The sequence below is a fragment of the Pseudopodoces humilis genome, chromosome 5, assembly GCF_049639895.1.
Source record: "Pseudopodoces humilis isolate 2021_Gansu_Grassland_sample_001 chromosome 5, ASM4963989v1, whole genome shotgun sequence".
NCBI classification, from domain to species: Eukaryota; Metazoa; Chordata; class Aves; order Passeriformes; family Paridae; genus Pseudopodoces; species Pseudopodoces humilis.
This window is the reverse complement of record NC_142204.1, coordinates 43,088,540-43,160,628: the sequence shown is the minus strand read 5'-3', so window position 1 is coordinate 43,160,628 and position 72,089 is coordinate 43,088,540. Positions and strand designations below refer to the sequence as shown.

At 39.6% G+C, this 72,089-nt stretch overlaps 1 protein-coding gene across 2 annotated transcripts; it reads right to left on the bottom strand.

Annotated features, from left to right (window-relative positions):
* Positions 1-62,433: 62,433 nt before the first annotated feature.
* On the bottom strand, positions 62,434-71,254 carry AMIGO2 (adhesion molecule with Ig like domain 2). Of its 2 annotated transcripts, XM_088055912.1 has the most exons (3): positions 70,856-71,254; positions 67,606-67,724; positions 62,434-64,180 (listed from the first exon to the last, which is right to left on the bottom strand). In XM_088055912.1, exon 3 carries the CDS (start codon positions 64,105-64,107, stop codon positions 62,542-62,544), a length of 1,566 nt encoding a protein of 521 aa, XP_087912038.1. In that variant the 5' UTR covers positions 64,108-64,180; positions 67,606-67,724; positions 70,856-71,254; the 3' UTR covers positions 62,434-62,541. The 2 variants fall into 2 exon arrangements, with proteins under 2 accessions (XP_087912038.1, XP_005519358.1); XM_005519301.3 differs by lacking the exon at positions 67,606-67,724.
* Positions 71,255-72,089: the final 835 nt, after the last annotated feature.

Below are 72,089 nucleotides of genomic sequence, written 5' to 3'. Positions count from 1 at the left end.
CGTGGATAAGCACCAAACAAATATAGCCAGAATATTCTGCCAAATAATTATTTATGTTGGATCATGTTGCTGAAAATTCTGCTTCAGGGTATCAGTACAGACTTGTGAACGTCGTGGTTCTATAATATCGTGACTCTCCAGCTTTTTGCTTTTGTGTGGTAACAGAATTTTTCACCAGCCTGGATTGTTGCCCACGACTCCTACAGTTTTATAGGGCAAAAGTACAACACTGAGGTCAAGCAGCCATCACTTCTAAGAATCCTTTTGGTACCAGCTATGAAAACTGTCTTTACTTTGATTTTGTCCTGATCAGCTTAGAGAGAAAAAAGGTAATGCAGAACTAAAATTATAGGGCACTTTTAAAACAATAGATGCAAACTGAATACTTTTGAAATTTCCCTATCTGAACAAATAATCTAAACATCCTGAGAAATTGATTAGGTGAACGAGGAATGAATAAGCTTTATAACTGGAAACAGAAAACACTCCCAAAAATAGTTTAGTACAAGGAATGAAGTTTTGCATAAATTGGGCCAAATATTTAAATTTCTTTTTATCAGCTGAAGTGAATGATGATGAAATTTCTTTCTAATAATGGTTTGGAAAAGTGAAAGTGGACAATATGAAAGGCTGTGGATAAATTTCTCTGCTAAGATCAGGCACTCCATCAGTAAATTCAAGATATCAACATTAAAAATGTTGAGTGGCAGAAGTGCACTTTGTTCTTAGGAGTGCAGTAGAATTTTTAGCATTAAGATACATGTGTGTTTGGGCATAAATCCTGGGATTAAAACAGAGAAGGCTTGTGGCTGTAGGCTTAGGTTCAACCTAGCTCCACCTTAGGTGGAGCTAGTTCAGCCTTAGCTCCAAGTTATAGATATAGCCCACGTGACCAAAATGAACTTGATATTGAAACATATGTAAATGTATACTACTAACACCTAACTTTTCCAGCTCTTTCAGTCCAAGCAGAAGCTTACAGTGCACCTGCTAAACATACATAGACAGTTGCTTTCTTGTATTTGAAATGCCAAGGGTCCTTTCTAGGTAGCGAATATGACTCTTTCTTATGTTTCAGACCTTGATTTTTAAAAACTTTGACCAACAATTTTAAAAAGTATGTGCTCCTTAATTCTCTGCTTTTTAGGCATAGTCTTTAGCATCTTCAACACCCATGCTGAAAATAAGTGACAGCTTGCTTTGTATCTGACATGACTTCATCTTGAGATGGAGCTCTGAATAATGTTTAAAGGGTAAGCATGACACAACTGGTAAACATCTGTGAAAACAGAAATGAATTGACAGTCTTGTTGGTACATGATGAAATACAGCCTAATGACTTGGTTTCACACACGAATTTTTCATGCATGGCCAGTTTTAGAAACCTTAGCTAACACAGAGATTCCCCCTTGAAGGCTCACTCGAAATAGATATGATTACTTAAGGCCGTTCAGTGTGAATAAAAGTTTCAAAGTTTAAGCTCTGAGTTGTGAAAATGGAGGGTGTGGAACAATAAAATCTGTTGAAGGAAACTCTGGCTGAGTTAGTGTGGTCAAAACAAGAAGACATTTTTCTCTTAGGGTTTTAAAGAGTGGCATTGCTAAAGAAAATATGGTTGAAGATACACTCATTTTTCATTATTTTTGACTTATGCATAAATAAATATAGGCAATTTAGCCATGAAATTTGCTTTTCCATTCAAATTTGAAGAAGAACCCTTTCCATTTATTATTTTTGAGTGCTGTTCTTCCCCTTCCTTATCCAAACACCTATTTTTTGCACTGATGTGTCAGAGAAAAGTAGAAAAGAACTCAACTCTGAATATTGTAAAAAGCTATTACTCTCATGAGCTGAAAATTAACATTTGTATTTCATTCCTCCTCTTAAATGATTAGTAAGAGTGAGGAGTTCTGTCACTTTAATGCAGGTATTCCTCAAATCTGAGTAATGAGTCAGTCTATCCCTGCTTGGCTACTCTCATTTGATCCAGCTGGAGTGTGAGATGACTCAGGAGCAACACTGGTTTCAGAGTATTCATATAACTTAAATAAAAGCAGGTAGAATTTAACTCATGATGTTGGGCAAGAAAAGTGATTCTGCACTGGTTGTAGGAGACATGAGGGATAAGATTATAGAGGTATATCCTGTACCCTGAATGGCCAGACTTGCTGTGTCCTTGGTTTTACTGGAATCATCATCACATGATCTTTTGATGAGGAAATGGCTGCAGCTTCTCACTGAGAGCTGCTGCTCTGCTATGTTTCTTCAGGCACCCCTGAATCAATTAGAAGAGAACATGTTAGACCATCTTGGCCCTGGTTCCCAGTTTGGAGGAGTGTAAGACTAAGGACCACACAAAAGTTTAGTACACATGTGGCCCTTACACTATACATCACGATGCCAGAGCACCTGGAACCACTGGGAAGTGTTGAATCACATTCTAACTAAGCCTGTTCATCATTGGTGCTACCCTGCTACCCTGTTTTAAATTATAGAAACAGTGATCTCTGCTGTCTTAACTTCCTCATAGCCTAAATGTCTTATTATTAGTATTAACCAGTCCTTTTATGTTAGGGCACAACCTCTTGAATAGTATTTTTTATACCTGATTTGTGCAATATTATTTTTTTCCCACAAAAACTCTATGCTGAATTTTAAGCTCAAAATATTTTCTCTTTTCACTGTTCACAGCTTTGATTTCTTTTGTGTAAAGCTACAGACTTTGTATAAAAAGGATATTCAGTGATTTTTGGGAACATACTTTGTACCTTTCTAGTAGTGTGAATCCTCCTTAATGCCATCCGGTGTACTTCAAAAGTTGTCACCCAGAAAATTTATCTCAAAGTCTTCATCATTATACGTGAGTTTTCAGATTTCAGAGATTTACTCAGAACCTTGGAAGCTGTAACTGGAAATGGTGTTGTAACTGATGCTGAAACTAGACATTATTTTACTGTGTTCCTGGATTTTTGTTGAGCTCATGACTTTGGTTCTCTGCAACCTGAGAAGTTTGTCCCTTTGTGGTAGTGGTGGGAGGCAGGGGAGGCCAAAGTTGGGGTTCAGGTGTCTGGTGGTTTTTGTGACTCTAACTGTGAAGCTTTGTCCAGATTTTCAGATGAGCAGTTGTCTGTCTGTTCCAGATCAGCAGTTAATATGCACATTAAAAAAATTGTAAAACATGAACCCTGTGGTGAGAATCCATATGATCCAAGTAAGATTCTTTCCTCTTTTGTTTTTTAAGATTGTTGTCAAAGCCATTTCTCCTGTCCTGACAATAGAATCAGAGTATTGTTTAGGATGGAGAAGACTTTCAAGATCATTGAGCCAAATTGTTAATACATGTCCACCACTAAATCAGGTCCTGAAATGCCACATATACGTATCTTTTAAATACTTCCCAGGATGGTGATTCTACCACTTCCCTGGGTAGCCTGTTCCAATGCTTGATGACTATTTTGGTGAAGAAATTTTTGCTAACACCAATCTAAACCTCCACTGGTGCAACTTGAGTCCATTTCCTCTTGTCTATTAGTTACAACTTGGTAGAAGAGACAGACAGACAGACTCCCCCCTTGTTAGATCCTCCTGTCAGGTGGTTGTAGAGAGTGGCAAGGCTTCCCCTGAGGCTCGTTTATTCCCAGACTGTTTCACCCAGTTCCTTCAGCATCTCCTCATAAGGCTTGTGCTCGAAATCCATCACCATTTTCCTTCTGGGGACACACTCTAGCACCTCAGTGTCCTTCCAGCGGTGAGGGGCCCAAAACTGAACACGGTATTTGAGTTCTGCCTCACCAGTGCCAAGTACAGGGGGAGAATACTGATGAGATAGACTGAAGATGTAAGATTTTAAATAACCACAGTGAAGACTCTTTGATAACAAAGCAATGAAAAAACATTATTTATGTCCCAGGAGAAAGTCATCAAAAATAACATTCAAGATGCTGTAGCATTTAGTTGTAGAAAATGAGGAAATGCTTAAATTGCCAATCAGAAATACAAAAAGAGGAGAAATGAGACACAACATGCTTGTTCCTGTTTTAATGAGCTTTTCGTGGTTTATATTTTATTGCACATTTTATATTCTATTTTTAAGTTCAATTTATTAGGAATCAGCATATGGTTGATTTCAACTATGAAATATGCTCTGAGTCACTACATATTGAATATTATTTTCCTGTTTTTAATTGTGACCTTTTACATTTACCGTTTAGGGACAAACTGTTGGTGCTGGGGTTGTTTGGGGATTGTAGGGAGCTGGGGTGGTAGGGCTTGCTGTCTGGATGGCATTCCCTATTCTTTCTTCTGTTATCTTTTGCTCTTTGCATTGTGTTGTCAGTGGTGTGCTATTGTAGCACTACAGGAAGCAGAAAGCTCTTCAAGTGTACCCATGGTAACAAAAAGGGATGTATTTTCTGTCTGGTTTGAATCAGCATTTTCTGTATGAAATCTTGTTTCTCGGCTGTATCCTGCAAAGCTTTTAAAGAGATGATGAAAAACTAAGAGCAGAACCTCGTCCCCATATGATAGCCTTATTCCAGCCCCTTCTTAAGTCTTTGTTTAGTTCATATGGTAAAGCTACAAGTGAAGAACAAGATTAGTCATTCCGACCTAGGAGATACACATGACTTTTTAGAAGATCTAACCAGGTAAACACTGTGTTGTTAACTGGGACTGTGATCTTGACCCTAAAATCCTGTGGAGGAGTCAGAAAATTTCAAAAATAATGATGGTGCTTCTTTTTTAATGATGGATCACAGCATTGAAAAGGAGTGGGAAGGAGTGGATGAATAAATACTCTTTCATATTTACTTAACCTAGAGTTTTTCCTGACCAGATTTTGATCCATATCTTCTGACAAAGATATATCAACTTCCTCTGTTTACAGCAATGTCGATCTCATCCTGGCTGATGTATAGCAGCTTCACTTCTTGCTTCTCCATGACTGAAATGTAAAACTTTACAATGAAAATCTGTGCCTTGTAATAGCTCCATGGAATGCTTTACCAAACTCTCAGCAGGAAATGCAGATGTTAACACTGTAGTTATCAAAGTAGTGCAATGCATTGACTATAGGATGCTTTTTAAATGTGACCAGATTTGTTTTCACATTTTCTGAGTGAGGTTTTCTGAATACTGTAGGATAATCTCCAGGTCTAAAATGAATAGAAAAAAAAAAAAAAATGGGAACTGGGACAGTTTCTCTCTTCAAACTAATTTCAATGCATTAAACACACTTTCACTATGAAAGGGACTATTATACAGCCCAAAGTTCAAACAATTGGATTCTTTCATTCAAATGATGCTCTGTATCATGCTGAAATCATTACAGAGCTTGGTCACTGCAAGTCACATCCTTAATAGGTGGCAAGGATAACCACATGAAATGGGGATATTTTGTTTGGACTTATTTATCTCTTTCCAGACTTCCTAACTTCTTAAAAATCTTTTTAAACACTAGATTTAATGTACTTAGACTAATTGCTGTCTCCAAAACATTAAAGAATGTCTGTTACAGATAAAAGAGAACATATTAACTATTCTCATATTTTTCCCACTTTTTCTACTATGATTCTTTTCTAGCTTCTTAATTGAAAGAAATCCCTTATTTTGAATTCTGCTGCAATTTTTAAGAAAAGGATCTGAAATATGTATAATTTCATTTCACGTGATACACAACTCTACCATCTTAATTTCAAAACTTACCATTTCTATTTTAATATGAAAGCAAGTCATGTATTAGCATGATTTCTTACCACGTCTTGAAGAATCCCTTTTTCTTAATCCTGGATCTGAATTAGCTTTGATATCTGAACTTCTTTAATAATCAAGCAATATAATAAAATATTTTTTGCAATTAGTTGCTGCAGCTGGGCATATGGCAGCCTGGAAATTGTGGTGTGCTTTTTTAGAAAAATGTATTTGTGCTAGTCTGCCTGGCAGGGAGTGAAGGTCTGTGGCTCTGGTCTGTTTTGTGATGCAGTAAGAGCTTTTCCAAGGTTCACCAACAGCAGCCTGGGAGCCTGGAGATCGGCTGCAAAGCCAGGAGTGAGAAAATCCTTGGTGGCAGAGGGTGAGCACTGCAGTGAGATGTAATTGGGCAGAGGTAAGCCTAGTAGATGACAAAGGCCTAACTAAGACCAGTGTCTCTAAACTGGAGACAGGGAAATTAATGTTGGAATTATAGTGTCATAAGATCATAGGATAATTCAGAGTGGAAGGGTGCTCAGAAGCTCCCAGCCTCCTACTGAAAACAGCATCACCTCTGATCTCAGACCAGGTTGTTCAGGGCATTTTCCAGTCCGGTCTTAAAAACCTGAATGGATGGAAAGCACAGCTTCCCTAGAGAACTTGCTCCAAATCTGATCTGGTTGGGAAAAATTATTCCCTGTATCCAGAAAGAACTTTTAATGACAAAGACACATTTAAATTGTTGGGCACTATTGGGACAGATCTGCCATGGGAAGTGGGGAATTCCACATTTATTGTTACCTTCATGACTGGATGATTTTCTGGGAAACTTGTCTTCTGTCAAAGGTAAGATGACATTTTCTGTATATATCGCTGGTCCTTGTGGCTTTAATTTAACAAATACATGAACACATAGCCTATCACCTAGCTGGAAGAGCTGAATTAGGTAATTCTGACATTAAAGGAATTTATGATTTTTTAAAATAACAATTTCAAATCTCTTTTAATTTAAATTGCTAAAATTATAGTAAAGGAATTTACAGGAAGTCAAAATTTGGTAAAAGGAACAGTGGCCCTGTCTAATCTTTCCATGGGTTTGGAACTTCAATGCTTCTGAGACATTCCTATGACATTTAGTTATCAAGTGACTTGGAAAAGAACAAGAGTATTCTGAGAAACATGTGAATAACCTAGATTGTACTTGTGCAAAGCCATTAAAAAAACCTGTCGATTTGTAAAAATAAAGCAATAAAAGCAGCAAGCTGCTGTCTTTCATGTGATAGCAAGACAAAACATATATGGTTTTCTGTCTGAACCACCAGCACCCTTCCCCCTCTAATGATTCAAAAACTTTATTTGCTGAATAATAAAATTTACTGATATATTGATTATCAGGCTAATGGTACATGCTAAGCATAGGGACACAAAAGTAGTCTTGAGGCTCTTCTGATATTTTCCTTTGCTGTTGCTGTCACAATAACATGCAGCAGGTGGCTGCATGGTCAGAGAAAGAAATCATTTTTATATCAATGAACTTAGGCCTTTGAGCTGCTACTTACCCTCAGGCTTCTGAGAGGTTACATCTTAAATGAGAAAATGCAGCAAGAACAAATTCAATGCAGATGCTACAAGTCAATTCTGTACCAACACTCAAACCAGGAATGCAATGACACATGATAGTCTGAACTCAGTTTCACACTATTCATGTAGTGGTGGGCAATTAAAGCATGCAAATTTTGGATTATCCAAACTAGAAACAGTTAACCTCTGTTCACCTTGTTCAACGTTATACTCTAGAATTTATTCAGCAGATATATGCCAACACTGTTTACATATATAAAGCTCTTTATCTAATTTAGCTGGCATATACATTCAAGACATAGGGTACAATCTTGGTATGATTCACCAAAGGTGAATCTAACCCAATCCTAACCCTAACCATAGCCCTAACCCTAACCAAGATGGCGGCGCCCTGTGGTGGTGTGCTTGGGTTAACAACATGGTGGCACCCATATGGTTAGGTGATAGGGGTCCAATATGGCAGCAGCTACGAACTTCCGGTGCAATATGGTGGTGCCTGTGTAGTGTCGCCGGTGGTTTCTGGAGGTTTGCTATGCCGCGCTTTGCGGTGTTGGTGTGCGGTGGGGCAGCAGCGCGTGGCGCGGCTGCTGAGGTGTGCTCAGGGGTGTATGAATGTGGTGGGGTGATTCAGGAAGGAAATGGCGGTGCCGGTGTTGTTAGGTGGTTAAAATGGTGGCATCAAGGTCGGTGACGTATTTGCAGAAAAGTATGGCGGCGCACACGAGCTTCTGGAACAATATGGCCTCACCCATGAACTTTCGGAACAATATGGTGGCGCCATGAACTCCTGGATAAAATGGCAGCGCCCATGAACTTCAGAAAAAATATGGTGCTGCCCAGGTACTACTGGAAAATATGACATCACCATGAACTTCCAGAACAATATGGTGGCGCTCATGAACTTCCGGAATAATATGGTGGCCCCTGTGGATTTCCAGAACAATATGGTGGCTCCCATGTCCGTGACATGTTTCCAGAGGAATGATGGCAGTGCCAATTACGCTGGTTTCGGGCCACTGTGCTGTGGATCAGTGTGTCATGGTGGCGAATCGGCGGCAGGCTGGCGCGTGGGGGACCAGCAGCACGCAGCACTGGTTTCTGGTATGTGGGGCCGTTTTATTTGGCGTGGTGAGGGGGGGCGATATGTGGGTAATTTGGTGCTTATGATAGTAAACGATTACTTTATTTTGTTAATGAGTAATTGCAGATAAAATGTAGTGATGTCATCTTTGCAAACACGGCGATGTATACGTTGTTGGTGACGTGTTGCATGGGGCGGAGCGGCGTGACATAGCGGCAGGGCGCGGTGTTTGGGGGTGGAGCAGCGGCAAGGGGCAGTAATTGGGTAATTAGGGTTTGAGGTGGTGATTAGTTAAGTCATCAGTGGTGTAGGTGGGAGTAGGGGCAGGTCAGGGTGGATGAGTAGGTGATTATGGGTTCCTCACAGCTGCAGGACTATTTAGGGTCCCTGTATATACTGTATATAAAAAGAATAAAAACTGTAAGTCTGGTGCAGCAGTAGAAAATTTCAGGTTCCTGGGGAGTAAAGTATATTAATTTAAAATTATTATTATTTGAATTGTTTTTTTTACTCCCGGGGAGCCTGAAAGTTTCTACTGTTGTTTTTTTAAAGCTAAACCTAGAAAGGAAAATAAAGTTGAAAAGAAATAAAACTCTGTTTCTTTTCTCTCTAACTCTGAGTTAGAGGGAAAAGAAATAGAGAGATGGTCTGATTCCCCAAAGCATCCTGTTCTGATTTTTGGGTGCTAGAGAGTTACAGTCTCATAGTCTGCCTGAAGTGCAGATGCTGCCTAATTATACAGCACAAAGAGATTTGAGTTCAGTGAAAATTTAGAAAAAGAGGGAGTCTTGTGTAATGCCTGAACACTTCTAAAAAGGCTTTGTCTGGAGGGGGGGAAAAAAAAAAGCGGCTTGAATCTGAATCCTATCCAAGAATTTTCTTTGTAAAAGAGCTGAATGAGTCCTAGCCTGGAGATAAAAATACTGATAAAGGGGGAAAAAATTGTTTGTTGTACAACACAGAGATAAAGTTCCATTTAGCATGTGCTTGTGTGGGCACCTACAGCTTGGCTGCTGTGCTGCTGGAGTTTCCAGCACTGGCAGTCTGCACATCCTTCTTCCCATGGCCATGGTCCTCGCTCTGCTGCCTCCGAGGTGCCAGCGACTTCCTCCAACTTCTGCTGCTCACCAGGAGTTGTGCAATACCTGCCATATGGTGTATCAAACATGACCACACACATAAAAATGTGATTGGCAGCAAAAGTGGACAAAATTGTGAGAACTTTGGTGGTTTTGAGCAAGGGCTTTTCAGTAAATAAGTTTCAGTATGAGGCATAAAAATTAGTGCTCTAACTAATTTCTTCGTCAGTGCTATCTAAGGATCGTTGATGTTGATCCTTACTCAGCTTTTTAATATGATTTCTGGATTTCCATTGCTCCTTTTATGAAAATCACCATCATTATGATTTTATTCCATTAAAATTTTTTTTTCTTTTAGAACTGTGAAGAAACCTTAAAAAATACATATATTAAAAAATTAATAATCTCTTTTCACTAATATTTTTGGTAGTATGTCTTTCCTTTGCTAAAAATGTGTGCCATTGAAAAGAGACTAATATTAAATACCTAACTATACACATCAAAATTGAACCTTTATTTTTTAGTAAACATTAAAGATGATAATAATGTTAAGTTAGAAACGTCCTTGGCTGGGGGTGGGGGGCAGAAAAAATAAATCACTCAAGTTTGGCTTTTTACAGATAGTTTTTGATACATGAGTTTTCCATATGAAATTCTCATTGGAATCCCTGCTCAGCTGTGCTGCAAGGCATCTGGGCAACCTTGGCACTGAGACCAAAATGTGCTGCAAGACCAAGCTGAGGGCTGAGACCTCAGAACTGAACAAGGATATGACAAAGAGTTGTCTGAGTAATCTCTTGCTTAAAGAGTGTTTTCACACGAGCAACTTAGCACCAAACAAATAGTTGGAGAGCAACCACAAGAATATGATGGTTATATGATGTCTTAAAGAGGATATCTGTGTTTAAAAATCTACTGACAATCAAATAATGTTTCTTCTCATAAATAGTGAGACTTCCCATGATCAATTTCTATTTTAGCAGTGAAGTTCAATGTTCTGTGACTACAAGATCATTTACCTCCTAGTGCTAATCTCCTAGAAGGTTTGGAAAATTTTAAAGGAATACTTTTACTGTGTCCTTTGTAGTCATAACAGATGGTGACTAGGTTTTGAAAATCAACAAGAGGCAGTAGTGATATTTGATTTTAAACAAGGCTGTAAAATTTTAGTGCTCCCTGACATGGCTTGAACAGCTAGGACCTACAGAAAAAAATCTATAATTTTTTGACCAGAAGTAAAACTTATCATTGGAGATGAAGTTTGTATCCCTGTGACTGTTAAGTGGAATAATGACATTTATTTTATGATCTTGATGAAAATTTTCTGAGTGATAAACAGACTAAAATGTTTTTTACATGTAAAAACCTAGGTGAAACTGTGGTGCTCTTGGGGACTTTCCATGCTATTTTGAAGTTAAAAGAAAAAAAAATAAATTTGAGACCAAAATTAAAATAGGCATTCATGTTAGAACTCCTTTTACTCCAGGAATTGTTAGGGGTTAGAACATAATATTTTCTTACTTCTAAAAAAGATTAAGGGAAAGACAAGAGCCCTCATATGGCCTTTATGTGAAGATTTATTGTTATCAGCCAAATCTATATGAAGTAATTTCCTGTTGCTCTGTCAGGCCCAAATTTATCCCATGGATGCCCTTTTCTAGCTGCACTGTTACTTCTGCATGGTGTTATATATAAACCATGAAGTCTGATGCCCTTTACAGTCACAATGAAACTTTTGTAGAGATGGGAAATGAGGGATATCACAACAACATGTCTCCAGCCTTGCAATTGCTGTTGATCTAATGGTGTATATCCTGTAGTACTTCATAGAAACTCTGCAAACATCTGGTCTTCCAGTGGCTTTCTGTGCTGTTGCTTAGGGTGAAGATTTGCCATTTTCATATGAAGATAGAAATGGAATATAAACTTCTCTACCAAATTCTGGAAGAACATTAAATAGGTAATTAGCAACACCACAGATTTATTTGTATTTGCTTTGGAAATTCCAGATTTTAATCTAAGTGCTGTGGATTCAAATTCTTTCTTATGAGAAAGGATTTGTGAGAAACTAAAGTGCTTTATCTATCTACCTGATCTAACCTTCAGCTAATTTGAGGTATTTTAACTTTGAAAAATGATCTGATTAAATACACTGGTGGGAAAGACACAATATTCATCAAAATCCTTCTAAAATGGTTCAGACTTCAGCAAATGGAAGGAGAGGTTCACCATATGAAGAACATTTCTCCAGTGATGGTAGATTTAGGTGACAGGTTACTGCTCATTCTAGTTCTGCTCACAGATGTTGAAGACAGCTCACTCTTGCTCTTTTGCCCTAGACAACAGCTGAGGTGAGGAGTACAGAGATCTGGGGCTCTGCTTTGGAAGACACAATGCTGATAAATCAAACATAGATTATTCCCATTTCAAGGACCTTTTTCCACAGAGATGAGAAACCACCTTCAGCCTCAGGGAGCTAATCTCCTCACCCTCCATCCGGAGACTGAGAAAGACCAAGTTAGGGCCCCAGAAGAGACTGTAACTCAGACATTCTGACTTGGTGTCTGTAGAATTCTACTTCTTTCTTTTGCCTCTGGAAGGGGTTTCCTCTGGGCACTAAAATTCAGAGAATACCTATCTACACAACCAGGCTGGTGGAGAAAACTGTAATTTTGTGGAGAGGTAGAATATAAGGAGTTCTCCAGATGGAAGCTGTCATCCCATGACCCGGGTATACCACAGCATGGGCACCCCCCAGAGTTTTGTACTCCTGTACTCCTGTACCCTGTAGCACAGAACAGCCTTTTTTGTCTCAGAGTGGTAGGAGGTCCTTTCCATCTCCAGGTGTGTGACTGCACAGCAGGAAGAACTGCCATACTGCAACTTTCAAGTGTTGAGCTCATCAGAAGTTTGAAGGGGAGGACTATGAGTTTGTGGCTTGATAATAAGAAAAATATTTGGAAAAGCTGCTGAATAACCTGAGATTTTGGAATTATATTATAGGTCTTCCTAAATTCCAAGAGTAGGTGGGTTCCTGAAATTTCTGGACCTTAGGATATTCAGCATGGGATTCATGTTAGTCACTTCTGGATGTCCATGATGAAGACGGCTGTAAACTACTCCTCCAGACTCCTTTTATAGTCATTAAAATGGGAGTAAATATTTCTAGGATGCAATTCATCTAATATTAGTGTAGATGTTTAATACAGCAGAGTTGAGTCATCCTCCAGAAGTGCCCATCTCTCCTCAGTAAACATGAATTTAGAAACTTGACTTCAGGGTCTGCTATTAGGTGACAACTTCTACTCATAAATTATAATGTTTTCTTCAGTCTACCATGATATGGGAGATAGAGATACTACACCTTTGATTGCCATATTTCTGTCACTTTGAAAGATGCTAAGCACTGAAAGGAGAAAATAGGAATTATTTATAATTAATTTTGAAAGCATCCAGGAAGACTTCAAATTACAGGTTAAAAATTACATAAAGAATATTAATAAAGTAGGACATTTAACTAACGTATCCGTTCAGTTGAAGAAAAAATGGAATGCCAAAGAACAAACTAGTAGAGAAACAAAACCTAGCAGAGAAGGACTACTATCACTACTGGAATCCATTAATAAAAGTGGCATTTTTATTCATGAACTAAGTGGCTGTGTGACAGAAGTCCTAACCCTAACCCTAACCCTAACCCTAACCCTAACCCTAACCCTAACCAAAATGGCAGTGCCCTGTGGTGGTGTGCTTGGGTAAACAACATGGTGGCACCCATATGGTTAGGTGATAGGGGTCCAATATGGCGGCGGCTACAAACTTCCGGTGCAATATGGCAGTGCCCATGTAGCGTCACCAGTGGTTTTTGGAGGTTTGCTACGCCGCGCGTCACGACATTGGTGTGCGGTGGGGCAGCAGTGCGTGGCGCAGCGGCTGGGGTGTGCTCGGGGATGTATGAATGTGGTGGGGTGATTCAGGAAGGAAATGGCGGTACCAGCGCTGTAAGGTGGTAAAGGCAGTGTCCAGGTCAGCAACTTATTTCCGGAAAAATATGGCGGCACCCATGGACATCCAGAACAATATGGCGGTGCACATGAACTTCCAGAACAATATGGCTGCGCCCATGAACTCCTGGAAAAAATGGCGGCACCCATGAACTTCCGGAACAATATGGCGGCACCCACGTCCATGACATGTTTCCGGAGGAATGATGGCGGTGCCAATTATGCTGGTTTCGGGCCAGTTTCTGTCAGTTGAAGAAAAAATAGATGGAATGACAAAAAACAAACTAGCAAAGAAACAAAAGCTAGAGAAGCAAACAAAAGCTAGCAGAGAAGGACTACTATCACTACTGGAACCCATTAATAAAAGTGGCATTTTTATTCATGAACTAAGTGACTGTGTGACAGAAGTCCTTTGGTTGTGCTGAGAAATGAAGTAGGTACATGACCAGGTGCACCACTTTTCCCAGTCCCTATAGCTGAGTTTTCAGAGGAACCCCCAGTTTTTTTGTGTACCAGCTGCCCATCTTTCCATCCTCTGTCAGCATTTGAACCTCTATATTCAGCTCAGGGTGCCAGGAGTGGGCCACCTGGGCTTCAAGAAGGAACATATTACACACCTAGAATGGGAGACTTCCAAAATGTGTGCATTTACAAAACAAAGATAAAAGAGCAACAGAAGGATGCTGGTATGAACATTATGGAGAAATCCCCTTTTTATTTTGACACATCTATCACAGGGTTATCACAGCTGGCACATGGAAGTTTTGCGAAGAACCCAACCCAGAGGTCTACAGCTAATTAACTTGGTGCCCCAAGAATATTTTGGTCTGAACACAAAGTAGGCTGGGGGAAAGGAAGACATATGCCCGTTTATCTGGTAGGCAATTGAGGCCTAGATAAATTAGAGAATGACCCCAAAGCTTGGTGATCTGAATCCTCAAGGACTGCTTCTACTCTCAACAGCTTACAGGACTATTTCTGCTGATATTCCTTTCTCTTACTCAGAGATCTGCATCAGGATTATAATTTTACTAATTCTGAAAGAAAAGCAGACAAAATTCTACAAATTTTTATCTCTTCTAATTTTATTTTAAATAAAAATAACTTTTCCTCATACTGCAATCATTCAGCTTGTTCTAAGATAGTATTATTCTGTTTTCATAAGTGCACTCATGAAATTTTAACTTGTACCTGGACTAAGCTAAGTTACAATGGTATTTTACTGCACTGTAGACTACAGTTATGTGGAATGAACTTAATCAGATGAAATGAGCAAAGGAAGAATCTCTAGTGCCAGACCACCTCTCATGAACTTTTGTATATTTGTGCAGCTAATCTCTTAATTGGATTTTTATGAGGAATGTTTGCATATTTATCCAGCTTAGTTGTTTTCTGTTATAGACATGGCCCCTGTTTTTTCTGGATGTCTAGAGTTCTATTGAATACTTTATGCAGTTCTGTACTTGGAAAACACAGAGGCAAACAAACACTATGGAAAATAACAATATACAGAACATATCGTGTGACAAAGTGTTTCATTAGTACCCAGGTCATTACTATCAGACAAAGCTGCTTCCATGAATAGCTGCATTTTTCATTCTTCATTCATTGCACAAGGGAAAGAATGGCTGTCAATGCTACTATGAGGTCTGGATTCCCTCCAGCCAGAGAGGTCGTTGTTTGTAGTTACAGGCACAGCACAGGGTGGCACTCCACTGAGCAAGGCCCTTGTAGGATATATGCAAAGATGTGGAATTTTCCATCGACTGAGACAGGTTCACAGTCCTACAAAGGCATACTTTGGGAAGGGACTGTAAAAATAACTGTGATGGGTTGAGTAACATTCAACTAAAGGTTAATGTAATTACCAGGAAAAGCCCTCTGCTAATTACAGACTGTCCTGTCTTTTAAAGCTGTTATAATCACATTGCTTTCAGAACTGCAGCTGAAGCTCAGTTAATGCAGTCTGCTATTTGTGTGTATGTGACAACTTGAGTCAGCTCCAGTGCTCTCTCAAAGATGCATTCAACAGTGATTTTATTGCCTCAGAGGTGATGAACATGAGCCTGGCAGAGCCTAAGGTGCTTCTGCTACAGAAAAGAAAGGGACAGGAGCAAAATGGAGGACTGAGGACAGGTCCAAAGTGGAGAGGGCAAAGATTACTGCTTCTACTGCCTGGAGGTGAACTGTGGTGTTTCCCCAAACTCTGACCATTGTCCTATGTGCCATATCCCATGTGCCCACCCAGTCCTCACAGCCTTGCCCTTCCAGAGCTCAAGCTTAGGTAAAATATGCAGTGAGAGGTGCCCAGAACAGCCTTCAACACCTGGTGAATTCAACACTTTAGATAATTATTCTGCACGGTGGAGGACATGATAAAAACATTTATTCTACAGTGTGAGACTCAGTCTCAATGATTTAAGACCTAAATACACAGGCTAAGCATAAAAAAATGCATTACAAGCAAGTGCTGTGACTTCTGAGCAGTTTTCTTGCACTCAAAATACTGTTATAGATCAAAAAATATAGTTATGTACCCAAAAACTTGTGTACATATCTATTGCTTTTCCCTGGATCTCCCAGATGTGAATAAAATGAAATTTCCAAAACTAAATTTATTTTAATTTGCTGTTATGAAAAGAGCCATAGGGCAACTTGCGAATCCTAGGGGTAGGATTCTTGCCTGAGACAAATCCTGCTCAAACCCTGTCCTGCAAAAGGAGATCTTTATTCCCTGTCTGTTTGATGACAGCTAAAATGAAGGAAATTAGTCCCTAAAAACACTGTACAAAAGCCTGGGCAGATGCTGAGGCACATGGGCACTGGGGTTAGTGCAGGAGTTTGTAATTAGAATAAAAATTGGGGATTAACTGCTGTTTCTGTCAACTGACATCAGGCAAGAACCCAAAAAGGATTTGTTCATAGCTATGGCCCTGAAAGAGCTCAGGAAGTGTTTGGGTCTGATGGTTATGGAAAAAACAGGCTGGGAGCTATGACAAGAGAAGTGCTCTCTGGGTTTCGACCCTCTGGTGCACAGGAATGCAAAACTTCTTTGTCCTTACAACTTGCAGATTCTCACTTGTGTTCAAGGAAATACCTGATTCCATAATCATCTTCTTATATAATGCAAATGCAAGGGACTAATATGTCCAAGCAAGTCAAGTGATTTACATCTCTTCCACCATATACTTCTGTTTGGTCCTTAAGTCATTACGTGGTTGCATTTTGGGCACATTCTCTCTTACTAACTTTCCATACATCCTTACAGAGCATTTTGTGTTTTCAGTGCTTATTCTGTAACTTAAGAGATTTTATGAGCTGGAAAGCCAACTGTTAGCAATTACATCCTTAGGTGACTTCATTTTAGCATTAGGGAAAAGACTGGAAGCTCTTGGGAGACTTTTTGGAGCCTTTCTCCTCTCTTTTCTAAATTTGCTCTGGCTCTGCAGACCTCCACAGGAAGGCAGACAGAGCAGCAGCAGCAATTTCAATGGCAGAAACCTTCAAACCATGTAATGATTTTTCCTACAGCTGTCCCTGATCCCAAAGGCAAATGGGGAAAGTTCAGTTCCATGGCCAGAGGTACAGAGAAGACATCTTCCTGGGTTTATTGTAAAAAATTCTTTGAAGGGATCAAAAGGCCAATTTATATGATTCTCCAACAGCTTTGATCACAAGTACTGGCTGGTGTATGGTGAAGAGGAAATGAAATGTTAAATAATGTTTCTTTCCTTGCCACCACTCCTGGGTCTGTTAGATTTGAAATAAATGTTTGTACATTCATAATGTTATATGAATAATGAAATTTTACTCTAATTAAGTGCTGACTTCTAGAAGATCTTAGTGTCTCTACAAAATATATACACTGGAAAGAGTCTGACTGCAGTCCTGAAGCACTTCCACAAGTCTCAGTCTGGTGGAACAGCCCCTCTCCTAGCGTTTTGTCTTTTTCCAGGCTTATTTCCAGAAGAAGCCAGTACAGTGTTGTCTGACACTCAGCTGTGCTTAGTCCCAGCTTTAGGAGATAAAAAGGGAAAGGCCATGTGGACCCTTTGCCCTAGAAATCTTTAATGATTCCAATAAGATCCATGTTTTCCAGACTTAAAACTTCACGAATAAAATGGAAGTTGAATTCCAGTAAAATGGAAGAATGAAGTATCCTTCATTCTATATCATCAAGCCTCTGCTAATTTGCATACAGATGGCCTGCATTTTTTGCAATGTGCTTAATCAGAGATGTCTGTGATAGGCAGTCTGGAGTGTATCACATTGCCAGTTTGCCATCTAGTGGTACAGCATAAAGCCAAATACATCCCATTTCATCATTTCAGCAGAAAGATGCCCTCAGAATGCAAACACAAGATGATTTTAGCAATCTATTCACAGAAGACTGTCCATACCCATGATCTTTAATTCCTAGACCTTGCACTTTGTCCCTCAGGAGCACAGGCTGGCTCAAGGTTGGATGGTTTTTTCTCCACAGCAGAATGACTGTATAGATCCAGTTGCTGTTTAATACCTTAGGCTTTATTGTTTTCAGTGTTATCCTTGTCTTTTTGACTGTATTTTTATACAAGTATCAGGGAATCTCAAAAAGTGGATCATGAATGGCACTTGAGAGAGCATTGTCTGTATGACAGTGGGTCTTCAGTGACCACCCACGTCAAGAGAGGATCAGTGCAACCTCAAGAGCTCCCAAAAGATGTTTGTTCATTCTGTTCTGAAAAACTTTCTGGTTTTCATGATTTCACAAACCTCTTTGCGCAGCACAGGTGTGCTGCTAGGGTCATGGCTGTTGTTCTTTAATGCACTGATCCAGACTGCTGGAGGCAGCGTTGTAAAGGAAAAATACCACTTCCCTGCAAAATCTGTGAGTGTTGCTGAGGGAAAGCTCATTGCTTCCTCACTGGGCTTCTGTGGGGTGTGAACCTCATCCCAGCCAAGGGATTCAATTGGCCATTCTGAAAAAGGTTAAAATATCCAGGGAGGAAGTCTGGCATACCCAGCCAACAGCTACAGGAGTGGAGAAAGTGATGAAAACATCAAGGCATAGGGGACACTCTCACAGCATGCCTAGGTTTTTTTTCCTTTTGTTTCCTTCTAAGAGTACAGCTAAGAATTTTTTTCCCTTCTATAATAACTCCCATGTCCTTTATTCCTTCATATTTGATAGGTGCACAGACTATTACTATGTTAGTAATCACTTGGGTACTAGTTACTGGTTTTTGGGAAGAGACGAGCTATGGTTGCATGGGGACCAGAGTGCCAGTGTAGTCAGACAGTCATAGTCTGAAATCTTTGTCATCAGTTAATTTAACCTCCTCAAAGTTTCAGTAGCTTGTCTGGCAGCATGTTCAGCCACATAGGCCCCTAAGGACTTCAAGCAATTTTGATAAGCCATTAATTTCTGATTTAAATAAAGAAGGATCTGATGACAAGAAAGGAAAAAAAACCGCTCACTTCCAGAAAATTTGGCTTTGAAAAAAGTCTCAGATGTGCAGCTCTGCAGGGAAAGGAAAACTGGGGAGAAACATTTATTTCTTTCTACGCTAAAGAGCAAACAACCATTTCCATCAGCTGCAGACCTTAATTTTCTGACTCTGCCTGCAATAGTAGCTGGAACAGAAGACTGCCTTCCAAAGTAGTACAACTGAGTCTGTGAATGCAAAGAGATGCTGAATACCTGTGAAATGTTTTATATTACTACTTCTGTCACATACTTGCCAAGGAGAAGGATGGAAAAGACACAAGCTGGAAGATTTTCCATTTTGGAAAAGAGACACTGTAACAAGACGGGAAAAATTTCAGTTCTATGGCAAACTCAGTTCATATGAGCAGTTCATTTACTTTGCGTGTTTTGATGTGAAACTGGTTGTCTCAGTAGTATTAGTGTGCTTTTGAAAGGGGCAATAATATTTCAGAAATATTGCTGAAAGTTAATTTTTTTAATAATGATATGGTCACAGTAGATACAATTTTGGCTGTCTGTAGTACATTTAATTGCAGAGCTGATAGCACTGTCTTGGAGACCTTGCAGCAACAGAAAAGTAGGTGCGATAAGCTCCCTTTGGTAGTTTTGAAGTCCAAATAATTTCTTGTATATTGGGAATTCCCTGTGGAGAAAACAAGCCAGAGCAAGTACACTGCATAAAACATTGTATAGCAAAGAAAATAAAAAAGTTTTGACACAGGGCATGACTTCTTCCTGAAAGTTATAGAAGTAACATGGTTATGGATGGAAAATATAATCTTTTCTTTTGACACTGAAGAAGTATCTTAACTTACAAAAGAAAGTGCTCATAAAAGAGTTAGCTGAGTTAAAATCTAAGATAGAACCCTTCGGTAAGATCCTGACAAGGCACAGATAGAACAATTGGTGAGAGCAAGAAGTGGTAGAAAATGCAGCTCTTGTTACTGCACAAATATCTCACCCAATAATCAATATATTGGCATCCTTGTACAGTAAATATATAGAAACGTACATGTGATAATATTTGAGGAAGTAGTTGAGTCCCTTATTAAAATGAGTATGGGACAACAATTTTCTTCTTTTTGTTTCCTTCAGAGATGTGCAATTTTGTATGGCTCAGTGTTGGAGCTGTGATGTGGCAATCTGTCTTTCCACCTCTTCTCTGAAAACTTCACTTGGCAGGATATTTACCTGAGCTTAGATACAGCAGTGGGCTGATAATATGTGACTGGGTGTCCCCTTATCAAACTCAGAAAATGTGTGAGTTCTTCGCGGATTGGCTTCATCCTTCTGTCTTGGATTTGTTTTAATTTAAAGCCAGTGGAGAGAAGGAATCAGAGGTTTCCTTAGAAATTTGACGAATCATATTTAATTTTTGCATTGCACTGTTAATAATGGCCTACTGTGCTGTTTGTAAAATGCTTCTGATATTTGAAAATTGTAAGACAGTCATGGCAGCTGAAAACTGAAAAGCAACAAATCTGGCCTTTATAAATTCTGTTTGTGTTGTATTCCACATGATAAAAAATGTTGTATGTAAATTACAATAAAAAGAAAATATTTCCTTTGAGAAATATAATTTATGTTTTTACATTTTTAGATTTTTTTTGGGGTGAGGTTTATTAAATGTTAAAGATATTTCCAGTGTATGACTAAGCTGACTTATTAATACATACACTTCAAGAACAGTCATATTGAAAAAGCCACCAACCAAGTATATTCATTATTTTCAAGCACAATTATTTTTTTAATAATACCAATAATGGCAATATATTAAATAACCAAGGCATATTTATTTCACCTATAAAAGTAATTGTAAACCAGAAAGCCTCAAGAGTAAATCCTCTACAGGGCAACATTGATTGGCTCTTAAAATGGGTCAGATTAACGACAAACCCCTGAATAAACCTGTCTTAACGTCTTTTCTGTCCTGTTTATTAAGTTTGCAGTAAGGCCATTTCTCCTGTCCTGACAATAGAATCATGGAATAGTTTAGGATGGGAAAGAATTTAAGATCATCAAGTCAGAGAGTTAACACAGCACCACTATGTTCACCACTGGACCACACCCCTAAGCGTGACATCTGCATCCCCTGTAGATATCTCCAGGTCGGTGACTCTGTCACTTCCATGGGCAGCTGGTTCTAATACTTGATAACCTTTTCAGAGAAGAACTTTCCCAATATCCAATCTCAAATCCCCTGGAGCTACTTGAGACCATTTCATTTCATTATTTAATTTCATTTAATTTCATTTCATCTCATCCTTGTTACTTGGAAGAAGAGACCAACACCCATTCCCCTACAATCTCCTACAACCTTTTCCTTCATTGATTTAAGCCAAAACAAATCTGTGTTCTTCATTCTGCTATACTTTGAAGCTCAGTTTCAAACTGTAACTAGTGTATCACTGGAATTAGAGGGAGTAGTAACCTACTACATAATTTACTTCTTAGTCTCATGACAAACTAGTCCTAAGAGCTGATGTTCCCATTTCCTCCATTGAGGAATTATTTGATAATCAAAAATTAGTTAATTACCAGTAAGTTTTCCCTGACATTTTCCAACTAAGTATTTGTGAGTTTTTTTCATCTTAATGTAATCATGTCATCTTTATGATATGTGTCCCAAAATCACCCTGCAATATTAATAAGAAAACCCTGAGCCTGAGGGAACAGTGGTTTAAGAGATTTTTAAAAGCAAGAGTAGATTAGAATGTCTTATTAAGTACAAGGAGTGAACTAGTTATTAAGGTTCTTGTTTTGCCAAAGCTTAGGCACCTGTGAGAAAGCAACAGAACCATTTATATGATTCAGTTGCATTTTTTAAAAATGTATTTCCTCTAAAACCATCTGATTCCTGACACAAAAAGTACTGCCTACTTTGTTGTAGTTACACTGAAATTTGGGAATTGCACAACTTATTGCTTTCCCCAAATAATAGTTGTAATACAAAATAGTCTCCATCTGCTCTGAAATAAGCAACATGGATTCTAATGCCCTCCCATCTGTATGTATATTTTTAGTCAAACATTCAAGTTTGTAATCCCTCTGCTCCAGTCTACATTCCTGGCATAAAACATAAGGCTTGTTATTCAAAAATTTTAAATTATGTTTGTGTCTGCATGTGTCTGTGTTTTAAGTTCTTAACTCTGGGGAAACAGTTTAAAACACATGTCTGCAATGAGAAATTTCTTATTTCTCTTAAATCTTCTTAAAGTTTCTATTCTTGAGTTGTGAGTCATATAGTTTCTAGATAGCTGTCAAGAAAACACCAAAAAGTTGAGAAATTAGAGGACAGAGAAACTCACCATGGGCCAAGTTATATTGCAAAGTACCTTTTAAACATGGATTTCCACTTTATAATGCTGAGTTCTTATTTACCAGGATTTGAAGGACAAACTGAAGTCTTAGTCAGATTGACAGATAACCAAAGGATGAAAAATAACATCCCACGTGGGGTTCTCGGTTGTGTTTGTGGAAGCAGTGCAGAATATATGAACAGGGGGCCCAATTACTTAACTAGACATGGAGGGAACAAAAAGAAGTATTTTCAGTGACTGAAGAAAATGTAACCCCAGGGGAAACATAGCTTGTATACAGAGTTCTTAAGTGTTTGCGTTGCCCCTAGCTTATTTTGGTGAAACTATCTGCATGCTAAGAACAACCACCTATTTAAGGAACAGTGAGAGACAGATATTCCAGCAACAGAGATATCACCATAGCAGTTGAGAAAGACAGGACAGATTCCTGTTCCAGGACTGCTTTAAGGAATCTGGAAGCTCTTTGTCCCCTGTATTCCATATTCACAGTGTGAATCCAGTTTGAGCTCTGTTGTAAATATGCAGACAACTCCATGTTTCAAGTGATAGAGCCTGTTTCTCAAAGGATGTGACTGGGCTTCCCAACTCCTGAGTGCAGACATGCTTGCTGGGCTTACCTGGGGGCAGAGAGAGGGAAAATGGATGCAAGGGCAAATCACTGTTAGAGCTGTTCTCAGTCTGGATGACGAGGGCAGTCTGAGGCCTCTGTGGAGCACATTAGCACTCAGATAAGCTGCAGCTACTGCCTCTCTTCAGTTCAATGCACACATAAATCTGATGGCTGGACTCTGAGGATCTGAGCTAAACAACAGCCTTTCAGCACGCTCCAGAAGGTATTTTGATGGTTTTGAGCAAGTCACTCAGTCTTCATGCCTCAGATTCCCATCTCTTTATTTTAGAGAGGTGATGTGAAGATATACTCAGGTTTACCTTGCATTTGTGTGAGGACCTCAGTCCCTGATGGTGTAGGGATCAAGAATCCCTGTTAGAAGATCCCAGTGCAGCCATCCCCACTGGAATTCTGGCCCTGGTACCAGATCATGACACATCCTTTACAGGAAGGACCATGACACTGGGCAATAAAGAAAAATCTTCCCATTAAGATAGATGTTCTTTTCAACAAATTAGTGTTGCTTTATGTCCTAAGACATAATTCCTTCTGTTGCTTTATTAACAATTTTTCACAAACATCTTCTCCACCATAACTGTTAGTTAATCCTTTCCCCTCTACCCAACCTCAAACTTCTAAGACAGCTATGGTTCTTTGATTAATTCCAGTCGAGTGCTAGAATTTACAGTGGACAAAGAGAAATTTGTTTGTTTATTTATTTATTACTGCTTTGTGCTAGAATTCTTTCCCCAGGTCTTTATATTATAATTAAGAGCAAACAGGAAAGTTTGGTTCAATTTTTGTCTGTCTCCTGCTTATTTTTAATGCCTCTGTTAAATTCCTTCTAGAGAAAGCTCTCACAGTTGCTACGTATTACTCTCCTGCAGAGGTCTTTTTCATCTTTGATTTTTCTTAAAGTTCTTTTTCATACTTCATGTGTAATCTGTAACTTCCTACAGAGGTGAGGTTGACAGATGCTGGCCCAGTGTTGTAAATACGTTAGTCCAATGAATGTGTAGTGGCATATAAATATATTTTAGAGTTGTTTTTCATTACATTCTCTTAACATTCTTGTATTTCCACTGTGACTGGGCTTTGGGCTACAGTTTACAGCAGAGCACTGCAGATGTCCTGAAGCTTGGAAATTACTAGAAAACCATGTCTGAGGAAGCTGTGTAGTGAGCTTAGCAGAATACAAATTATTGAACTTCTAAAAACAGAGGAATCTTTAGAAACACACAACCACTGACTAGTTATGCTCTCTCTGCCAAAGGCTATTACTAGATATTTTGGCCCAACATCCTTAACAAAGATAAGCAGAAAGTCAAAGGGAGAATTTTCTTTTACTTCAATGGGTTCTGAACCAGAAATTCAAATACAGACTGGACATTATTAAAAAATATACCAAATATCTAATAATAATTTCTCCTCCTTACTAGGTTTTCCCCTTGCTTTAATTTAGCACTTGAATAGGTTTAGTTTTAAATGCCGTGATCAGCTTTGAGAAGTGCAAAATAAAACTGTGGTATTTGTAGGTCTTCAATTAGAGTAATTACTGCACCATCTTTTTGTGAAACTAAGGAAATTAGGGTCTTAGAAAAGAAATTATGGAACAATACAGAATAAGATCATAAGCAGGTGGACTAATTTTACTTGTAGCATACTCTGGATGAAATACTTAAAGCAATGTGACAGTTACAATACTTTACCACATGTACTGAGCAGGCACGTTGTGATTTAATGGGTGACTTCTAAAGAAAATGCCACAGTCAGGTAGAAGTGTCAATTAGTGCAACATTTCCTAACATCCCACTGATTCATTTCCTCACCTTTGGGTGTTAGAGAAATTGAAAATGTTGCACATTTAAACTGCTTTCCACTAATTTGATTCTTCTGGGCTCCTCATGGTACATTTTATTCCATTTTGGTCATTTAGAAACAATGTTCTACCTGAACACAAAGGAAAATGGGTTCACAGATGAGCTGTTATTTCAGTATGACAGCATGTGGGAGGAAAAGTGCACTCAGGTTGCAAACCAAATATAAGGTATGTAAGATTACATCTCCTGCTTTGTTCAGGTTTTTCTCAGGAAAGTAGTGTGGAGAACAGCTGCCATTATTGGTGCTGAAAGCACTAGGGAGGCACATCCCTGAGATCTCCAGCCAGTTTCAGCCATTTCCAGTCATCTGACCACTACCCCTTTTTCCCCCTGCCATCTCTCTTTCATGAAAGGAATCTGGGGCACCTGGAAAGTCCTTTCCTGACTGCCCACTAGAGGTAGGCTGAGTTGGTTTAACTGTGATCTTGGATAAATCTCATGAATCCCATGAGAGATATGGGGATTGCTGTCTGTAGCCTATAACAGCAATGGTCTTTATACAGAAAAATATTCAGAAATAGCTATTGAGGTAGTGCAAATACATACTCTGCATAAATCTGCTTTAACTTGCAAGTCTGCACAAGCCTTTATGCTTTATTATCTAAGTAAAGGCGATAATTGGTGTGAAATCAGCAAAGTAAAAACTTCCCAACCAGCAAGACAAAAAAGGAAACTAGGTTTTGAACAGGAGATACATTGAAAGAAGCAGTTCTCTTTTTTTTTTTTTTTTTTTTTTCCAGTGAGAGATCTGAGCTGCTGGTTCACATTTAAGGTGTGAGGGTGAGCATGATGCCGTGCCCTGCACAGGTAAGTGTTACCAGAGATCAATACCAGAGATGGTATTGATGTCCTACTGCAGCACTGGCCTCCGCTTGACTCAGCACAATAAAACCTTGTGCTCAGGCAGCCAGACTGCTTCCAAGGGTGAGATACCTTTGCTTGACATGGTGTTGTGCTGTACATATGTACTGTCTGCTCTCACCTGCAGCTTGCTAGAGTCCAGCATCCTCTTTACAGCATTGCCAAGTCATGAAACCATGAGAGGAGAGAGGGCACCAGCTTTGAGTAGGGTCATGTCTACCAAATCCTGGGTCTCAAGTCTGTAATGATTATTGACAGTCATAGAACTGATCAGCTGAAGATATTTAGTTCATAACTAACCCTCCCCCTTTGTACTGACCAGAGTAGGAGTCTTTTGGGGACTCCTATCACACTTGCTGAAAGCAGCCTGTGAACTAAGCTGCAGCATAAACATGACCTGTCTTCTACCTCTTAGCCTGTATGTGCTCTAAAATCTCTTCTGAAACTGGACAAAAATGTTGCATGACATTTTCCTTAATTAAAAGTAGTCCTAAGAACATCTGCAGTAGATGTATATAAGTAAGCAGCAATAAATTGTTCTGCTGCCAAATGTGATTTTATTGTGAGTCCTCCCTGGAAGCTGCTTTTCCCTGGAGCTCTAAGCAAGAAATCTCCAATTTTACATAAAACTAGGTTTCTAAATGAATCTAAAGAAAGTTTTGTACATAAAATGTTATACAGGAGGTTGAAGATCAGAAATTAGGCAAAAAGAAACCCATAATACCTTTCCTATGCTGTCAAGATTTTAATAAAAATCTTATGATTATACAGTGGAAGTCATTGACCATAAATTTCAAACATTCTGGTTTTGCAACACTGAAATTGCCTCTATGGTAACTCTTTCAGGCTCACTGAGTACCTTCAAGTCTTTCTCCTACTCTTTTACAACAGTTCCAGGTGTTCAAAAAGGTTTTAGAAATCTTTAATCTGGCTTCCAAAATTTTTGGATGAAGAGTCAGCTGTCCAGACTTTGTAGAATATAATGTGGAAAGAGGCCTCAGGGATATTTTTGTTCAACCCTTCTTGGCAAAAGCATGTTCTAGAGAGTATGTCCCTCTTTCTTAAGAGCCCAGCACTGGGGAATCCATCACTTTCCTGGGGAAATTGTCCCAATGACTGATTTGTCTCATTCTGAAAAACATTTCTCTTGTATCTAATCAGAATCTCCCCAGGATGAATTTGTATCCACGGTCCCCTGTCTTTTCCGTGTGACTCCTTGCAAACAGAGGTTCTCCATCTTCTTTGTAGCCATTCATGTCTTGCAAGACATCACAACACTTTTAAGAGAAAACACTTGAATGACCCCTTACTTTACTGCTGAATATGATGCTGTGTTTCAGCTGAAGCCTTTTTTGCAAAGCCTGAGACAGACTTCAGGTCACGCTACATCTGAGGGGACACAGTGCTGTTCTGCTGCAGCATCCCTCCAGGGCTTAGGCAGTGAAGAATGCAGTTTCTCTGGCTGTAGAGCAGTCTAACAGCTTAATTCACATGCTGGGCCATCTTCATACATTGCAGCAATAGGTTCAAAGTGCCCACTGATCTGTTTCCCAGGTTTTGGAGTTATAGAATAAGATGGAACTAGAAAAGCTGTGCTATGGTTGTATATTCTGCAAAAAGGTCACTTCACTTAAGCAGAATATGATGAAAGCAAATTTTATGTCCCACTCGTTGCATGAGCATTGAGAGGTCATAAAATTTACAGACTTGCCATATCCGTGACAGACTGAGAGGAGCTCAGGGTGTCTTTTGGGCCCACAATCAACATTTGGCTTTACAAGGTTGATGGCAAAGAGCAACACCCCTTTTAGTCCTACTTCACTGAAAAAGTTAATGAAAAAGCAAAGCAGAGACATAGCCTAATGAAGACTTTTAATTCTACTGGAAGTGGTGGAGGAACTCTCTAATTACAGTTTGTATTTTGGTTTGAAAGTAGTGGGGCTAAGTTTTGGAAAGGTGTCATTCCTCTTCCCTGATGTCTCCGTAGAGCCACTAGAGGGCCCCAAAGGCCACCTTAAAAATTTGTCTTTGGCATTTTTTTGAAAAGACGACACAGCCGTGAATGTGTTTTCCAGAACTCTTGTGCTTTCTCATTTTGCTGGGATGTGTAGGGTGAACACAGTCAAAAGAAAATAAGGATTTGGGAAAGACGGTACCTTGGAGGATAGCATCGCCAGGGACTTCTATCCACTAAGGATTTGCATGGCTTTCTGGGGTTTGGTGGAAGTGGGGTCTTAGCAGCAGCTGGATTTCCACTGTGTCTTTTCCTTTATACGACACAGATGTATATGTAGCAGATTCTCTGAGAGTGCACAGGAGGCTTTTGATTTCGTACCACCCCCTTTGAGGATGATTGCCATTTGTCAAACCTCCCCTCAAGCCTTCCATAGCTTGTCTTTTGGTTGTGGAGGAGTGAACTAGCTGGGGTGCACCTGCTGTTGAGTGTGAGCTATAAACAGGGTGAGTTCTTTATTAAACAAGAAAAGGTTCTTTTTGAACAATGTTTCTTTTTTCTTGTAGAGTTGAATGTGGAGGGCAGCAATGCTGCTCTGCTCTGCGTTTGTGGATGTGTCTGAGCAAAACATTTCTGGGCTTTGTGGTCATCCTGAAGAAGAGCACCTCTTTGTGCTCTGTCTCCTTGCAGTCCAGAGTAATAAACAGATTTTTCAAGGTGTTCAGACACAGGCAAAGTTTAAAAATAAATCCAGAAAATCTTACTTTCTTTTTTTTTTTCCCATTTACTTTTCCCCTTCCATTTAATTAAATAGGCCTGCTACTTCACATGCCATGATCTTGATCTGAGACATTTAGATAAAGATGTGTAAAATTATGTTAAATATTTGGCATCTCTCTCATGACTGAAACTGAAGCTGGATCCTATGAAGAGAGAATATGTCATTGGGACCAACAATTCACTCATTTCTGTCCTGGACACTTTGAAATGTTGGGCACTGAAATACAAAAATGTCATCATAAGTTTTATGTCTCTTGCTGAAACACCTATGATTTGATGGATGATACTAGAGCAATTGACTCCACAATCTAGAGAGGAAAAAATACTAAAATTGCCAGATACCTTCCTAAAAATACTTTGCCTGTAGCATATAAGAAAACATACTGCAGTGTGGGCTGGCTCTACTGGCATTTGCTTTAAATGACCTGCATCATATTAGTGTCCCTTCCATTCCCAAAAAGAGCTGTTCAGAGTGACCTCTGTTATCCATTTAATGCACTTTGCCAACACTGCCCTGTTTTTTTGAGGGCTGCCAGTGGATACAAATGAGGTATGAAGTATGTGTTTTCCTTTAGAGATAATTTTGCCTTTCCAGAACTGAATTAGTATTTGCATAAGAAGTAGCATTTGAGACAAATGCATGTCTGCTGGACCAGTGAATTCCAGAAAAATTGATCACTAAATCTAAAGGTAGATGACTAAAATATATTAACAGGTCATGTCTGAGAAATATTCATTTATCTCCCTTAATTACAAAAGAAGTCTAGATGACTTCATGGGTTGTATATTATATATATCTACTTTCTGAATTTCACCTGTAATGTCAGTGTCATCATGTGAACCTTGCATTTGTTTGTGCTGAATTACCAAGTGCAGTCTCTGTGTTGTGTGTGTGGCACTTGGGGAGAGAAAAGCTTACCCTGGAGGCAGCCTTCAATACATGTAGGGTCTTGAGAGACACCACAGCTCCCAGGAATTACCAGGTAGAGTTCAGTTATTCCAAAGGAGGTCCCTTTCCCATCCTGGGACTGTGGAGATGCTACGTGAGCAGGTGTAGACAAGCTGCTGGTTGAGGAAAGCCTGACCAAAGGTCCTTGGCTCAAGGGTGACACACTTCTGTGTCTGAGCACTTTCATGGGCTGTCTGTTGGGTCCTTTCTCCATCCCACCTGCCAGCATCCCTCTGGGAGCCAGGAGCGTGTTTGCACTTTTATTTGGGACATGGCACATGAGGAGGGTGACGTGAGGAGGGATGGAGAAAGAGAGGTCTGGTAAATCATTTAAAGTATTTTAAAAGATCATTCTTCAGGGTGTGAACACTCTCTGTGTGTTAATCTACTTTTGGCCTCCAACTGCAGATGTTTCACTTGTGTTATGAGTGAATGTTCTATTCTTAAAATAATAAAGCTTTCTATAAAGGAATTGATTTGAATTTGCAGTAATTCAAATTTTATTTTTAATTTTATTTAAGAGGCCATAAATGGAATAATAAAATTCTTTACAGTATTTTAATTCCTTTCATAAGCATATTTTGGGTTTTGAGGAATGTTCATAACGAACATGTGTTGGTTCAAAGTACCTTTCTTCTTAAAATCTTTGTGTTTTGGGACACAGCCAGATAGGATGACAGAATATATATTATTTTTATAGCTCATATGTTGGGTTGACAGAATGAAGAATGTTTTATCCTTGCAAGAAAATTAAACATTCCTGTCTAGTTTAAAAAAGGGATTGTTCTAAAGGACTTGCTTTATATACTTTCAGGATCCTCTTCCTGCTCATTAGGAACTGCTCTGTGTTCTTTTGCAATCAGCTCTCATAATTTATTGTGTCATTTCAATTGTAAGTGGTTTAAAGATGTTTAAAAAAGCTCTGTGGACATGTAGTGTGTTAATTGGATGGGGATCAGGAAGGTGTTCTTGCAGTGAGGTACACAGTATAAAATCTCTGAGCAAGATACTTCACTTTAGTGTCTGATTGTATGGTTCATTCAATATTGAATGAGGAGCAAGAATTCCTTTCAAACAATGGTTGCCTTTTGTGTTGTTTTTGTTTTTAATAATGCTGCTGGGAAGTTCAGGAAAAAATAGAAAGTTCATTTAATTAAAAAAAAAAAAGGGAAGACTAGCATTCTCAGAAAAAAGAAAATTTTCTGGAATAGAATTTATCTCACCCTCCTTCAGGCTAATGAATAATAACATATTCTGCTGACAAAAGGTAACTTTAGAAATATGATATCATCACAGCTAAATCTTATTGATTGATCCCATGCAGTTAGCAGGACAGTTGTGATAGTCTCAAACAAATTACTCTCTCCTTGAATTTCAGACCCACTTTATGTTCCTTTTTATTATTTCTCCCATTGTCACTGTCTCCAGCACTGGTGAGAAACACCTGGAGCACTGGGTCCAGGGCTGGGTTCTCAAGTAAAAGGGAAACAGACATACAGAAATCAAGTTGAGCAGAGGACCATGAAGGAATGGAAGCATCTGAAAGAGGAGGAGCATCTGAGAGAGCAGAGATGGTTAAACCCAAAGATAAGATAGCTCCAGAGGGATCTCATCAATGCATATAAATATCTGACAAACAAGAGTAAGGAAGAGGGATCCTGGATAATCTCAGAAGTTCCCAGTGACAGCACAGAGGCATTGGGCATAAGCCGAAATACAGGAGACTCCTTCAGAATACAGAAAAACACCTTTCTGCAGGGAGGGTGATTGAACCCTTGCATAGGTTGCACAGAGAGGTTGTGGAGCATCTGTTAGCTGGAGAAAAGGAGGCTCAGGGATGACCTTATCGCTCTCTACAACTCTCTGAAAGGAGGGTGTAGCCAGCTGGGGGTTGTCCTCTTCTCCAGAGGTGTCCCAGATCTCAGGTCTCTTCCAGCCTAATTGATTCTGTGGTATTCCAAATCCCTCTGAACATGATCCTGGGCAGCCTTCTCAGAAGGACCCTACTGGAGCAGGGGGGTTGCACTAGCCCATCTCAAACCTCAGCTCTTCTGTGCTTCTGCCACTGTTTCTGCAGTTTGACAAGAGCCAGGACAGGCTATGGCTGAGCAGCCTCAGTGCTACTTAGTTTATATGCAGGCATGAGCTTCTGAAAAAGGCTTTATGTTGATTTACAGACTGAGAAAGAGATTTCTTCATTTCTACTGTGAAATAGAGCCAAAGACCAGAATGGACAAGGCATATATCCAGACTGAAGCCCAGTACATTAAAAGCCATAAGGCCTAGTCTAAATGAATTAATAGTAAAATAGGATCTTCAGAGGCTGTGTAGTCTGTCTCTTTGTCCCTAGGCAGAATTAAATGTACCTAAATCATCACTGGCAACATTTCCAGTCATTAATGATCCTTACTATTAGAAAGAGTTCCTTGATATCTAAGTGAAACTTCAGCAACTGATGGCCCCAGATTCCCATTAATGTATTTTTTGCTAGACTGATCATTGAGAAAAGTTTTCAAGACTGCTGCCATTCCCCCCTCAGCCTTCTTTTTCTCCAGGTTGAACAAACACTTCAATTCTGTTCACCCTTTCTCACTAAAGACACAGGAAAAAGCCACTTTGAATCCAAAGAATGACACTAGGTTATCTGCCTAGTCTAAGTGCTACCAAATAAATTACTGGGTGCTCTCAGGCTGACCCTTGAAAACAGCCCCTGGTGTTGATGTGTGGCATGTACTGAAGAAAATGATCCTGCATATGCACCTAGAGGCCTTTGAGACATTTTATCAAGACTAAAAGCAGTGTTTAGGCCGATCCATATGTACCTAAATGAAAGCAGTGTTCCCCGCGAGGGAAGATGGACACAGGGTGTCTGTGCCTGGTGTCACTGGGCTTCCTGCCCTGCCAGGCATGCCTGAGCTTTGGGACAGCAGCTCACTGCGGGTTTACAGCTGAGATTCTTGGACAACTTACTGTGTGAAGGAGCTTGTCTCCCTCCCTTAGTTGAAGTGGGAGCACTGGAAGAGCTGCCTCCTGCTCCAGGCGCTCGGGAGAGCTCTCCTCCCTGGGGGCATCCTCAGCACAGCTGAAATGCTCTCACCCATAGGTTCACTGAGGTGAACCAGGTTCACAGAGCTCCGTAGTGCCCCAGACTCCCCTGGTGGGAGCAGAAACAGCGCTAGCAAGCACTTGAGGCATTTTCTTTGCTGTCTCAGAGCACCAGGTAAACCTTTGCCTTTGACCACCACAATCTGCTTGAAGAAAGTAGTAGAAAGCAAATGGATAAATACAAGCTAAAACAGCAAAGAGAGTAGGGGGAAAATTACTCCACATCATGCCCTTTCCTCCTAGCCTAGTCAGGCAGTAAAGGCCTTGAAAGATGGATTTTACTTCTGTATTTGTTACGTTACAAAGCTGAAGGAGTTATAGATGCACTAAATTCAACACAAACAATTCAACTTCCCCCAGGAACCGCACTATTTGCCCAGAGACAATTTAAAAAATAGGAAGAGGTAAGTCTTGTATGCTGAGTTAATGAAATCTGTAGCTTCTATAAACATAATAGGGCTACAAACAATAAACCAAGGAAACCGGTAAGACTTTGAAATCACAGAAAAGTTGCTGCTATTGGGAATAACAAGGAAAAATGGTCTGCTTTTATGAAAGTTTATGCAGAATTTTTTTCTCACTGATTTCACTTTGAAAATACCTTGAGAAATAATATAAGGTATATTCTGACATTAAAATTCTGAAAAATGAATAGAAATTCAGAATACTTTTCAGTGCCACCTAATCTATATTTTTATTCAAGTGAACTCACTGAATAGAAACAGATAGAAGAGGAATCAGGACCAAAGTACTGAAGTGAATAAAATAATTTAAATGCAAAGTGTAGTCTGCTAAAAGTAGAGTGCACATTTTTATGTTCAGAAATATACTGATGCTTTCAATCTCTCCCACATATTACTGAAGTATGAACTATTTTACTCAAAATGTTGTATTCTAATTCTTTTGTCAAACTCCATTGATTTTAATAAGATATCACAGTTGTAACAAGGTGTAGAATTAGAAAAGAAAATGTTCTAATGCAGATATTTGCTTTTACAGATCTGTTTCAGATGTCCTTGATTGTGCTTTGCTGGGGTCTTTGACACCACCTTCCAAGTTCTTTCTGTGGAGGCTACAGTTTTATTCCCAGCCTCTCTGGGCAATGCTTTTTCTAGGAATTGACAGGGCCTCTAAGGCAGTTTGCAAAGTTTGCCTTTTGTGGGTATGACAGTACCCACAAAAAAAAATGGTACCAGCTTCTGGCAGAAGGACTAAGTTTTAAGTAGAACTTCTTATTGTCTGCTTTGACATGTTGTGGTGAGCCCTGACAAGATAGGGGCAAGATCATCTACAAATTCAAAAGACAAATAGACCTGATAGCTCAACAGAGTGGAAATTATTTGAGAAAAGCTAGGGGTTTGAGCTATATTTAAGATGTATGGGTTTAAAGTTCTCTCTGGCAAAATGTCAATTGTAATACATTTATAACTCGAGAAAAAGAGCATAATATAATTTTTCAGCAGTTTGATAAATGAGACACTGGAGAAAAATGTTTATCCTAGAACAAAAAATGCCCAGAAATCTGCTATCCCTGATGATGGACTTTTCAAACCATGATCACCTCTCTTGCAGTAGTTGATTAAGCCATATTTGGGACTATCATCAGCTTAACTTTGATTTCCTTTATCACTGTTTTACAAAAAACAGAGCTGGGTGAAGGTCAGAAAACAAATTAAATTAGCTTTTTTGATAAAGTTATTAAGCCCATGTTTTTTACTAAGCATTCATATCTACTCTCTGTATTACCCTCAATACCCAGAGGGTAAAAGAGATCAGCAAGGAGTGGGTCTGAAAGAATAAGGTCATATATGAATAAGAATATGGAAATAGAATTACAGGGCATGTTTGGAGGGAAAGATGTGGAAAAATGGCTTGGGAAAAAAGTGAAAGTGAAAAGATACTGAGATATTGATAGAGGAAGGACAGTCATCTTTTCCAGATTTACAGGATTTGGAATAGCACTAGGAGGGAAAACTGCACACAAATTTTATGGAAAAAAACCCAAATTGAATGAAAATTCTTCCAGAAAGATACACATTTTATCCCTCTCAGTTTTCTTCCATGCAGAGCATCATTCTGGTTTTAGGAATTAAACTTGTACCTTTTGGTGTAGTGGGGACTTGCAGGCACTCCTCTTTATTTGAGTGGAGTAGATACACAACCAGCAGAGACCCTGTTTCAGTGGCATTGACTTTGCTCTGATGTTCTCCAGCTTGAGTCCTCAAAACAAGTAGCTGCACAGCATAGTATGTAGTTTGAAGTTGGTCTGGGCATCTATATTTCCTGAATAAATTTTAATGAAATAGTTATGGTAAGAATGCAGTGTTTGTGGCTTTGGGAGAAATAAACTGTACTCTGTAATTTTTTTTTTTTTACTTTTCACAATATGGATCTTGTCTTTTTTTTTGTACAGCTAATTTTCTGCCTTGCATTCTCATTCCTTCATTGTTTTATCATTCCCTTTTTTGTTTTTGTCATTCACTTTTCTGTTATTGACTATGATCATACCATTTGTCACAAATTTCTGCCATAATTTTTTTTTTCCATACATCCTCATCTTTCCACCTCCCTTTCCCTGGTGGGCAGGGGTCTGGAGCTAGAAGTGGGTTATGAAGTTCACTGCCACAATCTAAGGCTGATAGCATCCCCACAGGGGATGAAACTGCACAGATGTCAAACAGCCATGGTGCAAGGAAGGTCTCTCCAAATCTTCTGTTCTCATAAAAATGTAAGTCAGTGGAGTAACTAGGGTATTTTGATTGGATATGCCCACCACAAAGCTAGAGGGGATGATGAAGTGGGAAATGAAGGAGCAATACTCCGAAATCATGTCATGTGATTTTCTTTCCTCAGTGCTGGAAGGTGGAGTTACAGGAAGAAAAGATGCTCTAAGATATCTTTAATCAATATCTAAAAATTTATTTGACAGATGCAATTAAAACTGAAAATGAAGGTAGTAGATTCTGAAAAGAGTAGGACTGATCTAGTTTAATGAAGATATTTGACAAAATTACATAACATGTGGTACAAAAATAGCACTTCTATTCATCTCCATAGTAGAAGAACAAGGCAACTTACTGTGAAATTGAAAAAAATCCATTTTAAAGCTAATGAAAGAGAATGTGTTGATACCCAGTATGCTGTTAGCCTGGGACTCCTCAGAATTTCTATCACAGGCAGCTTTTGGCTGGGATGACCATTACTTGTGGAAACATTGAGACAGCTGATAGTAAAACACTGAAATAAACTCAGCCCTTAAATGTGCATAGGGACACACATAAATATTAAATCATATATTCTTGTCTTTCATGAAGTCCTTAGAGGTAAGTGGATTTCAATTAAATATAAATCAATAAAAGATATCATTCTTCAATGAAACTAGTCTGTCTTTGTGTGAGATGCTTGCAAAAATAGCTATTTTTCCATTTTTCTACAATTTCAGGCTTCTTGCTTAAAATATATGTCTAAAAACATAACACTAAAACTCATTCCTAGAGTTTAAGATGACAATAATTATCTCTTAAAATATCTCTACAGCCCTACAATAAGCTCTAAGAATAATAATAAAACACTTTTTTCTACTATTTCCTTTCCTGTGCAGGAGGCACATTATGCTATACTTATATTTCATGTTTCTCGACTTCTATATTCAAAATTTTACTGAAGTAAAAGGTATATTTTGTGTGTAAAATAGACTTAAAATGTATGAGTAGAGTGGAGGAAACAGAAAGGAGAAAATCTGCAATTATCTTGAGTTTTCCATGGTTAAAGGAGTCTATAAGACAGTGGTGAATTCATAATATTGTTAATTTCCACCAATTTCTGTTTTTCACTTGCGTCTCTCTGCCATTCCCTTTTTATCTGAAGTGTCTGAACAAGACTCACTGGAAACCATCTGCCATGGATTTTATTTTCTTTGCACTGCACTAATAGCAAAGTTGTTTATCTCTGAGAGGCTTACTCGATAAAAAAAATTGTCTAGCAGTGATTGCTTGTGGGGTGGCTCTCTCTGCTGCTGAGAAGAGTTCATACAAAGAACATGGGTTTCTTTCCCTCTAGTGCAGTGAAATTAAAATCCATGTCCAGCTGGTTCACGTGTGGTAGGTGTGTGTTTTCTGAGCGTGGGCCACAAGGACAGATGACCCTTCTGTCGCCTGCTGGCGGTGGGGTGGAACTTCAGTGAGAGCCACAGCTGAGGTCCACAGCTGGTGCTCACTGTTACTCCTGTGCACGCAGCTGAAGGTGCTGGGGCAGCCCCCTGAGAGCTAAAGGGGAGGGCTAAAGACCACCTCCAGTTCAGCAGCCTCTGGGCTTGGAGGATGCTGGAAATAATCCTCAGAGAATAAAAGACTTTTCCTTCCAACCTCTCAAGCACCATGCCATAGGGAATAATTCAACAGCTAATTTGGAAAATATTCTCATCAGCAAAATGCTAAATTTGTCTATTGTACACTGTTGCTTGGTGGCATTTAAACAAGTTTTATACAAATGTTTTTCTCTGCCTTCTTTTATTTATTGGTGATGTTCTTTAATTAAGAAGGTGAGCCTGACTTTTTGTCTATTTCTATTACTTCCTGTGATTCAATGCAACCATTCTACCTTATTTTATATATACACCATTATACAGTATGTACCTAGATATTTTATTTAATTCTGTCTACCTTAAAATGAGAATCAGTTCACAATTATGCATATAGAATTTATCCCATAACCCATTCCCACCAGCAGGGGAGTTTGCATGGGTGTTCCCTGCTTTGCTTCAGTGAGCATCAGCATTTCTAAAGGCTAGTTTGACTTGGCCTGACAGACCTCTCTAGAGCAAAGAAATAGATTAAGAAATGCATGGACTAAGAACTGAACTCTGTAAAAGGTACAGAACTGGACTCTTAAAGGTATATTTCCTTAACAACAAAGTGAAATTTCCTGGAACCCACCAATTACAGTACTATTTGGAAAATATTTTTGATTTTTATTTTATATATATATAATATATATAATATATATAATATATATAAAATAATATATAATATTATATAATATACATCATAATAGAATATATTATATAAAATATAATATATAATAAAATATATAATATAATAAAATAATATAATAAAACAATATAACAAAAATATATAATGAAATAATATAATATAAAATACAAAATATAATAAAAAATATTTTATCACTTTTTTCTTTATAGGTTAATGTGCAATGCTATGGCTATTTCCTCATGTTTGAAAAAATATGATCAACGGCCATCAATCCTGAAGTATTTACTTGTGAGTTTGTAATTTCTATTCTTAAATTTGTGTTAGATTTTAAGGGGTTTAGTCTGAGGCATGATTAACTGCAGAGCATGAGGTAAAGTACAGTGAGTGGAAACACCCTATCTTTCCATATGAAAATTTTTGTATTTCAGAGCCTTGGTGAATGTAGGTAGTATACACATTTTGAATAAAAAAACTAACAGAAATACTTAAACTCAGAAAGCTGTTGAGAGAGATAGACTGGCTATGTCTATAATGTACTTGTGGAGCCAGTGTGACCCAGCTGGGCTCTCTGCATCTTCTCTGCCCGTACTGGCAGGGGACACCTCTTGGAACACTGTCCTTAGCAGAGAGCCACTAGCCAAGTTCATTGACCCTTCTCCTACTCTTGCTGCACACAGGGAGGATGGGGCCAGAGGGATGGTCCCTTTTCCAAAGGGAGAAATGGTGTGGGCCATGCTAAAGGTCCTTGTTATTTGCATCTCTTGTGACCTTTCAGTAAGACCCACTGCACACATGGTTGACCTTTCTGTGGTCCAGCTGCTGCAGAGTTTGCAAAGAACATGTTTTACTTTGCTATTTGCAATAGGAATTGTATATTTATAATGTGGGGTAAAGTCTTGAACAAAGACCATAGGACCTAATCACCCCATATCCTCTGGATCCAGGATAGTCTTAATCTGTTCTTACTATGTCCCTTCAAGTAATGCAATGATGATATTTTAGAAATGATTGCATTCACATCCAGTTTGAGCCAAGTTAGATATAAAGTTGTCCTGGATAGAATTATGGAGGAATGCAAAATTTCTGTTAAATGTGCTGTGTCCATAGCTCATCTCTGTGTTTTTCTTGACTTGCTGTTGATCTTCCCCCCTTAGCTGCCTGGAGTTGGGTAAACTGGGGCTGGACTGGTTTGGGGTGCCCTTCATCCCTTTTATCTTGACTGGTTAATACAAGATGGATCTAGCAGGGATCCTTGCTACCTGCATAGCTACAAATACTCTGTGTTCTACTCAGTGATGAAACTGGAAGCAGTAAATAAGAGAAAACAAATCCTTGTAATAAAGGGACTCTGGAAATAAATATACTGTGAAAACATTTCTTACATAATTCTATTCTGAAGTCAAGTGATTTGTGAGAGGAGCTGAATGAGGGAGAATGGGGAGTTTGGCTCATAGTGGTCACCTTTGGAATAATTATTCTGGACAGGTGTTTACCCTGTATTTTCACTTGGTCTTCCTGTGTAAAGTTGGTTAATACAAATTTTTCTTTATCTGTCTTAGATAGATGTCACAGAATCTGCCTTGCACATTGTTCTTTATTTCCATTGTTTCAGTAAAATGGCACAGCTCTGAAAGACCAATTCTGATGTATGAATTAACCACGCAACGCATAGCTTAAAATAAATAGTTTTAGAAGGAAATCAGGAAGAACTTATATTATATATGCTAATTATAATAGGTCACTGAATGTAAGACTAAAAGGCAATTTAATATGGAATCTGTCTTGCCTAACTCTGGCTGTCAAAGCTAAATTAGGAACACACAGGGGAACTAGGTTATCAAAGACAGTCATTTAATGTCTCACAGAGCAAGTTTTTCAAAGATCCTTAGATTGTATTTCAGATATACTTCACTGGTTATGGAAAATCCTAGCTGATTAGTTTAGGCTGCATGATGAACATGTAAATTAGATAAGGCAAATCTTTGTCTTTATACTGTAGCGAAGCAGATCATGAGATAAGGCAACAGCAAGTTATTAACAGCCATGGCTAGCAGTAATGACATTTGAATAATTGAGATTATATGAAATGATGAAGAAACAATTCCTGAAGAGTGTCATTAACTTACCTGCTTACAGTCTCCCACATTCACAAAGTCTATACTATCCCTCTGCACAGAGATGGTTGTTTGCTCTTCTTGTCAGGTCAGGAGGATACAGGGAACACCAGGTTGATATGTGTGGAGGTTAGGTTATACAGACCTGCCTGTGGTGTTAAAATTGACAGAGTTGTAGCTGAAACACATTTAATATGAAAAGAAGCAGTCAGAATCAATGAAAAGACAGGAGCTTTCATTTGGAACTGAGGATTAGCCATTTAGCAGCAACTGGAGGAAATATGAAAATGCTGATGTAGAGCCAAGAAGTCATTCTAATATTTGCTGTTTTCCTGCTTTGTATTTCAGTTCTGAACTGAAGGTTGCTGCAAATGAGGCATGGTAGTCAAAACGTATTAGTGGCCATAACAGTGGTAGACATTGCTCGCTGTGATGAATTTAGAAATGCTTGTTTAAAAACCTTCTCTCAACATTAACTCTAGCACTACATAGACAAAATACTAACATTTTTGTTTCCGAATCTAATCATTTAATTGAGTGAATATTTGTGATAGGACTTATTTGGGAACTACTGAAAAATGACACTCAGAAAATTCTGGTGTACCAGCAGGGTTGCTCAGCTCCTAGGAAACAACATCTAACCAGCACCAAAACAGCAATAGGCTCTGTGCATCAAGAGGGCACATTGCTGGTTACTTCTGCTCAGTGACTGTTCTTTTGGTTAAGAGCTGGAAAGATAATTAATGAGCTCATGGTGTTCCTTGCTGTCTTTGTAGCTGGACAAACAGGATGTGCTGACACGATGAGAAAGGTGACAATTCAATTACTTTAGTTTAAGGCATGGGAAGGCTGAAAGTTTTTGCTTTGAGAATAGGGAGACTATTTAAAAGCCATTTAAATGCTGTGTAGCTGGAATTTTAAACAGACATTGGAGACTATTGTGAGAAAAAGACAGAAATGGCAGGAAATTCTTGTGGTGTGATTGTAACTTGTCTATGTGTGTGTAAGGGGTGGCTGAATTAGCTGTGAATCGTATGAACTTGGCGCTGCACTGTGATTTTTGGCTTCCATCAAATTGCAGTGAGGGACCTATGCATTTGCTGGCTATATTTTCATGTTCCCTCTAATCAGTTCTTGCATGTCAGTCATTTTGTAATTCTATTAAACTCTAAGCTTGAAGGGTAAGCTGTATGCAAATCCTCTGACATTGTTGACTTTCTATCTGTGCTAGAAAAAAATGACAACACAAGTACGAGTGGGATGACCCTGCCTACTGACAGTATTGCAGAGCCAGAAAATATTGCTGCAGGGGCCATGAAAAGTGTGAGAAGCAGAAATAACTAGGAAAGAAAGAAACTGTAGCCCCAGAATAAACACAGTGTGGAAGTCAGTGTTTCCTCTAAATGTTAACCTGTGGCCATTCTAAAATCCAGACTTTTGTCCATCCAGATGGCAACCCCAAACACTGTTAAGAGAGTGTCCTGGAGGATTCCTGGAGGCTCCTGGAGGATGAGAGGAAGCTCCTGGGCAGCTCAAAATGCCATGGGATGTTCTCCCAGATTCTCCTCTGCCAATCTTTGAGGGTTCTGGAGATGCATCTGCTGTTTCCTCCAGAGACACAGATGAGGAAAGAAGGCCTGACTCTACTTCCCCCCAGCAACTAGGAGTGTTTCTCCTGAAATCAGAGTGATCTGCACTATCTCAAAAAGGAAGGTGCACTGGCTTTTTTTCAGTAGGGTTTCTGGGCCCTCTATCCTCCTGTGCAACTATGGTCCACTGAGAATGGTGGACTTATTACTTACCTTGAAAGAAAGGTGTCACAAATTTTATAGTACTTGTTTAAGAACAAGTTTCATATTACTCATGAATAAGACTTCTTGAGCCAATAATACTTTATTCCTCCTCATTTGATTCTTTTCTTCTGGAGAATTGTTTCAGATATATTTAGCTTTGAGATAACCCAAACTTGAGATTTTGTCCTTTTTAGAAGATTGTCCCCTGGTCTTGCTCTTGATGGATAAATTTTTTTTTCACACACATAAAAATAAGTTATTGTTGCAATTTAGAGCACAGTAAACCAGTTGCACTTGCATGTATTTCCCCAGACTCTCACAGCAACTGGAAGGAACTGACATTTTTGTCAGCTGCCTGCTTTGTGCAAAAAGAACAGAAAGAAAACAAGCAGAAATGTCAAGTTTAGCTAACAGTGGAGGCTTCACAGGGTATGCAGTTTGGAATATTCTCTACCATGAGAACTTTCCTCCAGTGGCTCTGAGATACATAAGCTTTTCTGCAATTTAAAGACCTTGTGTATTTTTGTAATATGTTGTGGTTGATGAAACCATATTTTGTGATGAGCATCTGTGGTTTTTATTGCAAGCACTCCCCTCTAGCACTGTATGATTATGACTGAATGTACCCCCATAAAAGGTCTCTGCCAGAGTCTGATCCTGTGGACAAGCCTCAAATCAGGGAGGTGCACCTGTGGAGCAGGATTAAACCTTCTCTTTTAACCGTGAAGAGCCACACAGTGTGTTTCAGACACAATTGTGCATAAAGAATAGAAGATGGGCCTAATGCTTCTATCACAGGTAATTTTGTGCCCTGTTGGCTTTGCACGGCCAGACAATTTCTCTGGGGTATGTTTCACAGGAGTCTATGCCTGAGCTAGTCACAGGGATGTGCTTCGTAGCCAGAAGAGCCATGTCAACTCGTATTGGACAAATGTTTCTGTTCACCGGCTATCAAGGGAATCTAGATAACCAGTTCAGATGTAGACATCAGCTAAAGAGATACCTGGGGTTTTCTGCTGAATTTCACTGTAGATATGCTTCTCTTTATTGCTCAGCCTCTGCATTTTGTAACCTGCGAGTGTCCCCATTGGGAAATAGGGCTAGCAGAGTCAATTTACATGGCCTTGGTGCTGCAAGTTGCTCCACAGAGCACAGGCATCCTATGGCCCCAAAGACATAGTGCCCTCAACTTGTGTGTTGATCTGCTCACAAATTTGTGATGCTTATCACCTTTTTCTCAGGGTACATTTGACTGTGTTCTTCCCATATTTAGGATTTCTTGTCTCAGCAGCACATAGATGTTAGAATTTGTGCTGAAGTTTTTGTGAAGGGAAATTTTTTTAAGGTTTACGTTCAGGCTCGGTACAGATGGAAGCATATCTGATCTGCTTGTCTGGCTGATTTGCTGAAACATATTCCACCACTAATCTGGAAAAGCCAAGGCTTTTCTTTTGAAAAATTGGCATGCAGAGGCAAATCTGGTCCCAGCACTGCAGATGCATAAAGCACTTTAGCAGAGGGATAAGTGTGGTTCTTCTGCACAGACTGTGCTGCTTCTCTCTGCAAAACACAATCCTTCTCTCAGAGGATCTCTGCAGGAAAGACAGAGTGGTGCTGATCCTGGGGGATAGTATGCAGCTTTTCACCATCACCTTTGCAACTGATTCAATGTGTGAACTCAAAGCCTGCAAGAAGGAGAACTCTGAAACCACTTTTGCATTTAATGAAGATGAAAGGCAATTGAGAGACTTCATAAAGACTAATACTATTATCAGTGAAGAATCAGAAGAAACATCTGCTACCAGTGCCTCTTTTTTTTTTTTTTGTACAAGATGGCATTTTGAGGTTGTTTTGTGCCTCTAAAAATGTCCGTGAAACATATATGGAGAGTGGAGAGGGAAATGTTGTCTGAATGCATGAAGGCGAGATGTAACTGTGCAGTGGCATTTTAGAGTCCCTCTAAACAAAGGGCTGAACACTAGAGGACAAGGCCTAGGACAGGAAGAGCATTCTTTCCACATGTCCTTCTCAAACTATTCAGGATAGAATTGGAACAAATACTTTTCTAATGGTGGACTGGGAATATATAATCATTATTTTGTCCTTATGACAGAAGCCTGATGAGTCTTCAAATGAACTCCTGCAGCTGAGAATGCATTAATAAAAATGTCCCACTTATCCTGCTTTACTAGACTTTTCTAGAGTAGAAAACTGGAAATAGCTTAGATTTTATATTTTTTCCCATAAAAATCCTGGGCTTAGAATGGGCATTGGAATCAAATCAATAAATAAAATATTGCTGCTCCTACATGGTAACTGAACAGAATTGTATTTTAATAGTCAACATATAAATATGAGAGCACTGAAAGAAAACTATATGCATAGGGGAAATTGAGGGAATTCTGTGGTGTTTTATGACAAGATATGCAAGAGCAAAAGTAAATATGTACAAACTATGACTGGATGTGAAAGCACTGCCTGTCACTTTGGTCTGAGTTTCATGAGCTGTCCTACCAGGGAGAAACCATCCAGTATGAAAATTATCTCACTTAGAGAGAAGGTCAATATTCCATATCAATGTGAATTGCCCAGCACACACTTTAGAAACAGTGGAAAGAAACAGGTGCCTCTGGTAAACAATTTCTCTGCCCTGTTTTTAGGATTGAACACAGTACCCTCTGAAGTGCTTATTTTTTTAAGAAAAGCACCTCAGCCTGAGGTGCCAATTTGAGCTGAAAATGATATATGTTTAGATCCCTAACTTAGGGCAGTTGAATCTCGCTACTAAACTAATGTGTGACTTCTGTGAAATTAAATTTTTAAGCTAAAGCATTTTGTGGAAAAAGCCAGCAAATCTTGTGTTAAAAATGATCAGTCATGAAGGATCTGCTGCATTTTATAGTAAATCTAGTAAATTTTCTAGTGTTTTAAAAGCTTTTGCTTTATTTATAGCTTGATTTAGTCCACCTTCAAGTTTTATCAGCTAGATCTCATTAAACCCTGGCCTGCCCCTGTAAGCTACTGCATAGCTTTGCTCCCATGAAGTGTATGTGAGGATTTATCTCTTTTTAATTCTCTTGTCTCAGTATCAGGTGTCTAGTCTGAATAAATCATTTACTTTGCCCTCACAGCCCATGGAGACAGATAATGATTTATCCAGGTTGTTTGGGACATTTGTTTTCTGCTGGAGGAAAAGCATCCTGGGGTGATGACACTTTCCTTCAGTTACACAGTAGGCCTGGAAGAGGTGACTTACACTAGGTGACACTAGATCAGCTATGATCAGGTGGAATAAATTCTTCTCTGAGGTGTGCTCATGACATTCCTAACCTTGGTTTCATTAAATTAAGCACATTAAGCCAATGGAAACCACCTTTAAAGGTTTTCTTAAATGAATTTTCCCCAAATTCCTCCCTCTTCTATAGTCTGTTATGGTATTCTCAATTGAATTATTCTGAATTTCTTAACACTCCTCTCAATGAGTGGACACCAGAAGTGGACACTCTTGGCTCAAAGAAACAAACTGTCCTGCTCCTACTTGGGATTCCCACTTGAAACTGTAAGGATTATGACAGCACAATGCTTTGGACAATGCCCAGTCACTCATGCCTCAGTATGATTGTTTTTCTCCCATGAACCTCAAATCCTTTCCAAATAACCACATACCAAAACATGGTTCTCCATCCTGTGCACATGGCCTACATTCTTTGAAAGGATAAATGTTTTGAGGGACTAAGATAAGCTGATTTATTTTTAAATTCCAGATCTCAAGACACATAAGGCAGACACTTTGTAGAAGGGTAATATTTAATCTGTAAAGTTTGACCTTAGCTTAAATCACAGGGATGTGGCTCAGAGGAGTCAGTATTTTGTAAACCATATGTTCTCTACTTATGGAATCACAGTGTAGAAGTCAAAAATTAACTGTTTGAATGCCTGACAATCTGTGATGCAGAGGAATCCTGCAGGAATTCTGCCTCATGCTCACACATCCCTCATATGTGCAGTGGCAGGTCTTTGGAAGGAGACCTACATTTTCTGTACACATAAATGTCAGTTTGGCTGGAATCTGATCTCAGCTGAACCAGCCTGAATCTAAAGGAACATTACTGAATGTGCAGCTGTCACTCTAGGTTTACACACTTGTAACTTAGCCCATTCTGAAATCCCAGTCAGTCTGCATCTTCATGGAATGAGTGTATAATTTACTGAAAGTTTATCTGGAAGAGAGAAAATAAGACAAAGGATACACAGAAAAATTGCTCCATTTCTCAGATGTCCTCAGAACCGTAGGAAAATGTCAGGTGCTTTTAAAGAGAGGATACAGAGATTGGTTTGGTGTACTTTATCCTGGGTTGTCATTGTAAGGATGCTTGGATGATGTTTGGGAACACCTATGTGCAGAAAGATGTAATCCTGTGGCTCTTCAGCTCCAGACCAGAAGTTATTTGCCAATTGCTGTTGCTTGTGCTCAAAATAGCAGGTCTTGCCTGGTATTTTTGTTTTCTGGAATAGAGTACAACATTAGCCCATGGTGAGAGGAAAAGATTGGAATATTTTAACCCAATATATTTTTTAGGAGGTCTGAAGTACTCCAGTGTCACAGATTAAAGCATTCCCATGGAAACATATAGCAAACATTAGTCATTAAAACTAAACTGTGTTACACTTGAAGTTGTGTATAAAAACTGCAGGCACCTGCTCCCATTTCTGTTCCATGCTATACAAGTACTCCTGGGAATTTTTTCTCTTTATGTCCTGTTTTTATTTTATTTACTAAAGTCTTCTGATTATAATAAAGAAAAATATTCACATAATTCAAAATGGTAATTAAAAGACTTGCTTTCTACAAAATAATTGCCCTATATTTTTTCTTCTGGTTTATTTATTCACCTTCCCTCCACTTCTTCCCAAAAGTGGGTCTTTTACTCAGATTTTTTTTCCCCTGAGGAGTTGGAGATGAAATCATCATCATTAAATATTTAATTTTATTCCATATCCCTCACAGCTTTGGATTTACTCCTCTGAGAATGTGTTTTATTTTAGCCATCGTGGTTTGATGGTGATTACAAGAGGCTAACTTTAATAAAGGTGACTGAAGGTTTTCCTAGTGAATAATTTTCTTTTGGAAATACTCCAAAGAACAGATCTTTACCAAGAATGTATCAAAGGGTAAATAAATTGCAAAAAGAAAAAATTGCAACAATAAAACTGCCATGATTGTACCAAAATGTTTTATGCTGGCTATGCAGAAATACAGATTTTTGGTTTTATTTATTTTCATTTCAATTTGCTGTATGCTTAAATGTAGCATGAAATATGTATTTCCTACTATGTAGTGTTATACATTTTCAAATTGTCACAGTAAAGTGATCTTAAATCAAAATAGATTATAACAACTATATAAATTCTTGCACAGTGTGTCCAAACAACACAAGACTGGATCATTTTGGAGCTGGTGCAGTGAAACAAGACCCAAGCTCCAGCAGGCTTTCAAGCACCTCAGCGAGCACCCCTGCAGTTTCCTGTGCCCTGGAGATGGCTTAGTTCACACCTGAGCAATGCCCTCTATAATTACCTTTTTTGTTTTCATTCCTTTTCACTTTCCTACCTCTTTCCCCCAGCCTATTTCTCTCTCCCTTCTCCAAGCCCCTGCTCTGTGTCTGTGTGATAGCTGGTGGGAGAGTGGTGTGCCCTGTCTCCTTCTGGGCATGGAAGAGCTGTGGGCTGCCCAGTTTCTTGCACAGGGAGCCAGCAATCACATCCTCCAGCTCACAGCAAAAGCTCTGTCAGCCTCTGCACAGAGCAGAAAGTTGGGACTGGCTCTGAAATACGTTTCTTATTATATAAGGATTTGGGCTTGAGGAAATATAATGATAGCAAGTGGCTATAATGGAAATTGTTTTGGCATGTTTTGGCACTCAAAAGCCCTAGCTCTAGCCACCATTCCCCCCCTAATATGCTAGTACACACACTAGGAAGATTTGAGTCAATTAGCAAGCCTCAGTCACTATTGACTTGGGGAGGAAGAGCCTATCCACTTGAGACTCTTCAGATGTGTAACTAATAACATGTTGTCAGCTCACATTAGTTTTTACACATCTTGGCTACATCAGAGATATACAGACAAAATCTAGTGTTCAGAGAAATGACATGGAGTTGAGGACTCCACAGGGAACTTAATCAGTGCAGACATTATATTGATCACAAGTAGTTTTTTTATTGTGATGAGATTTCTCTCCTTCTGTAAGTCTTTTACAATAATGTGTAGGAGGAAAGATAATAGAATGGAAATTGCATCTGTGAAATACAAGAGAGTGTTGGAATATTTTGTGAAATGCTGCTCAGTGATGCCAAACATCTCTCACAGTACCCGTTCTCTGTCAGAGAGATGCATCCAATATACATAAATGTAGGTGACTTTCAGCCTCAGGAATATGGATTGTCATATAATCATAAAATATTTGAATGGCCTGAGTTAGAAGGGGCCTTAAATTATTTAGTTCCAATCCCCCTGTCATAGGCAGTAACACCTTTTACTAGACCAGGTAGTTTAGAGCCCCATCCAGCCTGGCCTTGAACACTTCCAGGGATGGGGCACCCACAGCTTTTCTGGACAACCTGTTCAAGTGTCTAACCACCCTCAGAGTAAAGGATTTCTCCCTAATATCTAATCCAAACCTACTCTCAGTTTGAAGCTGTTCCCCCTTGTCCTGTCACTCCACACTCTTGTGAAAGGTCTCTCTCCATCCTTCTCACAGGCTCCCTTTGGGTACTGGAAGGCCACAATTAGGATTATTTATGAAGGGCTGAGTCTGATCTCAATTAAATCTGCATGATCTGAAATGAATTGATTTGATCTTACTGATGCAAACGTGATCCAAGACTGGCACTATGTTTAACCTGAGGAAACTGTTGCCCTTTTCTTCAATAGCATTATATTCTCAAAATAAATTGTTAAAACTGATGATTTAAAAAAAAAAACCAAAAAACTTTACAAAATGTACAGAAAATTGAAAGTTTATCTAGAGCCAAACCTCCCAGACATCTACTTGACACCAGGAAGCAGCAATTCCAGATCTCTTTTTTAACACTTGGGGTAAGAAGATATACATCAGGGGGCCACACACAGAAAACACTGAGGCAGAGTCCCATTTTATCTGTGAAATATCAAGGCATAGATTAACTCATTAACTTTGCCTGAAGACACACAGATAAGGTCAAGATATAGGATTCCTTCAGTATAAAGGTTCATTCCTTGCTTAAAATACAGAGTTAGTTCCAGTATGAGTCAAAAGAAAAGCCTAGACCAAAGTACTGTTCACTTGGCACCATTTTGTGCTCTCCAGAATTGACTTTATCATCTACAGTTATCCCACACTGCAAAGGTATCTGAGAGTCTCACAAGTACCAAGTGTCCATAACCTAAAGGACGGGAAACATCATGTTACATAAAAAGAAATTGTTCAGCTCAACGCTGTTAATGTTTATTTATTTATTTATTTATATTCCATAATGTACATCAATTAAATTATTTAGGAGTCCAGTCTCATGCATCTGATGGATGAATGTGTCCAGAATACTGCAGTTTAATGGAAAAAAAATGATGTGGGAAATCCAAAATTTCTCAATCAGATTTCATACTTGGGCTAAAAATTAAGAAGTGTGTTACTAGTTGTGCAAAGTTCCATCTTGCTGTTGCTTTGCTGTTAGTATCTAAAGAGGTTATTAACTATATTAAGGGCATTAATTCTGCTCTTAATCTAGTTCATTGTAATTTTATTAAGTTTAATAATTTATTCTGATGATCTGATGCAACCATCTGAATGAGCACAATGAAGCCTAAATCTGTATTAGGCTGACATACACCTTGTATTCTTCAAGAGTTCCCACTTTAAAAAGAAATGTGCCAATCAGTTTTTACTAAAATCTCATTGTTTTAATAAAACGTTTTTTTCAAGATACGTTTAACATCACAAGCTTGTTCAGACTCTGATTCTGGTTAAGCTATAATCAGAAAAATACACTTTCAATCAGTCTGAATACTTACACAAATGATATTTTTTCCTAAAGACGTATCATAAAAAAGACAGGCAGCAAAAGTAGTAAGGAGATGCTCTGGGGGAGTGACTCTGCCTTGCTCACTCGGCAGATTCATGTAACATTTGAGAAGATGTGCTACCAGAAATGTTGCCTACTCTTTGGGGATGAAGTATTCTACTACCTGAAATATTGCCTATCTGTTACACCATTAAATAATAGTCAAATCAGAAATATAATACACAGTGAAGGCAACCCTTCCTTTGAAAGGACAACATTGTCTTTCAAAACTTGTTACATTCTCACAAATTCAGGGGAGTGGGGAGTAGTTATTTATTTCTGTTCTGGGGCACCCTGCAGTGGCAGGCCCACAGCTGGAGTGGGGAAACCTCTCTCATTTTCCAACATCCAACCCACGCTGTACAGTTTCCTCTTCCAAAGTCCTAGAAAATCCTGCCTGCAATCCCACTGACCATGTCTCTCTTTCATGTTGGACTGTGTTTACTGCAAAACAAACCTTAGCCTACAAGCTCCCAAGAATGTATCTCTGTACTCCAAGGCTAAGTTAAACCTGCCTGCACTGATAGAAACTCTGAAACAGAGAGACTCATCTTGAATGATGAGTATTTACAGCTAAGCCAATACTGTGGTCCAGTGACCTGGAAATATTTGAGAAGTGTACACAAATGACACTGTGGAGCTGCTCTGAAAGCAGTAGCATGGCATAAGATTTTCCCAGCATGTTCATGTTTAGTGCAAGGCAGTTTCAGGAAAAAATTACACTTCTGCAAAGGAGTGGCCACAGTTTTCCCCCCAACAAATTAATCAGTCATCCTGTGTATGACATTTATTTCAGAGGTACTGTTGAGAAAGAGCAGATTTCAGAAGTACCATTTGTATAAACTTAAGGAGCAAAATCAAAATAAACTTCTGGGGAAAATTACTGCTTGCATTCCGCTAAAGTTTCCAAAGGATAGTGAAGCACACATGAATTTCAATTTCAGTTGAATTGAAGTTCAATTTCAGATCAACGTGAATAAAAGAGTTTATATGTAATTCCAGACAATCTTCAGCAGCCTGCATTCAGGGCAGAAAACATGTAATGCAAATCATGGGGCAAAGGGGACCTAAACAAACACTGCCTATGGAATACTACAGGCCTGGAAATGATCTTGCAGCTCTTCTAGTACGATACCCTACACTGAAGAAAGACCAAAGATGCCTATAACTTTCAAAGAAGTTGTGTGCCTTACTTGTTTTTAAAAATCCTCTAACAAAAGAAGAAAAGAAAAAGCTGCAGCAGCATCAGTCAATAGTCTCCCCCATTGTTTCACTGTCCTTTGGCCAAAACACTGTCCTTATTCTTCAGCCAAGGCCAGTTAACTTGTCAGCAGTGAGCAGGGTCAATACAATTTGTTCTTGTCAAATCTGTCAGCAGTTTTCACCATTTAAATATGCTCCAGGCACTTATACATAGGTTACCTAACCACCTATTCCAGAATTATTCCAGGAACTGGTGTTGCACTGAATAGTCTATAATTCCCTGCTTGTGGTTGGATTTTTTTTTCAAGGTAGGTATTGTATTTGCTTTTCTTGCATGGGATCTGCCCATCTTCTGTGTGTTTTCAAAGATAATAGCACATTTCAGAGATTTTTTAATATTTTTTTAAAGGAGGAAAGTTGAATATCATCAGGACTTGATGGGTTCAATTACACTTAACTTATCCAGACTTTTTAAACTTAATTTATCACTATACTGGTCATCTCCTACTTTCACATTAAATTTAATTTAGTTAAGTATCTGATCGGAAATTAATCTTTTTATGTGAAGACAGCGAACACTTCAGGACTCTGAGAATTGCCTGTTAGGTTATGAACCTTTTTTTGCCCCTCTTTTGCTTCTCATGTACTTCTTTTACCTTGCATAATTTTGCTATCTTTAAGTCCCAAAATAATGTTAACACCTTATCCTCTGAACTTTCTCCATTCCTATTCAACTCATATAATTATGTACCTTATTTCTACCTTTTGTGTGACTCCTTTTGATTTTAGGTCCTTAGGAAGATTTTGATGCAGTTGTAATGAACTTTGCTCCTAGTTTTTTAAGTTAACTCCTGTAAGTTTATCACTGTACATTTGATGTAGCTCCTTCCATTCCTGATGTGCTTTATTTCTCAGATTGTGTATTTCAGAAGCTCAAGTAGCACTTCTTTTTACTGATCTCTAGGCTTCTCTCATTGTGCTTTCTTCTAAAATTTAGCTCACTTCTATAGCTTTAACAACCTCACTGATGCAGTGATTGCTGGTTTGTGGGTGACTAAATTAGAGGGTTTTGTTACTGAGATTCTTAAATTGGAAACAATGATAGAAAACTGAAGTGCCATTGTGCTTCAGTTGCGAAACTTAAAATTGCTCACAGACACAGTATATTTATATATAATGTTCATGTAAAGATTACTGACAATCTCAGAGGATTTTTGAAACGTTTAAGAAACTCAGCTTTGAATATCAAAAGTCAGTCTTAAATTCTGTCATAAATTGAACAATGTGTCTTATGTTGTCAGATCATACCTGGATATTATACGCCTTGAGGGAGTCCTCAGGGATAAAAGGCCTCCTTGGACCTCTTGACATGTACACATCACATCCTCATCATGGTCATGAGCAAGGCCCATGAGGCAGGGATAGAGGGAAATAAAGGCAAAAGAGGTTGCATAGGGGCAGTGTAGTTTAGTCTGGCTTATATTCGTGAATTCATGTAGAAACTAAATAAAAGCAAAATTTAAAGAAACCTCAAAAAAACCTTCCAGATGTTGCTATTTTTCAAAGAAGGAAGTACAGCTGACAGAAGGCAAAGCCTAAACTCTAGTTGTGTCAGCAGATTAATGTCAGGAATATGCCAGTGTCACTCCATGGAGCGGTCAGTGGTGACAACTTTTTCTCAATAAGCAGCAATAAGAGGCTTCAAATCCGTACAGCCAAAATCATCATTTCTCTGTCAGCCTGGAAAGGTCAGCTGGCATCCAATCTTCACTGATCAGTAAGGCTCCTTTCTGGCTACTATAGCACACAGCTCAGCTTCAAGGACTGGCTTAGTATGTGAGTTTTTGGAAAGCCTTTCGGAGTGAATATCACAGAAAAGTACTAGTCACAACTACAAAAATGGCCCTTTGAAAGGATTCAGAGCTAGGCTCAAATGGTCCATTATGGCAAAATTCTTGCAGGCTAATGTATGCTAAAGGACATTAGTCTTCCATTTATTTTCCCGTGTGGTCAAGTGCAGAGAGAAAGGCTTTCTGAAGCTTTAAACTGTCTTCTGGAGGAAAAGATCTCTCCTCAAGCTAAGCAGATGGCAGGAGGCTACAGTATGGGAGTTCTTGTATTAAAATGCAATAGTCGTAGCAAGAATGTCATGATCTCTTTGAAAACACAGACACTGTATATTAATAAATACCTACCTGTAAACATATTTTCTCCTCAAAGTACAATGCATGCTTACTGTTCTTCATGAAAACATTCAAAAATAATCCAGGGTGTGGAAAGATCTTAATATGCTACACGCTACTATAACGCTTCCTGTCCCCAGAAATCAAAATGCTTTGCTACTACTAATGAACTACTCCACAAAGATGCTCAGAGTCAGATTTTAAAGTAGACATTACCAAAATATCATTAATACAGTATTCCACAGTGGTTATCAGTAGTCAGGAATAGTAGCTTGCAGCTTCCTGGACGTACATTAAGCTCCTTTTTTAAGTCCTATAAGCCTGGTCAAACTCCTTTCATGTGTTCTAGGAAAAAGAAGCACTCCTTATCAGAAAGATAAGGCTAATCCTATTTTGCTCTATATGAGTGTATTGGAATACCTGAAATGTGGTACCTGTACATTCTGCTGACAGCATGCAGTTGGTCTAGAAGAATGGTGTTTCTTCTGCCTTCCATGAGCAGAGAATCTCCCATACTGGCTGTTCAGAAAACCATACAGAGCAACCAACATCTTTTGTATTTAGTTTCCAGAGATACACATGCATTTTCCCCTCTTACTGTGTCAGTTCTTCTCCTCCCACTAAAAGGGTGAAATATTAATTGGCACAGCTGACAGCAATAAACATACCCTGTTGCAAATACATCTCTAAAGAAGAAAATGTTACATTTTCTCTATAAAGCAAATTAAGTTAGTAACTTCATTTTCTTCAGGGGAAAAAACCAAAAACCCTGAACACTTCTACTTCAATGACAGTATTTCAGTATATTACAAATGATGGCTTGGAGAGTGAGGCAGGCTCCATGCAGAAAAGTGTGGAGGGAGCAAAGTTATGGTAGTCCTGTGCTCTAGTTGGAATCCCTTTTGCAGATGTAGTGTGCCTGGATATCTGGGCTTACTAGTTTTCTGAACCCCAACCCTAGGTGTAACCCCAACCCCAGGCTGAGCACTCTAAAACTGCATGGGTGTGACACTGCTACCAAGTAGAAGGTGCAGGGATCCATGTTGTGGCAGTCCTGTGTTCCCCTTGGCATGCCTTTCACAGCTGCACTGTGCCTGGAGCTCTGGGCTTCATGGCTTTCTGAACCCTAATTGTTGGCGTAACCCTAGACCTAGACAGAGAACTACTCAAAACCATAAAAACTTAACAGAAGTTTCCAGGTCACTAGTCCTCTGTGACTTTTAGAAATCAGTCCAGTTATCCACTGTCTCTTGGGGAAATTATGGATTAATATTAACATAGTCCACCTACTGGGAGCAATGTGGCCTGAACTTGTGATGAAAATTAAAGATAACCAGAAAGTACTTCTCTGTCCATGTGTAAGGCCTTGTTATTTCTGGGATGAATGATCTGCACCTGCGTTATTGAGACAACAGTTCTCCATGTGGGAGGAAATTAGTAAGGCAGTATGGAAATTTAATATATATTCAAAAGCCTGAGCCCCTATGAAGGTTCAGGTGCTGCTTTTGTTTTTCACTTTTGACTTCTGCACATTATTTTCCCACTTTTACTCAGAGGGTAGTATTCTTCTTCTGGCAAAATTTTCCCACTGTAACATTTCTATTTTTAACAAATTACAGCCTGTGCTCTCCACAAAAGAAGCTCATTGCTGCTGGACAGCAAGAAAACAGTACCTGAGGCCTAGTCTTCACTCTTGTCTTTGAACAGTTCTGATAAGGAAAAGGGGTCCTCTCACACATCACCACTGTGAAATGCACCCTGCACAATAGAGCAAGTGACATATCCACACAGATAATGAAAGCTAGTGTAGTTCTCAACTCCCTTTAGTAGATGAGCATAAATTTTGCAAGTTATGCCTTACTGAGCAGAATCTGTAGGACAGCTTCAGGAAATGTCCCCAAAACTCCTGAGTTATTACCAGTGCCCATGGTATCTTGTACAGGCCTAACTGGATACTATTGTATATTCTGGATAGGGAGAGATTTACAGGTATTTTCAAAGAGTGTGAAAATGACAAAATAGCTTTATAACATTTTTATGCACAATAATGATAAGAATTAAAAAACTTCCTTCTATCACTTTTATTATGAAGCAATTATAAATCACCATGAATGTGCCAAGTACACAGCACATTGATTCTTCTGGCATGCTTTCCAACAATTTCTCCCTGATGAATATAAAAGGAGCAGGGTCTGGCCGTGCTGGAGAGCTGGCCATGTGAATTCTTATCACTCCCAGGCACTTAGATGAGGTGACAGGCACATGACTGAGTTAGGAATTCATCACAAGCAGTCCAGCAAACAGCACTTTGCAACAGCAATTTTCCACATGAAGCACCAATGAGAATTAGTTTTCTTTAATACGAAATTATAACACCAACAGCCACGCTGACAACCCTACAATAAAATTCTTGGTGAATAAGTGATGAGAATGTATCTTCTACACTCTTACAATATAAATGTTTTCCTTGCTATGTGAAGGGAAGAAACCTGTTTTCACAACTGATATGAAGCAGGTGCTGTTGAAAGCCTTCTGACTCTGCATTCGGTGTGAATTACTAGGTGGGACTGCTAAAAGACAAAACGTTACAGCGTTAAAGGACAAAAATTACTGTTTTCAGTAAATGCAGTGATTTCTGACATTCTACTGTATTTTTTTTTAAATCTGTAATGGGAAGGAAATTTTTTAAAAAAATTATATGCCACAAATGTAGCAACAATAATAACAGCATGTCTAAATACATTTTTAAAATGTGAAATGACATACATGACAGCATAATCAACAAATCAGCTTATCTCTACAGAAAATATGGATCAGAGAGACCATCCACTGCAACATGATAATTTTGTTTAATTATATGGGCTGATTATCCATGCTTGAAAATAAAAAGGGGAGGGGATACACATACATTGAAAAATAGTTGCATTATCTTTTTATTGACAAAAAGAGAAGGAGAAGAGAGAAAACATAATTCTTTCATCCCCAAATTCCAAATCAACTGATAGAGTTCCAACAAAAAATGTCATTCACTTGCATTCGTGAAAGTAGTTTAAAAAATAAGACTTGAAATTATTTCAGGCAATAGCTCAAATATATTAACTTTTGCTTATCAAAACAAGGTCAGAGAAACAAGTATACACTCCGCTCTTTTGCAAAACACCTCCTTCACTGCGATCCAGCCTTGACTTACATGTGAGTGGTGAAAAGATTTGTTTCCCTTCCACCAGTGTTTTTATAGGCAGTGGTGGACTGCCTGGAAAAAGGCTCAAGATTTTGTTCTGAGTTCTCACGTAAAAAGAAAAATAAATAAATAAATAAATAAATAAATAAATAAAACAATAAAACAAATCTAGTGGCTCTCTGATTCTGGTGTCAGGTAAAAAGAGCAAAGAGGACAGAAGTCAGATGTAGCCTGGTCTGAGGCTCTTTCTAGTACTATAAACACTTCTGCTCCAAAGGCAAAAGGGTAAATGAGCTGCTCCAGGCAACAGCAGCTCTTATCAGAGCTAATTTATTTTATGGTCTATTATTGCCGACATCACCTCAGCTACCAGGGAAAGCGCTAGAAATCCTTTTGTTTCTGTGAAAGGACATTTTGTCTTATGCAAAGGCAACACTTGCTGAGGCTCTCACATATTGGAGCCTCTACCGCTTCAGGAGAGGGTGTCTAAAATTTTTTTGGATTTGATGAGCACTTTGAATTTAGGACCATTAACCCTTGAGAGGAGAAATTGGCAGTGTACCATATTACGCAGTGCTTAATCAAACATGTTCACTCCCCGTCAACTGCTCTTTCCCTCTTCTGATGTTCCTATCAGGAATACATGCTATAGCAGCCTATTATGCTCCATGCATAGTTCAAAAGTACAAATAAAAGCACTGAGTTCAAAATGGGATCTGTAGTAAACCTAAATGAGGATTGCAATTGAATTTGTTAAGCTAATCTCATTGAAGAAAACATCTTCCCAATTGTCTAGGAAAGGTCTGTATAATACAATTTGGCTCTAGCCTAGGAAATACAGTTGACCCCTGGTTATCATGAAATGTAATCCTATAGACTGGACAGCCTCCTTATATACTGGAGTCACTTTATGCTAACAGAGTTGTTTCACATCACTGATGGTTTCTACATCAATTTAGTTAAGCTGATGCAAGAGGTTTCAGGAATAGTCTTTCTTGTTTAAAAAAACCTAAAATATGCCATTTTGAATTATTCAAATGAGACAGAAAATATCAGTTAAATGAAAACAACCCACAGGTTTATGCTTGAATAATCTTGTGTTTGATCAAAGAATACTTAAATCCACAACTAACTTTTCCTGGCATCTCGATGATATCAAGCTGATTATATAATTCTTGACCCTCCTTGCCCTCCCTACTAAATGCAGACTTCATTAGGAGAACTAAATGAGAAAATATTATTCCAGTTAATTACGTTACTCTGTAAAGGAAAGGAAAATAGATTCATACAAAGAAAAGAATCCTCCTAACAAAATCAGAACATAAACCAGTAATTCACAAGAAAAATACTTTCTCCATTGCAACTGTTCAGTTCTTTAATGTTAGAAATTTCTTTTAAGTAAGGAAGAGAAGTATGGTCCTTTTACCTATGACATTATTTCTCTTCAGCAAATTTGGGACAGCCCTTGTTCAGAAACTATTAATAATACTGTTATGCTTTGATTTTTGTATGGGTAACTTTCATACCTTTATTACTGTCAGAACTCTGTTAACATACAGAACCTTCAAAATACCCATGAAATCTGAATTTAGGTAATAAATTCTTGGGGTTTTTTTAAATTTTTTTTTTTTTATTTTTAACATGTATGCACTGAAGACAAGAGCTAAGATATTAGCCTTCTTTTAAAATATCAAGTGAACTTTTCACTTGGTTCAAATTATTTCTTGCCCTTATCCCCTTCAACCTCAAATTCCTCCTTTTATTCATATCTGAGCCCTACTGGACAAATGGAAAAGAGTAACAGAGGAAAAAAATCCTTAAATATGTGTTTTCTTTTTTCTGTATCTTTAATGATTCAAGTCCTGTCTACCAGAAAGAGCAAACATAAAGTAAAATCTAAGTTGCTATATCTGTAAACTGAATGTGTATCCTAAGCCACTACTTACCAATGCCAGCTCTCATGATTTAGAATCCACTTGGAAGTAGTTGTCTTAATTTACCAATTCAAATAATCCCTTACAGCAACTTTGCAGTTCATCCAGAAAGCATCTTCAGGAAGCCAGTCCTTAAGCTGAAAACTATGAAGGAAGAGGCTGGAAAAGGTTCTTGTACCTGCCACGGCCAAATGGTGACGATTCAGCCTTGAAGATGAAGACAGGAGTGTGTGCTGGGGGTGATGGCCAGCGGCTGCAGTCCACAGGGGAGTGTCACTGCTGCATTACTTTAGAGATGATCACAACAGTGTGATTTGGCCCACAAAGGCTGCTTTATTTTCATTCAGTTCAGAGACATGAGAGGTGCATAGGAACAAGCTGTAGACAAGGTATAAAAGCACTCCAAAGTGGGTTGATTTACTCTAGAGGGAAGAAGTCATCTTGTGCGAGCCTAAATTAAAGTTTTTTATGATTAAAGAATCACAATTCTGCCCCAGGGTTTTGGCTGTTCAGAAGAATGAGCTATATAATCTGATAGTTTTTTGACACTCAATAACTAGCAGTCCTTTGAAATCTGACTTTTTGAAGCAGTAATGCTAAGGAGACAGACATATTACTAACCTGGAGCACTGCTTGCCTAGCAAGCAGGAGGTATACTACTGAGCTAAAACCACATAGTATTTCTAACATAACTGCAGATTAAAGGCTGCTGTCAGGAAAGCACCCTCAGCTTCCAGCATAGATGGCAGCTGCTCTGTGTATTTGAGAGGTAGTAGTAGTAGTCAGATACTTTTTGTGTTCATTGTTAGAGAGGTGATCTGAGTCAGACACTGAATCTTACCAAGGTCAGAAGAGATGACCAGCAAGCAGCTTTACCTGTCTCCTGCCACTACAGGTAAAGAACATGGGGACAAAGTGGTTGTGCAGCTGCTGTTGTTGCACTCCAGACTGACCTGAGAGGTTTCATGCTGGTTTTACATGACTTGTTTCCAACACACTCCACAGAAGCTGATGCCTGCAGGCATGTGTGGAACTGGTAACAGACAGAGGCAGGGACATAATTTCCCAAAGCTGCCTTCAGACCTTACTCTTATTTTTGATTCATGAGACAGCTGGCACAAATTTGATAGGCTCTCAAGTAGGAGAAAAGCTGCTTACCACAAATAAAGGGGTGGAGGACACATATTCAAAGGAGCCCCCACAAAAAAAGACAGTGTTAAACTAAAGCTTAGAGCTCTGCCTATGACCTTGTGTGGCATGGCATCAGGCACTGGAAAGACAAAAAGCACCTGAGGTCATGAGAGCATGGTGGGGAATATCTCACTCCAGGCTTCTTGTAGAGGCAGCAAGTGATCCCATGCCCAGTCACAGACTTCTTGCCAGTAGCTTGGTACCTCTGCCTCACTGAAAACCCATTTTAAGAGTGTGCCTGGACTGGTGCCAGAGCATTCAACACCTCACAGAGCTGCACCCTCTCTGCATTAAAAATATCATTCAGCTTCTTTGTAGTTGCTGGAAACATCAATGGGAAATCCAGGACACAGACTAACAGGGAAGAAATGGTTGTAGGACAGGCCTGTCAACAATACCTTTCTAGGAGAGTAGAGCACAGCAGAGTTGCAAGTGTGGCATCTGGGCAGCCCCTTCTGCCAATGGACAACCACGGTGCTGCAAGGCCATGGAGCTGAATGGCAGCACTGGCTCCCTGCCCACAGCCCCGATGGGGCTCACGTTGCTGTGGGAGGAGAGGAACTGATGAGCTGAAGTGGCTTTCCACAGCCTTCCAAGACAAGAGGGGACTGGGGCTGTGGATTATGGTGTTGGTGCTATAGATAAATATTCATTAATTATTAAAAAAAATCTTCATCAGACTTCATTAAACCTACTGAATGCATGAGGCTATGATAACGTAAAGAAGCAGCAAAAAAGGCGAATCTTTCAAAAGCTTTGTTTTTACCACCTTGTTCATACTCACGGTTTCAACTGTGAGCACTTGGAAGGAATCAGTAAAATACAGCCAGTTAACAGTCACAGTGAGTATCTGCTCTTTAGATCAATGCTCAGCTTCTCCAGTCATCTGTAAGGATTACCCTGATCCCACAAATCCCCATGCTTTTGCTGCAGGGCAGCAGCCCTGCGGGGGAAAGGAAGGAAGGCTCTCTCCCTTTTTTTGTTTTGGACTACCATACATGTTCTAGATGCTCAGTGAGTTCGATATGCCATACTCCCACTGCCCTGTGCTGGAAGGAGCAGTGGTGTGCACCTCCTCAGCTGTAGCTGATAAGAAGTGTGTCTGCCTCCCTGACACACTGACAACCGCCTGTTTTCTTTTTCTGCCCAATTTGGAACTGCCCATCCGCGCTCTTGTGTAAACACTGAAATCTGGGTCAATCAACCAATCTGTATGACAACAGAGAGTAACATCTGCCCACAGCTGTAACTGATCTGTACAACTGTCTGCAGAGTATTTGTCACTCTGCTTCCCACTCTGCCTCACCACCATTTCAGCCCTTTGGCCCTGGGTCACCTGTCATCTTCTTGCACAACACAGAGGACATCCACTCAATCACCAACCGTATGTGTGAAATAGCAGGAGATCATGCCACTTACTAAGATCTTTTAAAAAAAAATAAATACCTTTGAGAAGGGGACAATGTCAAACCTTTGCCACAATGGCAGATGACTCAACCTGATTCTAACAATCACTGTTTTTCCATCATACTTTATATGTAAAAATACAGATTTTGAGTTACTGTGTATACACAGATGAAAGAGGGAAACAGCTTTATGAAAGGACACTAACCTGCTTGACAGCAGAAGCTATTTTTAAATTTACACAGATAAATGTACGAATAATAGACCCAAACTTCTGGTCATATTCCTCTCCTCAGTATTTATTATCCTCTGCCTAGAAAAATAATTTCCACTTTCCTGAATATCTGAGTTAATATCTCCAGCTTTTTTATAATTCCGTGTACTTTTTACACAATACAGATACACTGTTTTCTGAGTTAATCTGTTTGTCAGATAGCTTGTCTTCGAACAATTAGCTACATCAGGATTTCTCCATAGCAAATCAATAGCTCTGGCTCAGCCAGAGTCAACAGCTTTAGCATGTTGATACGCCTCTCAAAATAAATCACAAAGAATGGCAAGTGGCTGTTACATTAAGCTTCTCGAAAATAAAGTTGTCATACCATGTAGCCCTTTGATTCTGATTTAGTTTATCCTTTATCCTTTCAATACATTCCCCCAAAATAGAATGAGACAGACATGCTCCATTTACTTGTATTTGGTAAGTTGTAATTACTTAAGAAACTCCTTTGAAGTTGCTACTTATCAATGTGAGGAAGACTGGAAAAGTCCAGCCCAGGCCCAAGGTAAGCAAGCATAAAAAAGAAAAAAAAGGCACATTTAACAGAAAAAGAAAAAGCTAATAGAACAGAATGCTCGTTACAATACATGCTTCATGCAACCTATATTGAATAACCAGCCCAGATCAGTTTTACCACTCATAAACTTTATGATACATGCAAGAAAGAAAGCAGTACATACAAGACAAGGGCCAAGTCTAGGTAAAATCTGTGTTTTCTGAATTTATAGTGTGTAAAGTCTTTTATATTCTCAGGAGTTTGTCCAAATACTGCATTTCCTCTTTTAGGAAAAAAACTTTAGGAAGCAAATTTAATAAGGCTACAGAAACCACATGCCACTGAAAAAAAAATTAAAATATTTTCCCAATTTCACAATTATCTTTGAAGAGAAGTCTCTCACCCCTAAAATGAAGGAGCTCTGGTGATGGTGGCAGATTTGTTTACCACACATGATGCCAAGCATACAGTGAGCAGGGGAGGTAAAGACAAATGGTTATAATCAATCCAGTTATCACGGCTTAATTAATTACTGCTGACTTGTGTAGGTCCTCATATGCCTGACAACTTCCATTTCTTGACTGAGGCAACTGCAAAAGTAGCACGTTAACTTCTACCTGTTTTCACTACATGAAACATTTATGAACAAATACAACCATATTTAACACGTAATCTTGTGACTATGTTTTGAATAAAATTATTACAATGCCCCTCATTTAATGTTTTCAAGCAATTATTTGCAAATACATTATCAGTTGAAGGCCACAAAAATTTAGCCAGTGTTGCTAGGCATTCTGGTGGCAAATTTAACCCTTTTGTGCCAAGCAGTCCAAGAAAAATCATTACTTTTTTCCCACAGTGATTTTATGTAAAAATTGGATGAGCCTGTGAAAGGAATTGCAGAAAGTCTGGACATTTTTCTCCTTAGCCATAAGTTGTTTTTGTGCACACTTCAGAAAAGCTGAGTTATCAGCATGACTGAGTGTTGCATAGGGGTCAGCCCTGCCTCTGCGGAGTCAGCTGTATGGACTGAAAGTGTCTCCAAACAAGCACAATAAATTGCTTTGTATGGACCAGACTAAAACCAAGCTTGCATTAAAATTATTCACAATAATGACAAGCCATTTGCTTTTCCCAAACGAGGGATCACTGTTGCATGGCCTCTACAGAGAGGAGACGCAGATCAAGGACTGACAAAACATAGCTCTTTTTAAAACATTTTATCTCTTTTTATTTGTTTGTCCTGATGGATTGCTACAGGCAAAGGAGGTATTAAGAAATGGAAATGCACGATACAAACACAGGCAGAAAACTAAGCTGGCGGCATGAAAGGTGTATCTGAGAACACAGAGTTGACAGAGTCAGAGTCGGATTTTGTTCGAGCAGTTTTTAAGATACTCTCTGTAATGACACTGTCATTCGGAAACAGTTTTACTTTCCCATTCTGACTCTGTTTTGGTTCGTGCACAGGTTCCAGGAAAACCACCCGTTTACCAGTGCTAGCCTTCTTCTCGTCAGCTGGCAGCTCTTGCGGCAGTGTGGAATTCAGTATGGATGGGTGGGCACTACTTTGGTTCAGCTTCCTCTTCTTCTTTTTTGCCTTACATTGACATGGGCAGGGGGTCAGATAGAGATACAGCAGCACTAAAATAATACTGGCCACACAGGCAGCAAGGGTGGTAAAAGCTGTATTAAATGCTTCATGAGCGTGGGACCTGTTCACTGTGAAATTGCTAACATTTATTCTGACCTCTATGGTTTCATTTAATAGTCTTTTCTTATTTATTGCAATGCAGGAATACAGCCCTGAGTTCTCTAGCTGGGCATCTGTTATCTCCAGGCTGCCATTAGGGAACACCTTGAAGTTATCGGTCTCCCTGTCTGGCTCCAGCAATCTATTGTCTGGACTAACCCAAACAAACTGTGTGCCCGTATCGCCGATTCTGCTGTCACAGTGTACAATCAGCCTGTCACCAACCTGGGCATCGTGAATAAACCCAAAGGCTTGGAAAGAACTGTTGACAGTACTTTCAGAGCAATTCATAATGTTGTCATGCAGCAAAGGCAGTTGATTATGACCTCTTGGGTCTGACTGCAACAAACAGCTGTACTCATTTTTGAAGTCCACCACTGAGCTGAAATGCCTTTGATACCAGAAGATTAGCATGGAGTACAGGACACAGTCACAATAGAATGGGTTGCCATGAAGATAAATTCCACTAAGTTGTCTGGCTGGCACTGAACTCAGGCGCTGAACAGGCATCGTCTGGATGTGATTAAAGGAAATGTCCAGCAACACAAGGTCTGTCAGTTTATATTTTCCAACATATAAGTCCAGTGGGAAATGCGAGACCAAGTTGTAGCTTAGGTACAGTTTCTGTAATTTGTACAATCCTCCAAAGGCTAAAGACTCGATCTGGGTTATTTGATTGTTGTACAGCAGGAGAACTTCCAGCGCCTTTAGCTCCTGAAACACAGGGCTGCTCAATGTTTTCAGGCTGTTGGATGACAAGTCTAGATACATCAGATTTGGAGTTGTGGAAAAGCTTCCAGCGCTAATGCTGCTAATGCTATTATGATTGACTATTAAGGTGTTCAGTTTCTCAGACAGCACTGGGACCCATTCAGGCTCCAAAATCCCGATTCTGTTATAACTCAGATCCAGCCTTTTCATAGATTTATAAAGATTTCCTGGCACTCGAGTGATGTTCTTATTTGTGCAGCTCACGATATCACTGGCACAGATGCAGGCTGCTGGACACATCCCCGGGGCACTGCCACAAACACTCACGGTGAAGACCAAGAGGCATGCGAGTCCTTTGCAGTTCACTTTAAAAACTCCAAGTCGAGTAAGAAGTGTCCACCAGTTTAAAGACATTGTCACTGTCTTTCAGCTGTCTCCCAGTGCTCCTTGCCACAGATTACTTGTGCAGTTAGCTTTGCACTCGTTGCTGTCAAAAGAGGGATACAGAGGTACAGCACATTAACATTTACCATTTGTACTCTGCATCATTTCCTATGCCTTTTGAAAAACAGGGAATTAATCCTTACGGTTTCATACAATTAATGGTAAAATCTAGTTCTAAGGTGAGGTAAACTTAACATTGGTTTTATGTAAACATGAAATTCTGCATTCATGTGTCAATATATATACTGTAGATACAGTATTTTTTATCTTTAAAAATAATGTAACTATTCTTGAGTCTTGGACAAACTAATGCAATTTCTGACAGCTCATGAAAAAAAAAATTAGAAATGTTCCCCTGTGGAGTATGACTTGGCAATGGCATCCCCTACCTGTTTCCAAACCAGCACAGATAGAATTCCCAGTAGAAAAAAAGAAAAAGCCTCATTCGAAAATGTTGTTTCTTGTCTAGTGGGAAGCAGTTACAACATGCTTTTCTTTACAATCAGAAAATGTCACACGTTTTCAAGCAAAGAATTTTCTCAGCCTGCCTAGCTTTAAATGTCATACCAATTTATTTTTTTTTTTTTTTAAGAATTCAGTAACTTATGGTTCAAGTAGCAAAAGCCTATTTTGAAAGTTATTAAGGTTGTTCAATAACAATATTTTGTATTCTGCTTCTTCCACCTTTGCCAATATAAGTAATGAGGAAAAAATTTATGCCTATTGCTTACCTCAGGCATAAGTTTCGGGAACATTCAGTAAGGATGAGTCAGCTGTTTCTCAAAACTTAGTAAAGAAAAAAAATATTTTGTTCCTATGTAGATAGAAAAACCCCAACCATACTATTTTCTGAGAATATTTTAGAGTCAGTACTGTTTGAAACAGGGATGTAAGATTTGGCACAGTAGTGACTCTGTGCCAAGGGATACGCATTTTATCATCTTATGGGAAAATGTACACATACATAGCAGAGGAATAAACATTTCTGTTCATTCTTGCTCTCCCTGGTACCTGTTTAGAGTTTGTCAGTAAATTCACAGGTGAGTTCATCTGCATGAACCCCTTCAGAGTTCAGATGTGGTATTCAGCTCCCACATTATTATCCTCAAACTCATTTCTCCAATTTCAGCCACCTGTTGGAGCAGTATCTGAGCAGGACAAACCCTGCAATGTCTGCTCCGTGCTGCTGATAGTGGCTATGGCCAGGAGCCTGTGGACAGTGGGATGAGGAGAAAGAAGTAGCCTCAGATGGAAAGGAGAATAAAAGAAGAAATTGTATTCTCTGATGATGCAAGATGAATGAAGAAAAGATGAGACTTGAGGGCAAAAAAATTAAAATCAAGACCTAAATGGTGGAGGACAGCAGGGCAGAGGAATAGTGAAACAAGGAGAGAGAGAAAGGTAAGAGATATGTAGGGAAGGAAGTGCAAAACCAGGGGAGGTGGATGCCAATGGAGTATCATCGCTGTTACTAAAAAAACTGAGCAGGAGGTAATCTGAGGATGCAGAAGTCAGTTAAGGCACACAAGACTGGAAAAGCAGATGAGGACGGTGTAAAGGAAAGAAGAGGATTATGCAGAAGAGTTTCAGGAGGTAAACTTTGGAGCACACCTCTCCAGAGAATTTACATCTGCTACTTACAAACCTAAGATTACTGATGCAATTAATTAATATATGCCAAAAGCAGAAATTTTCACTCCACCTCAGGTCTTTATTTCCCCTTTTCTGTAGCCCTCTGCCAATCTGGCAGGCTGCTGTCTTCTGCTGACAAATCTACTCTTGAGTCAAGTAGAAGATGTGCTATGAAACTGAAGAGCTGAACCTTCTAATGATACATTAAAAGAAGAAATATGAAGGCAGCAAGGGAGAACAGGACATTTCACCTTTCAAAAGTTCTTTCAAAAGAACTTATATATATTCTGTTTGCATTAAAAAAAAAAAAAAGATAAAAACATTAAGAGAATTGCAAGACTGCCAAGTCAAATGCTCAAAAGCAAAGTGTCAGGATTACATTTTTTTTTCCCATTTTAGATTTTATATACAGTCAGTCCTTGGTTACATGATAGCTCAATTTCCCCCCAAAACCTTTCCTGACACTGTGCACAGGTTTGGAGGAAGAATAGGGAAATAAATGGGTGATTACATCAAGAGCTCGATAAATCCTTATCCCTGAGAACTGCAGCTGTCCTTGCCTTTGTCACAAATTTCCTGTGAGATCAGGCAAATTATTTGAACTGGTGACTATTAAAAAATAATGAACATATTACAGTCACCAGCTTGGCACTTTTAAAATAAGGAACCTCTGCATGTTAAATTTGGGAAGGACTGATCTAAGGAAGTACTGAGATGAGAGTCAAAATGCCGTGACTCCATCTGACACTTCTGATTTCACAGGGATCCCTTGTTTATACAAGGGATATACTAACATGATTTTAGCTATAGAAATATTGTAAAAATAAATTGATTGGTTTGAATTAAAGTTTAAATCAGGATTCATAAATTCTTCCAGGTTTTTAAAGTCTCCCAAAGCCTCTAACTGCATGGGGTTTTCAATGAAAAGCTAGGAATCCAGAAGAGTATTTTTTTAACCAGTCCCAAGCTCCTTAATTAGTTGTTTTTGCTAGTTAGGTAGTCTATAGCAACAATTAATATATAGAAGTTCTTCTAGAGGGTGAAACCTATGAAGCATTAGAAAAACTGCCATCAAAAATAAATCTGTACCACAGTGTGAATTTGTATGGCATACAGACATAAGGCACAATGAAAAAACACTGGCAGATGAAAAAGGTATTTAGCAGTTGCTCATTTAGTTAGTCTACTGCATGAAGCAAGGCATCTGAAAACCACATTACCATAAAACCACACGCCTGAAGACTGGATTATAAAGCATCCACAAAACAGGAGATGAACAGTTGCTGCAAAGGTTGCCTTTCCCACTAACATGTGAATGCCTGATTCTGCAAGCTATGCAGCCTAATTTTTAATATAATTGCACTTGCCACAAGTGAAGGGCACTTAAAGAACTCATCTCCCATGTTGAATGTAACTGTTATACTGGAGATACTCCAGATGGGACATACTGGATCAATGCTCAGGCTTGTAAGAGTTACCAAATTTAATACTAGATAACCTTGCATGTTCGTTTCTGTCCCTGCCTACAATTATCTCATCAGAAACTCCGAGCTAGTCTGCAACCAAATCCCACGGGCAGACACAAATTAGTCAATGGTTTAGATCAGCATAATACCCTTTAGTTCTAAGCAGCAAAAACAGTTCACATGGGCTGAAAACTGGATTGTCCATTTTCAAAGCTCACTGGAGTTGCAAAATGAAAACTGTTTCAGATAACTTGCCTTGTCTGGCAGGGCAAATCCAAATTATAAACATCCTAATCATACCACAGGACACACAAGAGTATTCAGAGAGTACTCTGATGAGAAGAAGCCTTCCTTTCCACACCCGACTCACAGTGTAGTGCCTACATTCCCAACAGGTTCTTTGCTCTTTTGGAGAGTAGGACTGTTGAGCTGCAACTTGCTTTTCAACGCGTGTTCCCCACATCTTCTGCACAAATTACCCAGGATGTTCTGCAAAGCCAAGCACGTTCAACATAAATATTTATAGGGTATGTGATCATTTGAACTTACTCAAAATGTCTGCATAAACATTTCTGGGCTGTAACGTGTTAAGTGGCAAGAAGAACAAAGCCTACAATTAGCCCTATATTAAAAACAGCATTTTGTTTCATCCCAGTGACACTACTTCAGGTCTTAGAGAAGTCTTATTTTACAAATTTCAATATTGCATATTTTCTCAAGAGAGATATTGTTATTGAATACTATCAGCTAACATGTGCCAACAGACTTTGGCCAAGTACTTCACCATTATTTCTGAATGAGCTGGGTAGATGCCTTTTCTTACTTATAGTAAAGTGAAGGGCATGGTTAGGAGTTTTGTTCTTGAATTCTGTTCAAAGAAATAATTTCTCTGTGATGTTGAACTGCAATACTTTAAGTTCAGTGCCAAAAAAACATTACTCCCTGAGATGATTCATCTGAACAGTAATGGTTCACATGCTTTTAACTGTTCAAGAAGAAAGGCGGGACATATCCTACCATCATAGGGAAAATCCTCAGTGGCCAGAAACAGCAAAATTGACAACAATCAATCACATTCTAGAGAAGCTTATAATTTGGTCTGTGGTTTTGAACTTTTTAATGTGTATGTTTGTGGTTGTTTTTTGTTTATTTCTGAGGGGGTTGTTTGTTTGCTGTTTTGTTTTTAAAAGCAACAAGCACCTAGACCTGCTGATGGAAAAGTGGACTGCCAAGCAACATACAGTCTCACCATCAGTTATCACATGAAGATGAACTAATGTCCTAAACATGCTTTTCTTTCTCAGGGCTCTCTCTCCTACTGATGTGACATTAATAATATCTACACTAGTTTTCTCATCATCTCTAAGTACCTTCAGGCTTATTGCTGTTTCTCCAACAGAACCTGTACACCAAACTACCTCTCCCACTTCATTTGAGACTTTGCTAAAAAATCTTTGTGTAGCACATCTCTTAATTTAACTAGTAAATTGGACTGGAGATCACAATTCACCTGAATGATTTTGCAAACACTACTATTAGTTTTTTCACTGTTAATAAAATTGGATTGCTAGATGTTATTCCTACTGTAAAGTATTTTCCTGTACGTTGGTGATACAAATAGTCCCACATTTAGCTGGTACTTTCCGCACAGTGAAAATGCAAGTATTTGCACACAACCCTGCTGCCTGCTGTACTACTGCAGGAACAGTGTTGAGCCCCTGGAGAGATCAAGCACTGGAAAACATTCAAGACCTCTGTTCATCCTCCAGAAGGTTCACACCATTTCTACATCCCTTACCTCCTTCCCTTGCACCACATCTCCTGTAGTCACAGCCTTTTCTTGAGTCTCACCCCAGTCCCAGCAGCCCACAAGACACTAATACATCTCTGCACCTCTCATTGTCTTCAATGTCCACACAGGTGCTCTCCCCCTACACCAGTCTACATACCAGATGAATTAGGGCTGTACTAGTCCAATATAACAATACATGAAATAATAAAGTGATGGCTCATGTGTTCTATTTTCTCACATCCCTGTTTTGTTTTCTGGCATGACATTTGACAAAGGTTCCTCATGAACTCAGAAGCAAAAGTGATTTTTAGAATGGGGTTTTATTAAATTATAGCAACAATATTATACAAGTATAATTATTCATGCTTTTAGTCCCAATTTTATGAATCCTGTTCAAGGACATGATACACCCATTAATTACATATAGACTAATGGCACCCTATGCAATTAGTATTTTTAAGTTACATTTTTAAGAAAGGTCTGCATAAATGTGCATTCCTTGTGTGTGTGTGTGATTCTGTCAGAGCAAATATTCATACAGCAGTCACCTCCCCTCAGTCTCCAGACTCTACTCTGCTTTTATCACTCCTGAGTGGAAAAGGCACTCTGCATCAAATCTTCCTGACAGCTGTGCTCAGCATCTCTGACTCAACAGACACAGATTACCCAAACATCGTAATCCATGAGATTTAGTGACATGATGGATTGAACAGCAACGTTGGTGAGCTACATCTGGGAGATGTCTTGATACGCTAGACTAAATCCCTGAACTGGGCTAAACTGTGCTTGGTGCAGGACCTAACAGTGATGAAAAAATGGCTTTACATCATATTTGCAGCAAGCTGATCCTGAGATCAGCAAGGCAAATGGAGTGTTCTCTCTGGCCAGCATCTGGCCAGACCTCAATCATGGTGAATTAGAGATTAATTTGTCCTAGTAACCTTAGCCAGATAAAGCTATCATCTCTCACTAATCCCTCACTAAAGATTGAATTTCCTTGAAGAGAGATTTTTTTCCTTAAAACACGGTAACTCACTTGTCTTAAAGAAAACCGAGACACAGAAGAGCAATTGGGTGACGTACAACAGAACCTCAGTCGGACTAATCAACAGTCTCTTTACAGCAGTACCAGCTACATGAAGTCAACATCTCTGCAGCTCTTACCTCTCCGAGAGAGTAAAAGGGAAATATGCATCAGTGAAACAACAAATTCCTGCCTTTTGCCACGTTACTTTGTAAATCAAGCTGCAACCAAGCTTCAACCTTGCAAATTACTTCAGTTGCCAAGGAGATCAGCAAATAATTAAGAAAAAATGCAATGATAAGTGGCAGTGCCTATTACAGCATCAGTAATCAGTCTCCAAGCAATGTCAGATCTTACCAAAGTTTAGTTGCCCAGAGAAGATCCTCACCGCCTCCAAGAATTTATCTGAGGGCTAAACTTCACAGAAACCCCCGTGCATACGATTTGGGGGGGTCTCCCGCTAGTCTCACGGCGGGGTCTGCCCGCTGCAGCCCCAGATTCCTACCGGGAGTCGGTGGAAGGCAAAGTTTCCTAGAACCCGGAGACCGAGCAGGTTAACCCGGCATCGGCCCGGGGGCACCCACAAGCATTCCGAGGGGGTCTCTGACCGACTTTCCCGGACAGGCGCGGCCACTGCCGCCGTTCCGCGGCGGAGGCCGGGACCAGGTCTCTTCCGCCCGCTGCCGGGCTGCGCTCGCCTCCGGCGGCCCCTCAGCCCTGACTCCTGCCCCTCCGGACGCTCCCCCCCGTCCTGCCCCGGATACCGGGGGGAGTCTGCTCCGCCACCCCTCCGGGCAGCGTTACCTGGAGCTTCCGATGGCCGCTTCATGTCCGGGGAGCGCGATGCCGACCCCGCCGCCGCCTCCAGCCCCTGCCCCGCATGCTGCGCTCCGCTCGGCTCCGGGGGAAGTTGCGGGACGGCAGCGGCTCCGCTGCGCTCCCCCGCGGACGCAGGCAGCGCTGGCCCGCTGCTCCCGGGAACGGAGCTGAGGCCCGGAGCTCGGCACCGGCGCCGGGTGAGCAGGGAAGGCAGGAGACTCCGGTCACAGTGTCGACACACTGGGGTTTTTATCCCCTCCTGCCTACGCCCTCCCAGTCTCCGCCGCCCCGCAGCACCCGACCCGACCCGACCCGACCCCACGCCGCCTGCCCCGATGCCCTCCCGGGCGCATCCGCGGCAGCGGGACGGAGCCGTCGGTGCCCCGGGGGAGGAGCGCGGCCGCTGCCCCCGCTCCGCCCCTCGCCGCCGGGGGCCGCCACCGCCCCGCCCGCTCGGGCCCCGCCGCGCGCCCGCCTCAGCCCCGCCGGCAGCGGGAGCGCTCCGCCGGCCGGGCGGGCTCTGCCCTGCGGGCCCTGGCCCTGCCCTGCGCCCAACCCAGCCCGCCGGCACCTCCTCGACGCCCGGGTAGGGGGGGCACAGAGCCCGGGGAAGCCCCTTTCGTGGGAAGGGGGCGCAGCCGGAGACACAGCTTCTCGTTAAAGATGCATCAAAACTCCCCGTGTGCGGAGATGGAACCGCGGGGTGTTCGTGAGGCGCGGATAAATGTAAACGGCATCGTGTTAGCTCTAGAAATTGTCCTCTGGTTAATTAAATGGTCAAACCCCACGGAAGATCCGTGGTGAACTAGGCTTTACTCAGAGCAGAGGAGTCTATCAAATGATAAAAGGCGTTATCTAAAATTAATTGCCGTGCACAGGGATTCTCTTGACCATGGAATCTGTGGGAGAGCTGCTGCAAATCAAATTGAGAAGTGTGACCAGATCATGAAGAGGCAAAGCTCCAGCTGAAAGCCAAAGTACACATTTACATCTTATTCACACTTATTTTAACCTCCCCCGGCCAAGTTTCTCACGACATTTCCATCATAATTTAGAGTACCCTACATTTAGAGACTGAAATTGAGCACAGGCTACTTTAGCAAATAACAGACATCGTGGATTTATTGTCATCCAGACATACAGTTTATAGAACAGTTCTCAGCAAATGGGCTTGTATATTAAAGCTGCTGCAAATCACACTTTTCTTTTAAGGGCACAC

Excerpts from the sequence above, each read along its gene's own strand:
- AMIGO2 (XM_088055912.1), bottom strand. The coding sequence starts at position 64,107 with ATGTCTTTAAACTGGTGGACACTTCTTACTCGACTTGGAGTTTTTAAA.